Consider the following 72,089-nt stretch of genomic DNA (forward strand, 5'->3'; position numbering starts at 1 on the left):
TTTCTTTCCTGCTTGGTTGTTCATTCATCTGTTAACCAGTGTTCAGTGAGACCATTGACTAATAAAAATAAATAAACAAATTCCAGAATTTGTAAAAATTCAATAATGTGAAAAAGAAGTTCATGAAAAAAAAGGTCACCAATTTTTTAAAAGTTCATCAATTTTGGGAAAAAATCACCAACTTGAAAAAAAGTCCATCAAATTTGAAACATCAATTTTGAAAAAAATATATCACGAATTAAAGAAAAAACTGCGCATTTAAGAAAACAAAAAAGTAAAAGAACAAGAAAATAGGGTTGTTGCTGAAGACGTTCCTAAAAACAGTTATTGATCGTCAAATTATAGGATTGTTGCTGAAGACGTTCTTAATCATTATGCCATTTGTACGCATCAACCGATGAAAAGTCCTAATCTTCACATAGAATTTCAACATTTTTGAACATGTCATGCCCATTTGAATTTGACGAAGAAAGTTGGTACGATGGGTATATGTTAAGGAAAAAATAACCAGTTGGGGAAACTACGCGCAAATGAAATTCAAGAGCCGAAGTTTCGGTCCCCTATACTCTATACTCTACAGATCATGGCAAATTTTAATTATATATAGCAAAATAAAGGAGGAAACGCAGAACGCTGGCGCCTCAATTTGAGAATCTGCTTGCCACCCCACTAATCGGCTCCTCTCGCCACGTAACCGATCCGCGGCATCTCTCTCGCGGATCCCCATCTTGACCGTCCACTGCATCCGCATCGAACGGCAGGCACACGCCTCATCCGACCTCTCGTCCCCATTAAAATCCCCTTCGCCCCTTCTTCCAATCGCCACACGAATCACCACCACTCCTCCAATCCGACATTTTTTCTCGCAGCTCGAGCCAAGGGGAGTTCGTCGGCGACCATGTCCGGGCGCGGCAAGGGAGGGAAGGGGCTCGGCAAGGGCGGCGCCAAGCGCCACAGGAAGGTGCTCCGCGACAACATCCAGGGCATCACCAAGCCGGCCATCCGGAGGCTCGCTCGGAGGGGCGGCGTCAAGCGCATCTCGGGGCTCATCTACGAGGAGACCCGAGGCGTGCTCAAGATCTTCCTCGAGAACGTCATCCGCGACGCCGTCACCTACACGGAGCACGCCCGCCGCAAGACCGTCACCGCCATGGACGTCGTCTACGCCCTCAAGCGCCAGGGCCGCACCCTCTACGGCTTCGGCGGCTAGGCCCCTCGTGGTCGTCAATCTTCGTTGCCCCCCTGCCGTTTCCTAAAGCTCGATGATAACCTGACTTGTCTAGTTCGCTATTTCCCCTGTAGTTCCAAGTGAATCATGAAACAAAGCTATTCGCATCTGGAGTTTGGACATCGAGCTTGTCTTTGTGCAAATACAGTGTTTGTGATTTTGTCTCGCTGGTTGGTCTGCTGCATCTCTGTCATGTACGACTGTTGTTTCTGCTGTGATGTTAAATTTTGTGCGATTGGGGGTAAGATTGATTTAACATCCTTTTACAAGGATTAGGAACATCATCTGCTCTGTATCTGCTATTTGTTCTGATGCATTTGTACTGGTAACCATTCACGATCCTTCTATTTTGCAGCAATGTGTGTAATTGGGATTGGGATTACTCTGCATTTCATACATCGATTTGTAGATTGACTTGCTATGTCACTTGCTCTGCAAATCGTCATGCGGTTCTTGTTAATCAGAAATGTCACTTGCTCTATTTTCTTTTTTTTGTTACTGTAGTAATATTTCATCTGATGCATTATACATTTTGGCAGTGGCTGCAACAACTTAATCCTTCAGTTTTTTACTAGCTTATCAGCATAGTTCTCCATATTTATTTTGCTAATCTCATATGATGTACCAGAGTAGGGAAGTTTGGTGAAGTACTTCTTATTTGATGTGCAGTTCTTACTTGAGGCCTGCAAGTCTGTATTAACAGGTTTAAAAACAGTGAAAGCTGTGAATCCTAAAAAAGTGAACTCCAGTAGCAATGAAAAATGAGAATAACTGTAATGCATTCCATTCGAGCAAGTTTCCTGTAGACTATCTTCATATCTCAAGAACAATTCGTATGAAGGAATAATAATTTGTCATTGAAAGACCAGCTTCGATCTCGTCATTTTTACCCAAATGCAACTGAGGTAATCTCTTTGTGTAACTCCATACGCAAAACGCAAGTATACTGGTCAAGACTATGTGTGTTGTAATTTTTTTTTCCAGATTTTTTCTTTTTTTTCTTTCGAGTTTACTATTCATAACGGGTGCGCGTGGAACCATGTTCACCAAATCCGCGTCCAAAAAAAGGAGTATCAAGTTCTTGGTGTTGTGTTTACTCGATTCACATAATCAAGTACCAAGTAGCGTAACCGTGCTTTTCAAGGTGTACACATCACATCTGTTAGAACTTTAGATTGTTGTCATAGAGCAAAAGGAATTCGGAGTAGTCGGATGAGGACATTACTACATTTAATCTTGATAATAGGCGTTCCTCGTGCTTATAGGTGTAACCAATATGACCGCAACACTTGCGGCAGTGCAATTGTGTCCTCTTTTCTGAAGAAAACCCCAAACCGACAGCTTAGTATTCTTCTGTATACCTTTAAAAGTCTAAATTGTGTCCCTTAGTATTGATTCATGTCTAATCAGATATCAAGATGTAAATATCAGCTCACAATATTGTCCTGCAACTTAAACTAAAGTGTCCAGTTCATTTACTTTTTTCGCAAAGCTTGCGTATCATTCCATTGATAAAAGGGTAGAAGAAAGCACATGTTTTGTTACATCACACAAGATGATGGTGCCAATCCTGGTGGCGGCGGCTCTAGCCCAACATCGTGTGTCGTCCTGAATAGTTTGCAACAGGCGAGTGGCGGATGGCCGAGATTTGTCGAAGATGCATTCATTGCGGTGCTTCCAAAGGCATCAGGACGAGAGTATGATAGTCGAGGATAAACCTCGACGCACGGAGCTTGGCGCTTGGGAGCAAGAAGACACCCACCAGGGGGTCGTCAGACACGGGGGCGATGTCGTCGACTGACACCAAGTAAGAACCTCATGCTAGATTTGGTGCGACAAAGGACATCCGACCATGAGGTGGTGCATGGTTTTTGGCACCTGATCGCAGACGGAGTACAATTATGTAGTCATGACCGAGACACTTCTCCGGTCAATAACCAACAGCGGAACCTGGATGCTCATATTGGCTCCTACATATTCTATGAAGATCTTTATCGATCGAGCCGTTATGACAACATACGTTATTCCCTTTGTCTATCCGTATGTTACTTGCCCGAGATTCGATCGTCAGTATCTTCATACCTAGTTCAATCTCGTTACCGGCAAGTCTCTTTACTCGTTCCGTAATACATCATCCCGCAACTAACTCATTAGTCACATTGCTTGCAAGGCTTATTATGATTTGCATTACCGAGAGGGCCCAGAGATACCTCTCCGATACTCGGAGTGACAAATCCTAATCTTTATCTATGCCAACCCAACAAACACCTTCGGAGATACCTGTAGAGCATCTTTATAATCACCCAGTTACGTTGTGACGTTTGGTAGCACACAAGGCATTCCTCCGGTATCCGGGAGTTGCATAATCTCATAGTCGAAGGAATATGTATTTGACATGAAGAAAGCAATAGCAATAAACTGAACGATCATTATGCTAAGCTAACGGATGGGTCTTGTCCATCACATCATTCTCCTAATGATGTGAACCCGTTCATAAAATGACAACACATTTCTATGTTTAGGAAACTTAACCATCTTTGATTAACGAGCTAGTCTAGTGGAGGCTTACTAGGGACACGGTCTTTGTCTATGTATCCACACATGTATCAAGTTTCCGGTTAATACAATTCTAGCATGAATAATAAACATTTATCATGATATAAGGAAATATAAAATAACAACTTTATGATTGCCTCTAGGGCATATTTCCTTCAGTCCCCCACTTGCAGTAGAGTCAATAATCTAGTTCACATCACCATGTGATTTAACACCAATAGTTCACATCTTTATGTGATTAACACCCATAGTTCACATCGCCATGTGACCAACACTCAAAGGGTTTACTAGAGTCAATAATCTAGTTCACATCGCTATGTGATTAACACCCAAAAAGTACTAAGGTGTGATCATGTTTTGCTTGTGAGAGAAGTTTAGTCAACAGGTCTGCCACATTCAGATCCGTATGTATTTTGCAAATTTGTATGTCTACAATGCTCTGCATGGAGCTACTCTAGCTAATTGCTCCCACTTTCAATATGTATCCAGATTGATACTCAGAGTCCTTCGGATCAGTGTCAAAGCTTGTATCGACGTAACCCTTTACGACGAACTCTTTGTCACCTCCATAACCGAGAAACATTTCCTTAGTGCTCTTTAGTTACCCAAGGATAATTTTGACCGCTGTCCAGTGATCTACTCCTGGACCACTATTGTATCCCTTGCTGAACTCATGGCAAGGTACACAATAGGTCTGGTATACATCATGACATATTGTATAGAACCTATGGCTGAGGCATAGGGAATGACTTTCATTCTCTCTATCTTCTGCCGTGGTCGGGTTTTGAGTCTTACTCAATTTCATACCTTACAACTCAGGCAAGAACTCCTTCTTTGACTGATCCATTTTGAACTCCTTCAAAATCTTATCAAGGTATGTACTCATCGAAAGTCTTATCAAGCGTCTTGATCTATCTCTATAGATCTTGATGCCCAATATGTAAGTAGCTTCACCGAGGTCTTTCTTTGAAAAACTCCTTTCAAACACTCCTTTATGCTTTCCAGAAAATTCTACATCATTTCCGATCAACAATATGTCATTCACATATACTTATCAGAAAGGCTGTTGTGCTCCCACTCACTTTCTTGTAAATACAGGCTTCACCGCAAGTCTGTATAAAACTATATGCTTTGATCAACTTATCAAAGCGCATATTCCAACTCCGAGATGCTTGCACCAGTCCATAGATGGATCGCTGGAGTTTGCACACTTTGTTAGCACCTTTAGGATTGACAAAACCTTTTGGTTGCATCATATACAACTCTTCTTTAAGAAATCCATTAAGGAATACAGTTTTGACATCCATTTGCCAGATTTCACAAAGTGCGGCAATTGCTAACATGATTCGGACAGACTTAAGCATCGCTACGAGTGAGAAAATCTCATCGTAATCAACACCTTGAACTTGTCGAAAACCTTTTGCGACAAGTCGAGCTTTGTAGATAGTAACACTACCATCAGCGTCTGTCTTCCTCATGAAGATCCATTTATTCTCATAGGCTTGCCGATCATTGGGCAAGTCCACCAAATTCCATACTTTGTTCTCATACATGGATCCTATCTCAGATTTCATGGCCTCAAGCCATTTTGCGGAATATGGGCTCATCATCGCTTCCTCATAGTTCGTAGGTTCGTCATGATCTAGTAACATGACTTCCAAAATAGGATTACCGTACCACTCTGGTGCGGAACGTGCTCTAGTTGACCTACGAGGTTTGGTAGTAACTTGATCTGAAGTTTCATGATCATTATCATTAGCTTCCTCTCTAGTTGGTTAGGCATCACGGGAACGGTTCTCTGTGATGAGCTACTTTCCAATTCGAGAGAAGGCATAATTACCTCATCAAGTTCCACTTTCCTCCCACTCACTTCTTTTGAGAGAAACTCCTTCTCAAGAAAGGATCCATTCTTAGCAACAAAGATCTTGCCTTCGGATCTGTGATAGAAGGTGTACACAACAGTTTCTTTTGGGTATCCTATGAAGACGCACTCCTCCGATTTGGGTTCGAGCTTATCAGGCTGAAGCCTTTTGACATAAGTGTCGCAACCCCAAACTTTAAGAAACGACAGCTTAGGTTTCTTGCCAAACCACAGTTCATACGGTGTCGTCTCAACGAATTTAGACGGTGCCCTATTTAACGTGAATGCAGTTGTCTCTAATGCATAAATCGCACCATATCTAATGAAGTACGATTACGATGTTCGGACACACCATTACGCTGTGGTGTTCCAGGTGGCGTGAGTTGTGAAACTATTCCACATTGTTTTAAATAAAGGCCAAACTCGTAACTCAAATATTAACCTCCCCGATCAGATCGTAGAAACTTTATTTTCTTGTTACGATGATTCTCCACTTGACTCTGAAATTCCTTCAACTTTTCAAATGTTTCAGATTTGTGTTTCATTAAGTATATATCCCATATCTGCTCAAATCATTTGTGAAGGTCAGAAAATAACGATACCTGCCGCGTGCCTCAACACTCATCGGACTGCATACATCGGTATGTATTATTTCCAATAAGTCATTGGCTCGCTCCATTGTTCCGGAGAATGGAGTTTTAGTCATCTTGCCCATGAGGCATGGTTCACAAGTATCAAATGATTCATAATCAAGTGATTCCAAAAATCCATCCGTATGGAGTTTCTTCATGCGCTTTACACCAATATGACCTAAACGGCAGTGCCACATGTATGTTGCACTATCATCATCAACTTTGCATCTTTTGGCATCAATATTATGAATAGGTAGTATTACTACGATCGAGACTCAATAAACCATTTACGTTGGGTGTATGACCATAGAAGGTTTTATTCATGTAAACATAACAACAATTATTCTCTGAATTAAATGAATAACCGTATTGCAATAAACATGATCCAATCATATTCATGCTCAACGCAAACACCAAATAACATTTATTTAGGTTCAACACTAATCCCGAAGGTAGAAGGAGTATGCGATGGTGGTCTTATCAACCTTGGAATCACTTCCAACACACATCGTTACCTTGCCCTTAACTAGTCTATTTTCATTTTGCAACTCCTGTTTCAAGTTACTAATCTTAGCAACTAAACCGGCATCAAATACCCTAGGGTTACTATGAACACTAGTAAAGTACACATCAATAACATGTATATCAAATATACCTTTGTTCACTTTGCCATCCTTCTTATTCGCCAATTATTTAGGGTAGTTCCGCTTCCAGTGACCATTCCCTTTGCAGTAGAAGCACTCAGTTTCAGGCTTAGGTCTAGCTTTGGGCTTATTCACGGGAGTGGCAACTTGCTTGTCATTCTTCTTGAAGTTCCCTTTCTTTTCCTTTGACTTTTTTCTTGAAACTAGTGGTCTTGTTAACCATCAACACTTGATGCTCTTTCTTGATTTCTACCTTCGCGGATTTTAGCATCACGAAGAGCTCGGGAATCATTTTCGTCATCCCTTGCATATTATAGTTCATCACGAAGTTCCAGTAACTTGGTGATAGTGACTAGAGAACTTTGTCAATCACTATCTTATCTGGAAGATTAATTCCCACTTGATTCAAGCGATTGTAGTACTCAGACATTCTTAGCACATGCTCACTGGTTGAGCTATTCTCCTCCATCTTGTAGGAAAAGTAATTGCCAGAGGTCTCATACCTCTCGACTCGGGCATGAGTCCGAAATACCAATTTCAGCTCTTGAAACATCTTATATGCTCCATGGCGTTCAAAACATTTTTGAAGTCCTGGTTCTAAGCCGTAAAACATGGCAAACTAAACTATCAAGTAGTCATCATACCGAGCTTGCAAAACGTTCATAACGTCTGCATCTGCTCCTGCAATAGGTGAGGGAGTCCTGGACTAAGGGATCCTCGGGCATCCGGCCTGTTAGCTATGGGCCGGACTGATGGGCTGTGAAGATACGAAGACCGAAGACTGTACCCGTGTCCGGATGGGACTCTCATTGGCGTGGAAGGCAAGCTTGGCGACCAAATATGTAGATTCCTTTCCTTGTAACCGACCTGGTGTAACCCTAGATCCTCCTGGTGTCTATATAAACCAGAGGACTTAGTCCGGAGGGGGGATATACTCATTACCATAGTCATACAGGCTAGATTTCTAGGGTTTAGCCATTACGATCTCGTGGTAGATCAACTCTTGTAATACTCATATTCATCAAGATCAATCAAGCAGGAAGTAGGGTATTACCTCCATAGAGAGGGCCCGAACCTGGCTAAACATCGTGTCCCCTGTCTCCTGTTACCATCGACCTTAGACGCACAGTTCGGGACCCCCTACCCGAGATCCGCCGGTTTTGACACCAACATTGGTGCTTTCATTGAGAGTTCCACTGTGCCGCCGCCGACAGGTTCGATGAATCGCCTTGTCCTCAAAGACAATATCACCACCGGAGGAGAGCTGGCCCCAGGCCAAACCCTCCGGCTGGGCGGCTTCACCATGACCACCCGTCCGGCCGTTAAGCCGACGATGACCTCTCGGGCCATCGAAAATCCCCTTCGTATCGACCCCAAACACTCCAAGCAGATGGATCCGGCGGAGTTTTCGTCTTTAAATGAGCTCCTTGATCGCATCGCCGCCCTGGGAATCGCCACAGATTACGATCGGATCAGGCTTAAACCCGACCAAAGAGAAATCAAATCTCCACCGGTCACCCACCAGATAGCGGTAGTCGAGGAGCAAGACGGCGACTCTTCCCCTATACTGAAGACGGACTATGCCCGGATCGCCGACCCTACAGAGCCGGATACCCACCAGCAAAAGGAGGTGACCGGCCTTCCGAACATAGAATCGGACGGCGGGTATAAGCAACCAGAAGATACTCCGGAGCCCGGACTGTTAAGTCTGGAAAACCTTCAAACTCCGGATCATCGATCGGGTCAGGGTCCGAATCCAATTCCACCCACCCACCCAGATATAAACGCTCTTATGAGCATAAAACAACAGTCTCAGGAAACGGTCCACCACTTCTGGGCCAGATTCCTCCTTGTCAAGGAAAAGGTTAAAGATTGCCGCGACGAGGACGCGATATCAGCGTTCTGCAACAATTGCACGGACAAAGGAATACTCAACGCTATCAACCGCTGTCGCTTATTACACTTCGCTAACTTGGCAACTATCATGCAGAAGTACAACGCAATGGAAAGCGCCTGGAAAACTCAGGCAACCCGTTGGGAACCATCGGACCCCACTCAACCCCTCATTCAGGCGAAAAGGGCACTGTTGGAAATATGCCCTAGAGGCAATAATAAATGGTTATTATTGTATTTCCTTGTTCATGATAATTGTCTATTGTTCATGCTATAATTGTATTAACTGGAAACCGTAATACATGTGTGAATACATAGACCACAACATGTCCCTAGTAAGCCTCTAGTTGACTAGCTCGTTGATCAATAGATGGTCATGGTTTCCTGGCCATGGACATTGGATGTCGTTGATAATGGGATCACATCATTGGGAGAATGATGTGATGGACAAGACCCAATCCTAAGCATAGCACAAGATCGTGTAGTTCGTTTGCTAAGAGCTTTTCTAATGTCAAGTATCATTTCCTTAGACCATGAGATTGTGCAACTCCCGGATACTGTAGGAATGCTTTGGGTGTACCAAATGTCACAACGTAACTGGGTGGCTATAAAGGTGCACTACAGGTATCTCCGAAAGTGTCTGTTGGGTTGGCACGAATCGAGACTGGGATTTGTCACTCCATATGACGGAGAGGTATCTCTGGGCCCACTCGGTAATGCATCATCATAATGAGCTCAATGTGACTAAGGAGTTAGCCACGGGATCATGTGTTATGGAACGAGTAAAGAGACTTGCCGGTAACAAGATTGAGCGAGGTATTGGGATACCGACGATCGAATCTCGGGCAAGCAACATGCCGATAGACAAAGGGAATTGTATACGGGATTGATTGAATCCCCGACATCGTGGTTCATCCGATGAGATCATTGTGGAACATGTGGGAGCCAATATGGGTATCCAGATCCCGCTATTGGTTATTGGCCGGAGAGGTGTCTCGGTCATGTCTGCATGGTTCCCGAACCCGTAGGGTCTACACACTTAAGGTTCGGTGACGCTGGAGTTGTTATGGGAAATAGTATGTGGTTACCGAAGGATGTTCGGAGTCCCGGATAGGATCCCGGACGTCACGAGGAGTTCCGGAATGGTCCAGAGGTAAAGATTTATATATGGGAAGTCATCATACGGTCACCGAAAGTGTTCGGGGTATGCCGGTATTGTACCGGGGCCACCGAAGGGGTTCCGGGGGTCCACCGGGAGGGTCCACCTGCCCCGGAGGGCCTTATGGGCTGTAGGTGGAAGGGAACCAGCCCCTAAGTGGGCTGGGCACCAACCTCCCCCTAGGGCCCATGCGCCTAGGGTTGGGGGAAACCCTGGAGGGGGCGCCCCCCTTGACTTGGGGGGCAAGCCACCCTCCCTGGCCGCTGCCCCTCCCACCAGATGGGATCTAAGGGGCCGGCCCCCCTCTCCCTTGCCCCTATATATAGTGGAGGGGTGGGAGGGCAGCCGCACCCCTGGCCTGGCGCAGCCCTCTCCTCCTCCAACTCCTCCTCCTCCTCCGTAGTGCTTAGCGAAGCTCTACCGGAGAACCACGAGCTCCACTGCCACCACGCCGTCGTGCTGCTGGAGTTCTCCCTCAACTTCTCCTCTCCCCTTGCTGGATCAAGAAGGAGGAGACGTCCCCGGGCTGTACGTGTGTTGAACGCGGAGGCGCCGTCCGTTCGGCGCTAGATCGGATCTTCCGCGATTTGAATCGCTGCGAGTACGACTCCATCAACCGCGTTCTTGTAAGGCTTCCACTTAGCGATCTTCAAGGGTATGAAGATGCATTCCCTCTCTCTCGTTGCTAGCATCTCCTAGATTGATCTTTGTGACACGTAGGAAAATTTTGAATTATTGCGACGTTCCCCAACAGTGGCATCATGAGCCAGGTCTATGCGTAGATTCTATGCACGAGTAGAACACAAAGTAGTTGTGGGCGATGATTTGTCCAATTTGCTTGCCGTCACTAGTCTTATCTTGATTCGGCGGCATTGTGGGATGAAGCGGCCCGGACCGACCTTACACTTACACTTACGTGAGACAGGTTCCACCGACTGACATGCACTTGATGCATAAGGTGGCTAGCGGGTGTCTGTCTCTCCCACTTTAGTCGGATCGGATTCGATGAAGAGGGTCCTTATGAAGGGTAAATAGAAATTGGCATATCACCGTTGTGGCTTTTGCGTAGGTAAGAAACGTTCTTGGTAGAAACCCATAGCAGCCACGTAAAACATGCAACAACAATTAGAGGACGTCTAACTTGTTTTTGCAGGGTATGCTATGTGATGTGATATGGCCAAAAGGATGTGATGAATGATATATGTGATGTATGAAATTGATCATGTTCTTGTAATAGGAATCACGACTTGCATGTCGATGAGTATGACAACCGGCAGGAGCCATAGGAGTTGTCTTAATTTATTGTTTGACCTGCATGTCAATGAAAAACGCCATGTAATTATTTTACTTTATTGCTAACCGTTAGCCATAGTAGTAGAAGTAATAGTTGGTGAGACAACTTCATGAAGACACGATGATGGAGATCATGGTGTCATGCCGGTGACGAAGGTGATCATGCCGCGCCTCGAAGATGGAGATCAAAAGGCGCAAGATGATACTAGCCATATCATGTCACTTTATGATTTGCATGTGACGTTTGTCATGTTTACATCTTATTTGCTTAGAACGACGGTAGCATAAATAAGATGATCCCTCACTAAAATTTCAAGAGATGTGTTCCCCCTAACTGTGCACCGTTGCGAAGGTTCGTTGTTTCGAAGCACCACGTGATGATCGGGTGTGATAGATTCTAACGTTCGCATACAACGGGTGTAAGCCAGATTTACACATCCGAAACACTTAGGTTGACTTGACGAGCCTAGCATGTACAGACATGGCCTCGGAACACGGAAGACCGAAAGGTCGAACATGAGTCGTATAGCAGATACGATCAACATGAAGATGTTCACCGATGATGACTAGTCCGTCTCACGTGATGATCGGATACGACCTAGTTGACTCGGATCATGCATCACTTAGATGACTAGAGGGATGTCTATCTGAGTGGGAGTTCATTAAAAAATTGATTAGATGAACTTAATTATCATGAACATAGTCAAAAGGTCTTTGCAAATTATGTCGTAGCTTACGCTTTAGTTCTACTAAGATATGTTCCTAGAGAAAATTTAGTTGAAAGTTGATAGTAGCAATTATGCGGACTGGGTCCGTAAACTGAGGATTGTCCTCATTGCTGCACAGAAGGCTTATGTCCTTAATGCACCGCTCAGTGTGCTGAACCTCGAGCGTCGTTTGTGGATGTTGCGAACATCTGAAATACACGTTTTGATGACTACGTGATAGTTTAGTGCGTAATGTTAAAACGGTATAGAATTAAGGCACCGAAGACGTTTTTGAAACGTCGCAGAACATATGAGATGTTCCAAAGAATAAAATTGGGATTTCAGACTAGTGCCCATGTCAAGAGGTATGAGACCTCTGACAAGTTTCTTAAGCCTGCAAACTAAGGGAGAAAAGCTCAATCGTTGAGCATGTGCTCAGATTGTCTAAGTACTACAATCGCTTGAATCGAGTGGGAGTTAATCTTCCAGTTGAGATAGTGATGGTTCTCCATAGTCACTGCCACCAAGCTATTAGAGCTTCGTGATGAACTATAACATATCAGGGATAGACATGATGATCCTTGAGCAACTCGCGATGTTTGACACCGCGAAAGTAGAAATCAAGTAGGAGCATCAATTGTTGATGGTTAGTAAAACCACTAGTTTCAAGAAGGGCATGGGAAACAAGGGATACTTCATGAAACGACAAATTAGTTGCAGCTCTAGTGAAGAAAGCCAAGGTTGAACCCAAACCCGAGACTAAGTGCTTCTGTAATGAGGGGAACGGTCACTGAAGCAGAACTACCCTAGATACTTGGTAGATGAGAAGGCAGGCAAGGTCGACAGAAGTATATTGGATATACATTATATTAATGTGTACTTTACTAGTACTCCTAGTAGCACCAGGGTATTAGATACCGGTTCGGTTGCTAAGTGTTGGTAACTCGAAATAAAAGGCTACTGAATAAACGGAGACTAGCTAAAGGTGAGATGACGATATGTGTTGGAAGTGTTTCCAAGGTTGATGTGATCAAACATCGCACGCTCCCTCTACCATCGAGATTGGTGTTAAACCTAAATAATTGTTATTTGGTGTTTGCGTTGAGCATAGACATGATTGGATTATGTTCATCGCAATACGGTAATTCATTTAAGGAGAATAATGGTTACTCTGTTTATTTGAGTAATACCTTCAATGGTCTTGCACCTAAAATGAATGGTTTATTGAATCTCGATCGTAGTGATACACATGTTCATGCCAAAAGATATAAGATAGTAATGATAGTACCACATACTTGTGGCACTGCCATTTGAGTCATATTGGTATAAAACGCATGAAGAAGCTCCATGTTGATGGATCTTTGGACTCACTCGTTTTTGAAAAGATTGAGACATGCGAACCATGTTATTGGTAGATATGCATGAAGAAACTCCATACAGATGGATCGTTTGAACTCACTTGATTTTGAATCACTTGAGACATGCAAATCATACCACATGGGCAAGATGACTGAAAGGCCTTGTTTTTCAGTGAAATGGAACAAGAGAGCAACTTGTTGGAAGGAATACATTTGATGTGTGCAGTCCAATGAGTGCTGAGGCACGCAGTGGATATCATTATGTTCTTACTTTACAGATGATTTGAGTAGATACTGAGAATATTTACTTGATGAAACACAAGTCTGAATTATTGAAAGGTTCAAGTAATTTCAGAGTGAAGTTGAAGATCGTCGTGACAAGAGGATAAAAATGTCTATGATATGATCATAGAGATGAATATCTGAGTTACGAGTTTGGCACACAATTAAGACATTGTGGAAATTGTTTCACAAGTAATACCGCCTGGAACACCATAGTGTGATGGTGTGTCCAAACATCATAACTGCACCCTATTGGATATGGTGCATACCATGACGTCTCTTATCGAATTACCACTATCGTTTATGGGTTAGGCATTAGAGACAACCACATTCACTTTAAATAGGGCACCACGCAATTCCGTTGAGACGACACCGTATGAACTATGGTTTAGAGAAACCTAAGCTGTCGTTTCTTAAAAGTTTGGGGCTGCGACGCTTATGTGAAAATGTTTCAGGCTGATAAGCTCGAACCCGAAGCGGATAAATGCATCTTCATAGAATACCCAAAACAGTTGGGTATACCTCCTATTTCAGATCCGGAAGCAAGGTGACTGTTTCTAGAAACAGGTCCTTTCTCGAGGAAAAGTTTCTCTCGAAAGAATTGAGTGGGAGGATGGTGGAGACTTGATGAGGTTATTGAACCGTCACTTCAACTAGTGTGTAGCAGGGCACAAGAAGTTGTTCCTGTGGCACCTACACCAATTGAAGTGGAAGCTTATGACAGTGGTCATGAAACTTCAGAGCAAGTCACTACCAAACCTCGTAGGACGACAAGGATGTGTACTACTTCAGAGTGGTACGTAATCCTGTCTTAGAAGTCATGTTGCTAGACAACAATGAACCTACGAGCTATGGAGAAACGATGGTGGGCCCGGATTCCGACGAATGGCTCGAGGCCATAAAATCCGAGAGGATCCATGTATGAAAACAAAGTATAGACTTTGGAAGAACTACTTGATGGTCGTAAGGCTGTTGGGTACAGATGGATTTTAAAAGGAAGACAGACAATGATGGTAAGTGTCACCATTAAGAAAGCTCGACTTGTCGTTAAGATGTTTTCCGGCAAGTTCAAGGAGTTGACTGCGATGAGACTTTCTCACTCGTAGCGATGCTAAGAGTCTGTTGGAATTATATTAGTAGTTACTGCATTATTTATGAAATCTTGCAGATAGGATGTCAAAACATTGTTTCCTCGACGATTTTCTTGAGGAAAGGTTGTATGTGATACAACCAGAAGGTTTTGTCAATCCTGAAAGATGCTAACAAGTATGCAAAGCTCCAGCAATCCTTCTAAGGATTGGAGTAAGCATCTCGGAGTTGGAATGTACGCTTTGATGAGATGATCAAAGATTTTGGGTTTATACAAAGTTTATGAGAAACTTGTATTTCCAAAGAAGTGAGTGGGAGCAATATAGAATTTTTGATGAGTATATGTTGTTAACATATTGTTGATAAGAAATGATATAGAATTTCTGGAAAGCATACAGGGTTATTTGAAAAGTGTTTTTCAATGGAAAACCTGGATTAAGCTACTTGAACATTGAGCATCAAGATCTATAAGGATAGATAAAAAACGCTCAATAGTACTTTCAAATGAATACATACCGTGACAAGATTTTGAAGGAGTTCAAAATAGATCAGCAAAGAAGGAGTTCTTGGCTGTGTTACAAGGTGTGAGTATTGAGTAAGAATCAAGACCTGACCACGGCAGAAGAGAGAGAAAGGACGAAGGTCGTCCCCTATGCTTTAGACGTAGGCTCTACAATATGCTATGCTGTGTACCGCACCTGAAGTGTGCCTTGCCATGAGTTAGTCAAGGGGTACAATAGTGATCCAGGAATAGATCACATGACAGCGGTCGAACTTATCCTTAGTAACTAGTGGACTAAGGAATTTTCTCGATTATGGAGGTGGTAAAAGAGTTCGTCGTAAAGGGTTACGTCGATGCAAACTTTGACACTAATCCGGATGACTCTGAGTAGTAAACCGGATTCGTATAGTAGAGCAGTTATTTGGAATAGCTCCAAGTAGCGCGTGGTAGCTGCATCTACAAGATGACATAGAGATTTGTAAAGCACACACGGATCTGAAAGGTTCAGACCCGTTGACTAATAACCTCTCTCACAAGCGAGATATGAACAAACCCCATGGGCGTTGGATTCATTACAATCACATAGTGATGTGAACTAGATTATTGACTCTAGTGCAAGTGGGAGACTGTTGGAAATATGCCCTAGAGGCAATAATAAATGGTTATTATTGTATTTCCTTGTTCATGATAATTGTCTATTGTTCATGCTATAATTGTATTAACTGGAAACCGTAATACATGTGTGAATACATAGACCACAACATGTCCCTAGTAAGCCTCTAGTTGACTAGCTCGTTGATCAATAGATGGTCATGGTTTCCTGGCCATGGGCATTGGATGTCGTTGATAATGGGATCACATCATTGGGAGAATGATGTGATGGACAAGACCCAATCCTAAGCATAGCACAAGATCGTGTAGTTCGTTTGCTAAGAGCTTTTCTAATGTCAAGTACCGTTTCCTTAGACCATGAGATTGTGCAACTCCTGGATACTGTAGGAATGCTTTGGGTGTACCAAACGTCACAACATAACTGGGTGGCTATAAAGGTGCACTACAGGTATCTCCGAAAGTGTCTGTTGGGTTGGCATGAATCGAGACTGGGATTTGTCACTCCGTATGACGGAGAGGTATCTCTGGGCCCACTCGGTAATGCATCATCATAATGAGCTCAATGTGACTAAGGAGTTAGCCACGGGATCATGCGTTACGGAACGAGTAAAGAGACTTGCCGGTAAAAAGATTGAGCGAGGTATTGGGATACCGACGATCGAATCTCGGGCAAGCAACGTGCCGATAGACAAAGGGAATTGTATACGGGATTGATTGAATCCCCGACATCGTGGTTCATCCGATGAGATCATTGTGGAACATGTGGGAGCCAATATGGTTATCCAGATCCCGCTATTGGTTATTGGCCGGAGAGGTGTCTCGGTCATGTCTGCATGGTTCCCGAACCCGTAGGGTCTACACACTTAAGGTTCGGTGATGCTAGAGTTGTTATGGGAAATAGTATGTGGTTACCGAAGGATGTTCGGAGTCCCGGATAGGATCCCGGACGTCACGAGGAGTTCCGGAATGGTCCGGAGGTAAAGATTTATATATGGGAAGTCATCATACGGTCACCGGAAGTGTTCGGGGTATGCCGGTATTGTACCGGGGCCACCGAAGGGGTTTCGGGGGTCCACCTGCCCCGGAGGGCCTTATGGGCTGTAGGTGGAAGGGAACCAGCCCCTAAGTGGGCTGGGCACCAACCTCCCCCTAGGGCCCATGCGCCTAGGGTTGGGGGAAACCCTGGAGGGGGCGCCCCCTTTGACTTGGGGGGCAAGCCACCCTCCCTGGCCGCCGCCCCTCCCACCAGATGGGATCTAAGGGGTCGGCCCCCCTCTCCCTTGCCCCTATATATAGTGGAGGGGTGGGAGGGCAGCCGCACCCCTGGCTTGGCGCAGCCCTCTCCTCCTCCAACTCCTCCTCCTCCTCCGTAGTGCTTAGCGAAGCTCTGCCGGAGAACCACGAGCTCCACTGCCACCACGCCGTCGTGCTGCTGGAGTTCTCCCTCAACTTCTCCTCTCCCCTTGTTGGATCAAGAAGGAGGAGACGTCCCCGGGCTGTACGTGTGTTGAACGCGGAGGCGCCGTCCGTTCGGCGCTAGATCGGATCTTCCGCGATTTGAATCGCTGCGAGTACGACTCCATCAACCGCGTTCTTGTAACGCTGCCGCTTAGCGATCTTCAAGGGTATGAAGATGCATTCCCTCTCTCTCGTTGCTAGCATCTCCTAGATTGATCTTGGTGACACGTAGGAAAATTTTGAATTATTGCTACGTTCCCCAACAGGCACACCCTTGTAGCATGCCCGGTCCCATAGTAAAGAAATATAAGTCCATTACGGGGCGCGGAACCGTTCTTGAAGGATGTCTCGATGGGCCATGCAAAATACAAGCAACACCGGACAACATACCAACACACAGCCTTAGAGCATGTTGGATACTCCGGCAAGTGGCCAAGAGCGGCGAGAATATCCTCATCAAGAATATCCCAGAACAACACCCCCGAGAAGACGACGACCCCAGAGTATTGACGATCTTCGAGACATTCGCCTCAAACAATAAGCGCAAAAGGGCACTCCGCGACCTCGCCGAAGTCTGTCAAATCGCCGCGAAAAACCCTTGGAACGACACGGCTATAACCTTTAATGCCGGCGACGAACCGAAATACAAGACAGTCCGAGCGCCAGCCGCATTAGTCCTCAGTCCCATCGTGGACAGCTTTAGACTCACCAAGGTCCTCATGGACGGCGGCAACGGACTAAACCTCATCTATGAGGATACACTCCACAAAATGGAAATAGACAGAAGTCGCATCAAGCAAAGCAGCACGACCTTCCGAGGAATCATTCCCAGTCGGGAGGTGCGGTGCGCGGGAAAAATCACACTTGACGTGGTATTCGGCACGCCGGAGAATTATCGGTTCGAAGAAATAACCTTCCAGGTGGCCCCTTTCAGCAGTGGATATCACGCCCTGTTGGGGTGAGATGCTTTTACACGCTTCCAAGCTATACCTCATTACGGGTACATGAAGCTCAAAATTCCCGGGCCCAACGGCATAATCACTCTTGTGAGTGATCCGGACATAGCACTCCGCGCCGAAAACAAAACCGCATCCCTAGCCCTCAAGGCATTATCTGAAGCCCTCGCGGCCGAGGAATTAACTGCACTGCGCTCCACGGTGGATAGGGACGATGTGATATTAGACAAACAACCCAAATCCACCTCCTTCAAACCGGCAGAAGAAATAGTCAAATTCCAGGTCCACCCAACGGACCCCAAGAAGATAGCATCTATTGGGGCAAAACTAGACCCAACGGTCGACGCCACGCTATGAGATTTCCTTCGTGAAAACTGGGATATATTCGCCTGGCACCCTTCTGACATGCCTGGAATCCCACCCGAACTGGCCGAACATAGCCTCAGTATATTAAAGGGATACAAACCAGTCAAACAAGCACTGTGGCGCTTTTCCGAACCCAAACGCCAAGCTATGGGGGAGGAGCTGGCCAAGCTAATTGAGGCCGGATTCATTAGAGAAATAAAACATCCGGACTGGCTGGCAAACCTGGTGATGGTACCAAAGAAGGACAAATCCTGGCGCCTGTGCGTCGACTTTAAAGACCTAAGGATCCCTTCCCCCTCCCCCGCATCGATCAAATCATTGATGCTATCGCAGGACACGACTCACTATGTTTCCTTGATGCATATTCCGGATACCATCAAATCAAAATGAAGGAATCCGATCAAGCCGCAACAACATTTATTACCCCGTATGGGCCATTCTGCTTCAACACCATGCCCTTCAGGCTCAAGAACGCCGGCGCCACATACCAACGCATGATTCAAACATGCCTGGAGAAACAAATCGACAAGACAGTTGAAGCCTATGTGGACGACGTCGTCATCAAAACTAGGCACGTTGAAACACTAATAGACGATTTACGTCTCACATTCGACAACCTGCGCGCGTATGACATTAAGCTCAATCCGGAAAAGTGTGTTTTCGGCATCCCCGCGGGAAAACTGCTGGGCTTCATCGTTTCCAATAGAGGAATTGAAGCAAATCCAGCCAAAATTCGAGCTCTGTCCCAATTGGCTACGCCAACGGGCCTCAAAGAAGTCCAAAAACTCATGGGTTGCATGGCAGCTCTAAGCCGCTTTATCTCCAGATTGGGAGAAAAGGCACTGCCACTCTATCGCCTTTTACGGCGAACCGATCACTTCGAGTGGACGGACGCGGCAACAGCCGGACTGGAGGAAATAAAAACCCTTCTAGCGAGCAACCCAATCCTGGCTGCGCCAAACGTCAGCGAACCCATGTTATTATACATATCGGCAACACATCAGGTGGTGAGCGCCGTGCTCGTCGTTGAACGAGAACAGGACGGACACAAATTCCCGCTTCAGAAGCCAGTATACTACGTATCCATTGTCCTTACACCATGCAAATCCCAGTACCCCCATTATCAAAAGATAGCATACGCGGTCTTTATGGCATCCCGAAAGCTACGACACTACTTCCAGGAGTGTTCGATCACGGTGGCTTCCGAAGTACCCCTCAATGACATAATAAACAACCGCGATGCCACGGGCCGGATTGCCAAATGGGCCATTGAGCTCCTTCCATTTGATATTATATACAAACCACGTCGAGCTATTAAATCCCAAGTACTGGCTGACTTCGTCGCCGAATGGACAGAGGCCGAACTCCCTATAAAGAGTACGACACATATTCCAATTGGGTTATGTATTTCGATGGCTCCAAAATGCTGGCAGGGCTAGGAGCGGGCGTCGTTTTAACGTCCCCTACTGGAGACGTCGTTCAGTACGTACTCCAAATACTATACACAGACTCCAACAACGCAGCCGAATATGAGGCCTTATTGCATGGTCTCCGGATGGCTGTCTCCATGGGCATACAACGCCTGGAAGTGCGCGGGGACTCAAACCTTGCAATATCTCAAATAAATGGAGACTTCGATGCCAAAGATCCGAAGATGGCAGCTTATCGTAATGCCGTCATAAAAATGTCGGCTCGGTTCGAGGGGCTCGAGTTCCATCATGTGGCTCGAGAAAGTAATCAAGCGGCGGACGTTCTTGCTCGTATCGGCGCTAAGCGCGACCCCGTCCCACCTAATATCTTTCTGGAAGGGCTTTTTAAGCCATCCGTGGTGTGGCAGGGGGAAAACGGCAACGCCAGTCCGGATCCAAACATAACCCCAGATTCCGAACAGACCGGTATCATTGGAGGCTCAGTCACCGAAATAACACCGTTGGCGCATCTCATCATGGCAGTCATTGCCCCATGGAACAAACCTTTCCTGGCCTACCTTAACAAGAAGGAACTTCCTGAGGATCAGAATGAGGCCCGCCGCATTGTCCGGCGTTCGAAGGCCTACAAGGTTCACGACGGAGAGCTCTATAAGAAAAGTGCCACCAGAGTCCTTCAAAGATGTATCTCCGAGGAGGAGGGGCGGCAGCTCCTGGCTGAGATTCATGCCGGTCTCGGTGGGCACCACGCCGCAGATTAGGCGCTTGTTAGCAAGGCCTTCCGTACAGGGTTCTATTGGCTGACGGCCCGAGCGGAAGCACAGGACCTTGTCCAACGTTGCGTTGGATGCCAACTCTTCGCCAACCAAAGCCATATGCCCCCATCGCCCTACAAACAATCCCCATCACTTGGCCTTTTGCGGTTTGGGGAGTGGATATGGTTGGACCCCTTAAAGGAGGAAGCCATAAGAAAAAATATCTGCTGGTCATGGTGGATAAATTCACCAAGTGGATAGAGGCCAAACCAGTTAAAACGGCTGAGGCCGGGCCAGTAATAGACTTTATATCTGGTGTCGTACACCGTTATGGTGTTCCACACAGTATCATCATGAATAACGGCTCCAACTTCACAGCCGACGAAGTGAAAACCTGGTGCGCTAATTTGGGCATCAAACTTGATTACGCCTCTGTCTATCATCCACAGACAAACGGTCAAGTGGAAAGAGCCAATGGTCTTATTATGAGCGGCATTAAGCCTAGACTAGTGCAGTCTTTGAAAGAATCAGACAAGCACTGGGTTGAGGAGCTCAACTCCGTACTCTGGGGGCTGTGGACCACGCCCAATCGCACTACCGGATACACACCTTTCTTCATGGTGTACGGCGCAGAGGCAGTACTGCCCTGCGACATTATTCATGACTCACCTCGAGTGCGCATGTACGAAGAGAGAGAGAGAGAGAGGCCGAGCTCGATCGGCAGGACAACTTAGATGCCCTGGAGGAGGAGCGCGACGCTGCAAAAGCCCGTTCCGCATTTTATCAACAACAGGCTCGCAGGTATCAAAGCAGAGAGGTGCGGGCCAAAACTTACAACGTCGGTGAACTCGTTCTACGCCTGCCGGAGAAGAAAAAGGACAAACTCAAGCCCAAATGGGAGGGTCCCTTCATTATCTAAGAAGTTCTCACCGGAGGGGCGTACCGCCTGCGTGATGCGTCAGACAATCGACTAGAGCCGAACCCCTGGAACGCGGCCAGACTCCGGAGATTCTATGCCTAGCGCCGAAATCTTTGTTCGTCTCCTTCCCCCTATTGTTTCCGTTATTTTTTTTCTCTCTTTTCGTTTTTTCTCTTTAGCTTTAAAAGCTTTCATGCGGTTAGACCGTGCACCCCCGACGCATACATCTTGAAGTATGTTCGTCTATTATACCTGGGGGCTTCTTGGACAGAAGCTTGCTATTATTATTTTCCGAGCATCAAGCTCTTCACATATGTGTTTTCTACCATATGTACCTTTACTTCGCCATTATATGCATCGATATGACTTAAGTTTTGGCCAAGCTGGGTTGCCTGGCTCCTGTGCTTATGCCCTACGTTCCTGTTAGTTCGGTGTAACACCCCGAGACCGACGCTCCAGATGCCTTTCATGTTTGGCGTGTCAGCTCTGTTATTTATTTGTTTGCATTCATCATCGCATCATCTGCATTGCATCCGCATGTTTCATAAAACCTGTAGCCCTTCGCAGTGTCGCTTCTCTCTGTCTTCGTTGACCTTTTGTCAGCCCCCCTTGTCTTTCTCGACCTCTCTCAAACCCCCTCGCGTGCGCGTCTGAATGCTTCCTGAACCTGACCCGCATGGTCATGACCAACAGGTCCGGATCATCTTCAAACATCCCCTAAATATCATCGGTTTATTTATTGAACTCACCTAGTCTATTTTTTTCAGGCCATCCGATTAAGATCGGAGGGACCAAATACCCCTATTCAAAATTCACTTGTTATTTAAAGACTAACCCTAAAACCTAGGGAGAGTTGTCCCATCGTTCCCTCACCCGCCGCCGCCACTCTCCCGCATCCACCTTGGGATCTCTCACGATCCATTCCACCCAACCAGATCGCACCGACCGCCTCCCTCATTTTCAGCATCGAACCAACCCCAGGCCCCTCGATCCACTCCTCGCCCGAGTCCCGGAGCTCCTCCATGTCGTGCTCCTCCTTGAGCCTGAGGACATGCCTCCTTTGCTCGATCCCCACCAACCAGCAGCCCCGTCGCGCCGGCCATGCTCCTCCGTGCTGGCCATCAGCAGCGCACCCCAGCGCCCTGCTCCGGACCTCGACCTCGTCGCCCTCGACCCCGCTCGACTCGCCGGAGAGCTGTCAGCCATGGAGACCACCACGACAAGGCCAGCCCCCGTCGCCCTTATCCTTTTCCTTCGTCCTTCTCCACCTCCCTAATCTCTCTGCTCCCTCTCTGCTGCTATGGACAGGGCTTCGACGCCGCCGTCCTCGTGCTGCATCACCATGGCTGCAACCCGAGCCCTTCCTCGCTCGATCTGGACCAGGAGGGTCCCGAGCATCTCCTCCACCGCCAGGGGAGCTGTCATGGCCATGGACGCCGTCCGCCGCCTCCAGCTCGAAACTCCGGCGGGCCCAAGCCTCGGAGGCGACCGGATCCGGTCCGGATCGACCTCCCCAAGCCCTCATCGCCGGCCTCCCCTGCTGCTGTTTCTGTTCTTCAGAGACGAGAGCAGTAGCGGCTCGCTCGTCCCGAGCGTTGACCGCGCCCTGCCTCGCCTCGATGTGCCTCCGTGGCCCGCAGCCAGCGCCAGGCCTAGCCGAAGCCAGCCAGCCTCAGCCTCTCCCTCCTCACCATCTTGGGCTTGGCCCATGGGTGAGCGCCCACAGCCCCTCCTCTGTTTAGCCCATGTTCTGTGTAGTTTCAGCCCGTTACATTTTTTTCCTGTTTCAGCGATTTTAGCATAATCCAGAGAACGCCAGTTTTCAGAAAAGTCCTTGCACATCATGCATCTGATAACTAATTAAACGTGCATCGGTTTAAAATGATTTTAATATGTAAAATGCTTAGAATTCTGTATAGTTTCATAATATGCCACTTTCATCCCATGTTAAAATGTTTAAAAATGCTGTTTGTTTAAATTTGCTTAAATGCCATGTTAAAATGATTTATTTCATAACTAATTGTCCGTAACTCGGAATTTAATAAACTTTATATGTAAATGGGGTAGAAAAATGCCTAGTTTAACATGGTGCACTTTATTTTGCTGTTTAACAACATTAAAATTGTGATTATGGCAGAACAGTACCAATTCCAAAATATGCATACGAGGATTTTTCGGATTTGTTGTTTGTTGTTCCGGCCTCATTTAAACTTGCCTAAATAGATAGTTTATTTATGCTTCACCTCTTGCCATGTTTAATAACATTTAATATTGTCGAGTACATAAACGAGAGAGAACTAAATAATTGATGTGGTGTTTCATCAATATGCAACTCGTTGCATATTGAGCTCCACTTAACTTGTAGTTTTGTTTGTGCACTTTGCCATGCCATGCCTCTTTAAACCGGACATGCATCATACTTGTTTTTGCATCATGCCATGTGTATGTGGTGATTGTTTACCTTGTTGTTTGCTTCTTTCCGGTTTGCTTCTCTCGTTAGCTTCGGTTTCGTTCCGGAGTTGTGAGGATCCTTTCGACTACGTCCGCTTGTCTTCTTCATGGATTCGTTCTTCTTCCTTGCGGGATCTCAGGCAAGATGACCATACCCTCGAAATCACTTCTATCTTTGCTTGCTAGTTGTTCGCTCTTTTGCTATGCCGCGCTACCTACCACTTGCCATATCATGCCTCCCATATTGCCATGTCAAGCCTCTAACCCACCTTTCCCAGCAAACCGTTGTTTGGCTACGTTACCGCTTTTGCTCAGCCCCTCTTATAGCGTTGCTAGTTGCAGGTGAAGATGGAGTTTGTTCCATGTTGGAACATGGATATGTTGGGATATCACAATATTCTCTTATTTAATTAATGCATCTATATACTTGGTAAAGAGTGGAAGGCTCGGCCTTATGCCTGGTGTTTTGTTCCACTCTTGCTGCCCTAGTTTCCGTCATACCGGTGTTATCTTCCTTGATTTTGCGTTCCTTACGCGGTTGGATGATTTATGGGACCCCCTTGACAGTTCGCTTTGAATAAAACTCCTCCAGCAAGGCCCAACCTTGGTTTTACCATTTACCTACCTAAGCCTTTTTCCCTTGGGTTCTGCGGACTCAAGGGTCATCTTTATTTTAACCCCCGGGCCAGTTCTCCTTCGAGTGCTGGTCCAAACCGAGCGATGTCCGGCGCCCCCTGGGCAACCAGGGTCTATGCCAACCCGACATCTGGCTCATCCGGTGTGCCCTGAGAACGAGATATGTGCAGCTCCTATCGGGATTTGTCGGCACAACGGGTGGTCTTGCTGGTCTTGTTTTACCATTGTCGAAATGTCTTGTAACCAGGATTCCGAGACTGCTCGGGTCTTCCCGGGAGAAGGTTTATCCTTCGTTGACCATGAGAGCTTATAATGGGCTAAGTTGGCACACCCCTGCAGGGTATTATCTTTCGAAATCCGTGCCCGCGGTTATGTGGCAGATGGAAATTTGTTAATATCCGGTTGTAGAGAACTTGACACTTGACTTAATTAAAATACATCAACCACGTGTGTAGCTGTGATGGTCTCTTTTCGACGGAGTCCAGGAAGTGAACATGGCTTTTGGGTTATGTTTGACGTAAGTAGGAGTTCAGGATCACTTCTTGATCATTACTAGTTGACGATAGTTCCGTTGCTCCTCTTCTCGCTCTTATTTGCGTATGTTAGCCACCATATATGCTAGTGCTTGCTGCAGCTCCACCGCATTACCCCATCCTTTCCTATAAGCTTAAATAGTCTTGATCTCGCGGGTGTGAGATTGCTGAGTCCTCGTGACTCACAGATACTTCCAAACAGTTGCAGGTGCCGACGATACCAGTGCAGGTGATGCAACCGAGCTCAAGTGGGAGTTCGACGAGGACCTTGGTCGTTGCTATGTTTCTTTTCATGTTGATCAGTAGTGGTGCCCAGTTGGGACGATCGAGGATCTAGCAGTTGGGTTATCTTCTTTTCTTTTGGCTTTGACCGTAGGCGGTCTATGTGTGTACTCTGATTGATGTATGATTTATTTATGTATTGTGTGAAGTGGCGATTGTAAGCCAACTCTTTATCCCATTCTTGTTCATTACATGGGATTGTGTGAAGATGACCCTTCTTGCGACAAAACCACAATGCGGTTATGCCTCTAAGTCATGCCTCGACACGTGGGAGATATAGCCGCATCGTGGGCGTTACATTCGGCTAGGGCATAAAGGGAGCACCTCTGCGATTGTTACTGCCGGGTCATCCGGATGTATACCTCAGACTGGGTGAAGCCGAAAGCTAGCGTTCTTAAGGGAATATTCAGTCGGTGAACTAAAGATGTTTTTGCATTCGTCCCATCGTGAACCCCCAGAAGCTATACACACTGTGATTTCTTTGTCACAGTTCGGACATGCACATCGATGCATGCACACCCAGGGAAAGGAACCCTTAACGGAACTATTCTCTCTGGAAGATGTTTCTTACACTCTTAATGTAATATAACATAACTAGCCGGATAATTGTCTGTTCAAGCAACTATGATCCCTATGCCTGGTTTCCATGCATACCCGGTCTACTCGGCCGTTCTGGTATTCGGAAACACTCCGCACCTTCGGTCGAGAGGTTGAAGCGAAAAGGTCCGCCATGACAATCGTTTTACAATTCAGCTAGAGTTACATATGCAAAGGAAAGTACATAGTCACTTGGACTCAAAAACTTCCTTCTCTATGCCGTCCAGCAGGCTATCAAACTTACAATCCTGCTGGGAATACTTGACGACTACTTCTAATTGGTTATATACTAAACTAACGGGAATTTCTTCCCCATTTGACCCTAGCGGTCTGACCCGGGCCATGTGATTTGGATCCAGCCTGGTGTATCGCGTTTTCACCATGGCCCAGGCCTCTCGCGCACCCTCTCGGCAGGCCGATATCTTCCATAGTCGGATACGCCGCCGCGCTCCCTTGAACAGCTCTACAAGCTCCTCCATACTCCCTGGAGGGGAGGCGGATGGCCATAAGGCTCTGGCTACACTCCGGATTGCCTGCCGAGCCTGCTCGTGCAATTGCAACAACCCTTGCAGAAGATCACTTGATGATCCGGACACCTCCTCTTCGGGACGGCCTGTCAGCATACCTGCAAACATAGCTATATCAGCTACTTTTACCTCAAACTGTTATAAGGTAAATTCGGCCACGTACTGAATATGCCACCTTGCAGCTTTTTGATCTCCTTTATGGAGTTGGCTAGCTGAACTCGCACGTCTTTCAGTTCTTCGCCTAGTTTGGTATTTGAATCTTGGAGTTTGTTTTTCTCCTGTCTGACTCGGGCCAACACCCGCTCGCCTGCGGCATGCAGTCTTTTCGACTCTTTTTCCTCCAGTTGATCCGGTGATCCTGTTATGAGATAAAGCCGCGATGTTAGCACATTCACTATACAATAACTGTTTCTCGATGGAGGAAAAAATTACCGGAGGACGCCTCCTTGGATTTTTCCAGTTCGGCGGTCACTGCGTTTAACTGCGTCCGGCACTTTTCCAGCTCTTGGGCCAGCAAGTCGTTCTTCTCTGAAAGAACCTAATTATGCAGCGATCCTCAAATCAGTTGTCCCAACTACTTTAAGTCTCGGGGGCTACTGGCATACGGTTATCATACTGAGTCAAAGTAAACTTACCTGCACATCTTTTAAATGCTGCTTTGTGGCTCCGCTAAGCCCATCTCGAGCAGCTCAGATGTATGCATCAGCCGAGCTGAAGGCATTAAATGCCTCTTTCGAACAGCGGGGGTCTCGTAAAATGGCCCTTCAGCGCCGATGATTCATGGTGCTCCCCACTTCCGAGTTGGTGACGGACATGTTTTCCGAGCCCTCGGCCGAAGGACAGTCTGGCGTCACTCCCATATCGGCCCCCGTCCCCTCCGCTGGGGCTGGATCCTGGCTGTCAGGAGTATTACTGCCCGGACCCCCGGACACAGTCCGGCGGACTCTTTTCCTGATACAGGACGAACATGAAAGTCACAGTTGGATGTGACTATTAAATAGCATATTTTGCAAACCCATACCTCTTTGACGAGGGCTCGCCCGTGTCTTCATTTGCCTTCCTCTTCGAAGGCTTGCCCAGTGCGGGAGCCGCTCTCTTCGGAGTCGCTCCTTGAGTAGCACGGTATGTCGAACGCCTCCCCTTCGAAGCACGAGACAGTGCAATGGGTGAGGCGGAATGAGGGAACCCTTTCGGGGGAGATGTCTCCTGACAACTTATGTGTGAAGCGGGGAGAAGACCAGGGTAATTGGCGATGATGGCCACTTTGTTGCCATCGTAGCTCGCCTGGTAAAACACGCCATTCTCGAGCACCACGAATATGTCCGGATCCTCTTCGGATCCGGGGTCAAGGTCCTGATTGTGGCCCTCGGGCTGCGGGGCGGGGCTGTAAAGCCCTTCGGAGATCTTTCGCCAGTGCTGCTATCAATGGGTAGGTTGTTATTCATTAAACGGGGAGTAAAATGAGTAGAACAGAAGAGCTGGGGGCTTACCCAGCTAGGAAGATTGTACATGGAATATCCTTCTCTATGCGTGATGCGCATGAACTCCTCTTCCTCACCCTTGAACAGTTCGGCCAATATTTTGGCTAGGGTGGCAGGGGTGTCCGGACCTTTCCTGCCGCAGCGGGAGGCGTCATCTTCCCCATTGTAGTTCCAGATAGGAAGTCCTCTATATTGGAGTGGCTGGACCCCCCGCACTATGGAGGTCGCCATTACTTCAACTCTCGTATATCCGGACTGGGCGAGCGTCCTAATCTTGCTCAGGAGTTGGCGAACTTCCGTGCTATCTTCCTCCTCGAGGCTCCGAGGGCACCAGCTGTGGCGTTTCTTTAGAGGAACACTTGTAAACTCGGGGAGACCCCTCCGGACTGGATCTGGAAGTACGATGTCATCAATGTAAAAGCATTCAGAGGTCCACTCTTCGGAAGCTTTCTTCGGTGTGCCGGATAGGTATCCGGTCTCAGCAATGCGCCATATTTCGGCCCCGCCCACTTCAAATATCGATCCCTCGTGGTTGCGCGGGACAAGACAAAACAACTTTCCCCACAGATCAAAATGGGCCTCACAATCCAGGAACAGTTTGCATAAAGCGACATATCCCGCAATGTGCAGGATGGAGGCTGGGGTAAAATTGTGCAGCTGGAGGCCGTAATACTCCAGAAGCCCTCGGAGGATTGGGTGAATTGGAAATCCCACGCCCCTCAGCAGATAGGGGACGAAGCACACTCGTTCCCCCGCGGATGGATTGGGGAAATCCTCCGCCTGGGTTTTGCCGTTGAAAGAAGCCAACCCTACTCGAACAGGGACCAGATCCGCAGGGGGAGAAATCCCTGCGTTTGCAACTTCACCAATTGACTATGGGACACAGAGCACCTCTCCCACTCGCCTTTCTCTGGGTCGGAACGGGAGGAGGAGCTGGGAAGGCTAGCCATATTGGAACGATCTTTCCTGGCAATCTCTGAGGATTTTCTCCGCGTGGTGCCGAATGGATCTGAGACCCAATCTCTTTAAATAGACGCTCTTTCGTACATGGCCAGGGTGTTATTTGCAAAAAATACCCTGACCACCCACATTCGCCCGACACATGGAAGTGGGAGTCATCGATGCAGAGAAGCCGAGGGGTGCGGCATTGAATTAAAAGCCGAATACATTACTTGGAGACCGTCGGAGGAGGAACCCGCCTTGCAATGCCGAAGACAATCTGCACGCCGAACACCTCGTCATTGAAGCCTGGTTCGGGGGCTACTGAGGGAGTCCTGGACTAAGGGGTCCTCGGGCGTCCGGCCTGTTAGCCATGGGCCGGACTGATGGGCTGTGAAGATACGAAGACCGAAGACTGTACCCGTGTCCGGATGGGACTCTCCTTGGCGTGGAAGGCAAGCTTGGCTTCCAAATATGTAGATTCCTTTCCTTGTAACCGACCTGGTGTAACCCTAGATCCTCCTGGTGTCTATATAAACCAGAGGACTTAGTCCGGAGGGGGCATATACTCATTACCATAGTCATACAGGCTAGATTTCTAGGGTTTAGCCATTACGATCTCGTGGTAGATCAACTCTTGTAATACTCATATTCATCAAGATCAATCAAGCAGGAAGTAGGGTATTACCTCCATAGAGAGGGCCCGAACCTGGGTAAACATCGTGTCCCCTGTCTCCTTTTACCATCGACCTTAGACGCACAGTTCGGGACCCCCTACCCGAGATCCGCCGGTTTTGACACCGACAATAGGTCCGTCACCTAGCGGTGCATCAAGGACATAATTCTTCTGTGCAGCAACGAGGATAATCCTTAGATCATGGACCCAATCCGCATCATTGCTACTATCATCTTTCAACTTATTTTTCTCTAGGAACATATCAAAAATAAATGGGGAGCTACAACGCAAGCTATTGATCTACAACATAGATATGCAAATACTATCAGGACTAAGTTCGTGATAAATTAAGTTCAATTAGTCATATTACTTAAGAACTCCCACTTAGATAGACATCCCTTGAGTCATCTAAATGATCACGTGATCCAAATCAACTAAACCATGTCCGATCATCATGTGAGATGGAGTAGTCTTCAATGGTGAACATCTCTATGTTGATCATATCTACTATATGATGCACGTTCGACCTTTTGGTCTCCAGTGTTCCGAGGCCATGTCTGTACATGCTAGGCTCGTCAAGGTTAACCCGAGTATTCCGCATGTGCAAAACTGTCTTGCACCCGTTGTATGTGAACGTAGAGCCTAGCACACCCGATCATCACGTGGTGTCTCGGCACGAAGAACTTTCGCAACGGTGCATACTCAGGGAGAACACTTATACCTTGAAATTTAGTTAAGGGATCATTTTATAATGCTACCGCCGTACTAAGCAAAATAAGATGCATAAAAGATAAACATCACATGCAATCAAAATATGTGACATGATATGGCCATCATCATCTTGTGCCTTTGATCTCCATCTCCAAAGCACTGTCATGATCTCCATCGTCACCGACTTGACACCTTGATCTCCATCGTAGCGTCATGGTCGTCTCGCCAACTATTGCTTCTACAACTATCGCTAACGCATAGTGATAAAGTAAAGCAATTACATGGCGTTTGCATTTCAAACAATAAAGCGACAACCATAAGGCTCCTGCCAGTTGCCGATAACTTTTACAAAACATGATCATCTCATACAGCAACGTATATCACATCATGTCTTGACCATATCACATCACAACATGCCCTGCAAAAACAAGTTAGATGTCCTCTACTTTGTTGTTGCAAGTTTTACGTGGCTGCTATGGGCTTCTAGCAAAACCGTTCTTACCTACACATCAAAACCACAACAGTGATTTATCAAGTTTGCTGTTTTAACCTTCAACAAGGACCGGCCGCAGTCAAATTCGATTCAACTAAAGTAGGAGAAACAGACACCCGCCAGCCACCTTTATGCAAAACTAGTTGCATGTCTGTCGGTGGAACTGGTCTCATGAACATGGTCATGTAAGGTTGGTCCGGGCCACTTCATCCAACAATACCGCCGAATCAAAATAAGACATTGGTGGTAAGAAGTATGACGATCACCGCCCACAACACTTTGTGTTCTATTCGTGCATATCATCTACGCATAGACCTGGCTCGGATGCCACTGTTGGGAAACGTAGCATGCAATTTCAAAAATTTCCTACACTCACGCAAGATCTATCTAGGAGATGCATAGCAATGAGAGGGGAGAGTGTGTGTACGTACCCTCATAGACCGTTAAGCGGAAGCATTTATCACACGGTTGATGTAGTCGTACTGTTCGCGATCCGATCACGGTCCAACCGATCTAGTGCCGAATGGACGGCACCTCCGAGTTTAGCACACGTGCGGCTCGATGATGTCTCCTCCTTCTTGATCCAGCAAGCGGGAGAGGAGAAGTAGATGGGATCACAACCAACACGACGACATGGTGGTGATGGTGGTGGTGGAACACCGACAGCGCTTCGCTAAGCGTCGCCGGGCCGAGGCGGTGGAACTACGGAGTAACGAGAGAGAGAGGGGCGCCAAGGGCTTGGTGTGTTCTCTTGGGGCACCCCCTCCCCTCTATATATAGGTGGAGGGGCATGGTAAACAGCCCCTCCAAGCCCTAGGGCGCAGCTAAGGGGGAGATGACTTTGACTCCAAGTCCAATCATATTCCTACTAGGACTCCTTCCTTTTTTGCCTTCCCTAGCCACATGGGCTTTTGAGGACTTGGTGCGCCTAGCCCAATAAGGCCAGGGAGCCTCCCCGGAGCCCATTCTAGCCCTTGGGTCATGGTGGAACCACTTGTGGACTTCCGGACCCCTCTGGAATCCTCCGGAACCTTATAGAAGCTTCCCGGTACAATACCAAAAAACTGCATCTTTTTCCGGAACCCAAAATATGACTTCCCATATATAAATCTTACCTCTCGACCATTCCGAGACTCATCGTGATGTCCGGGATCTCATCCGGGACTCCGAACAACATTTGGTTACCACTCATCAAATATCCCAATACTACTCTAGCGTCAACGAACGTTAAGCGTGCGACCCTGCGGGTTCGGGAATTATGTAGTCATGACCGAGACACTTTTCCCGTCAAAAACCAACAACGGAACCTGGATGCTCATATTGGCTCCGACATATTCTACGAAGATCTTTATCGGTCGAACCGTTATGACAACATATGTTATTGCCTTTGTCTATCGGTATGTTACTTGCCCGAGATTTGATCGTCGGTATCTTCATACCTAGTTCAATCTCGTTACGGGAAAGTCTCTTTACTCGTTCCGTAATACATCATCCCACAACTAACTCATTAGTCACATTGCTTGCAAGGCTTATTATGATGTGCATTATCGAGAGGGCCCAGAGATACCTCTCCGATACTCGGAGTGACAAATCCTAATCTTTATCTATGCCAACCCAACAAACACCTTCGGAGATACCTATAGAGCATCTTTATAATCACCCAGTTACGTTGTGACGTTTGATAGCACACAAGGCATTCCTCCGGTATCCGGGAGTTGCATAATCTCATAGTCGAAGGGGTATGTATTTGACATGAAGAAAGCAATAGCAATAAACTGAACGATCATTATGCTAAGCTAACGGATGGGTCTTGTCCATCACATCATTCTCCTAATGATGTGATCCCATTCATCAAATGACAACACATGTCTATGGTTAGGAAACTTAACCATCTTTGAGTAATGAGCTAGTCTAGTAGAGGCTTACTAGGGACACGGTGTTTTTTCTATGTATCCACACATGTATCAAGTTTCCGGTTAATACAATTCTAGCATGAATCATAAACATTTATCATGATATAAGGAAATATAAAATAACAACTTTATTATTGCCATTAGCGCATATTTCCTTCACCGCCATAGGACATGTCCTTCTGCTTCATCTCTTCAGAGGCTAGAACAGCCACCTCAATATAGGTTAGACGGGTCCCACTGAAAATGTGATGGTTGCGTTCCTTCTAGATGCTCTAGATCATATATAGGAAGCGACCACTTCTGTTGCTACGACTATCGTCCTTAGATAAAGAACTGATGAACATGTCCCACTAGTCCAAGACCCCCATGGTTGGGGAGCGTGGGGTTGGTCACCAGAGCCTCCCTAGTCTAGGTATGGATGTGGGACTAGACTGCGACAATGAAAGGGCAGTCCTTGCAGAAGTGGGTCGCCATTTACGTGGCCCACATGTAGAATGGGCATCGGGGGTCTTGCGGCCAGCCCCTAACGGTGAGCATGTATGCAGTCTGGATCCTCCAGTGGAGCACCAGCCATGAGTAGAACTTGCACTTTGGCTCCACGTGCACCTCCCAAATATTGACCGAGGAGAACTTGGGATGGAGCCCTGAAACTGAGCAGTGTATGCCAAAGCGGTGAATTAGATGACGTCGGCGGTCCACTTCTAGGTGATGGTGTCCTCTTGTTTCCACTACAAAAAGAAGACACATGCGTGACATTTTGGGCCGAACGAATTTTTTTCTTGTCATGCTTATGACACTTCTATGACGATAATTGTGACAAAAGCACGTATCATCATACATGAAGTGGGCTCCTACTTCCATGACAAAAAATCATGACATAAAATGGGCTTTTCATCCTGGGCAGGCCGGGGCGCAGCTGCATGACATTCTTTGGGCCGTCCATGACGGAAAAATCGTGGTAGAAGCAAGGGCGAGGAAAATATCGGGGAGTTCCCGGTTATGGTGGGTGGTCGGGGCCAAGCGATGCACGAAGGTTTGCGCGTTTCTCTCATACATGTACACGTGTGGGTGCGAGGCATTGGGCTCTAACTGAACCCGAGCGAGGCGTTTGCTTACTGAACCCGAGCGATTGCACTAGCTACGTTACTGAACCCGAGCAATCGATCCCTGGCTATTAACTGAAGCCGAGCGATTCCTTCGCTACTACTGCTAACTGAAGTCGATCGAACTTACTGCTGCCTCTTGATGAACAGTGACCGTTGTTGGGGTTGGATGAACATTTCCCGGTGGGGGTTGGATGAACAGGACCCCGTGGTAGTAGAGGCCGTTGCCGCTGGATGAACAGGACCCCGATCGAGAGGAGGCCACCACACACCCGAGCCGGTTGGGGGTGGATGAACATGACCCTGTGGAGGGCTGGTTGAACAGGACCCCGTGTGGAGGGCTGGTTGAACAGTAGCCGGTGGAGGCTGGATGAACAGGACCCCGTGGTGAACAGTAGCAGGTGGAGGCTGGAGGAAGTCGACGGTGAATGAACAGTAGCCCGTGGAGGCTGGAGCGAGGCAATAGACGGTGGATGAACAGTAGCCCGTGGAGTCCCATTTTGCGGTACGCCGCACCCCTCCCGATGAACAGGACCCCGTTTCGACCGTAGGCGCTCCAACACAAGTCTGTTTCCTTCGTTTTGCGGTACGCCACACCCCTCCCGATCAACAGCACCCCGTTTCAACCATAGGCACTCGAACACAAGTCCGTTTCCTCCGTTTTGCGGTACGCCAAACCCTTCCCGATGAACAGGACCCAGTTTCGACCGTACGCGGTAGAACAGAAGGCCGTTTTCCTCCATTTTGCGGTACACCAGACCCCGTTCCGGCTGTTCCGTCCAAGCCAGTTGGCTCCCGTTGAACACGACCCATTCTGACCCAGTCTGTTGCCTCCCGATGAACAGGACGTTGTTTCTCCGTTTCGACCCAACCGGTTGGCTGCCGATGAACAGGACGCCGTTCCTGCCGTCCGTTGTCTCTCCATGTACACGAGCCCTGGTTGTACAAATGCGCGATTAGGCGTTCGAGACCCCGCCCGTATGTACGTACGTGACCATATTTTTTGGCATCTGGCTATACGTACGTGTACACGGTTTTGACTAGACTGTCTGAATTGCTACGCCAGGGGCTCTACTACTACACGTGCCGCTGCTTGCTCGGCCAAGGTTCATCATTGCAGAGAGACCGGTCGAGTATGTACGTACATGTTCGCGACCAGACAGACAACTCTACATACGGTTCGACCGGGTCCCAGCTGTCACAGAGGATAAGGAGGCACTTCCTTGCATGCGAAGATATAACTGGTGGGTCCCAGCAGTCAGGCGGGAGAATCATTTTTTTGCCCGTAATATGAACACATTTCCGTGTGTGCGAAGATGTAGCTGGTAGGTCCCAGCTGTCAGGGGGACACATTTTTTTTCCGCAAAATACAGAGTCCCTTACGGTGGGTCCCCGCTGTCAGGTGGAGGAATAATTATTTTACGCGTAATAAAGAGGCACTTCCTTGTTGCGGCCGTGGACCCAGCTGTCAGCCTCTCTACGTATAGTCCTCTTCCGATGGAAGTCGTTCCTTGACCACGTTGACCACGCCGCGCCAAGAGCACCAAGAAAGTGGACGACGGCGAGGCCTAGGAAGGGGACGAAGTGGAGCCGGGGAAGATGCGGCAGTGGATGCCCACGCGGAGAGGAGTACGAGGGTTGACTGGTTCGGCTGCGGTGTGAGGCTGCCGTCGCCGCAGAATGACAGGGGTTGTGGGTGAGTAGAGGGATGGCCTGGCCAGCGGTTGGAGTAGGAGGGGGCGGTGAGGCCTACCCGGCAGCACAACCGGCCACGGGTGGCAGGAGCAGGCAGCACGACCCGCGATGGTTTGGGCGGCTGGAGCAAGAAGAGCAGAAGTTGAAGGCGCAACACGGCCGTTGATTTAACATCCAACGGTCACTGCAGCTAGAATCGTTTATATTGACTAAGTTGACAAAGCCCTGCGTCCGCGTCAACTTACTAGGCCCACAAGTCAGCCTCCAAATATGGTGGGTCCCACCTAGCAGCAGGGGTATTCATTTTTTGTGCATAATAAGGAGGCACTTCCTTGCGTGCGAAGATATAGCCGGTGGGTCCGACTGTCAGCGGGGGGAATGTTTTTTTCACGAAATTCAGGGGCCCTTCTGGTGGGGCCCCGCTGTTAGGTGGAGGAATCATTATTTTGCGCGTAATAAGGAGACACTTCCTACTCGCAAAAAAAGGAGGCACTTCCTTGCGTGCGGCCGTGGACCCAACTGTCAGCCTCTCCACGTACAGTCCTCTTCCGATGGATGTCGTTCGTTGACCATGCCATGCCGATAGCACCAAGGCGGTGGACGATGGAGAGGCCAAGTAAGGGAATGACCCGGAGCCGAGGAAGACTCGACAGTTGTTTCCCACGCGGAGTGGGTAGGAGGGTTTACTGGTTTGGCTGCAGTGTGAGGCTGCCGTCGCCGGAGAATATCAGGAGGTGTGGGTGAGTAGAGGGATGGCCAGGCCAGGGATGCGAGTAGGGTGGGGCCATGAGGCCTGCCCGGCAGCGCAGCCGGCCACGAGAGGTGGGAGCAGGCGGTTCCGTCGGCACTGGTTTGGGCGGCTGGAGCAGGAAGATCAGAGACTAAAGAAGCACGATTGCCGTTGGATTGACATCTAATGGTCTGACGCTGGTAGAGTCTATTGTTGACTAAGTTTCTTTTTTTAGAAACCTTGTGTACGCATGAACTTAGTAGGCCCACAAGTCAGCCTCCAAATCTATGGCAGACAACATAGAGCCCATTTGCTATTTTTTTTAATAATTTGCATCCCACTTGCTAATTCTTAAGGAATTTATTACATCCCATTTTCAGCCGAGGACCATGGTCAAAAAGTTCAACCTAATTTTGCATATTTCGGTGGAGTCCGAACTGTTTTAATCCATAAATGATAAACATTGATTTTTTAAGAACTTATTGATTTGCCAAAATATTGTTTTGTTTTTGTAAGCTAATAAGACGTGGGACAATTGAGTTGGTTTTAGGGAAAACCTGTGGTAAAAAAATCAGTGCTGGGAAGGAAAACAACAACAAAAAATAAGGATGTAAAGATGAAAAGGGAACTTTACATATTTTCAATATAATAATACATGTATATAAACTGGTAAAATTATAGGTAGAGATTAGAAAACGAAAGTAGGACATGGCGTTTCAAGAACAAAATAGAACTGGGTTGTGTGTTCTACGAGAAAATATAACTAAGGCTGGCGGGCCAGAGGCCAGTTGATACCTGCTGGACCTTTGTGCCCCATTGTCGTCATGGGCTGGGCCTATTAAATACACCCAGGCAGTCTACAGCCCAGTTGAAACTTGCTCGACCTGAAAAACAATGTACCTGCTGGATCCGAGTTATCAGTCTGTACTTGCAGAATTCTCTCGTTTATTGACTACGTTGAAAATTTCGTAGGTGTCTCAGACGTCAGCATTATTTTTCCATCATGATAATAAGTACATGCACTTGCTTGCGTACGGCCATGCACCTGCTGGTTCCCTACGGTTAGGCTCTATATGGACAGCCGTCTTGTGGTTCCACGGACAAATTTCATGCAAATCGAATGGTTTTCAGTGAAGCCGGACTAAATTCAATGAATTTTACATATTTATTATGGGATATTTTACATATTTCAACGAATAATAACCGACTAGGCCTTTTTTAGTCCATGGGAGGCGCTTCACGCGATCGAGGACGCGACACTTAACTGTTCTAGAAGGCCCAAATCCATCGCTCCTCTCTTTTAACAATTTGCAGCTCGGCTTGGCACGCCACAACCTAGTTCCCACGTGATGCGTCCAACTATCAAGCTGTCAAACCGGATGGATCCCATGCGTACTTCGAAGATGTAAAAAAATTGGAGAACTGGGAATTCGAACGGCATGTGCTTATGCTACCCAGCAAATAAAAATCAGGTGCCTGAAAATTCATTTTGAAACAAATGATTCAGCTTTATATCCACGTCTACCCTCGACATGATGGTTGGAAGCAAATGCAAGTTCATACCGAAAGATCCTTAACAACGATACCAACTTGCAGATGACCAGGTAGTACAAGTATACCAATACCAAACTAACTTATAATCTTTTTAGTCCTGGCCCTAGTGTTGGTCTGGTAGAAAATCTTGCAGACGACCAGCTCCCGCTCCTTCTCCTGCTCGAGGTCCCCGAGGTGGTACTGGTGCATCACCCAGTTGGTCCTCTGCTGGTCGAAGTTCTTGTTGGTGTGCATCACCAGAACCTTTTTGCTGCCCGTCTGCCGGCCGTTGACCATCACCGGCAAGGTATTGCCGATCTTGTGCCACATCGCGTGCATGCCGCACTCTGACTGTATCTTGCGACGCATCTGCGTGCCTCTTTTGAACGCCCTGGAGTTGCGCTGGAAGAAATGCTTGCTTAGGCCACTCAGTGTGATACCTGCAGTATTGGCGAATACAGGTTTTAGGGTACGTAGTTGGCATTTTCATAACATCTTTGGCATGTTGCAGTCACTTGCTTCACTTTTTATTAACTGTCAAATTGTAATTACTTCACTAGGTTTGCGTCTAAAAAGAAAAATAGAGGTATAAACAAAGGAATATGATTGTGCAAGTAGACGGCCGATTGGTGTCTCACCTGGAAGTTTCTCAGGATGGGTGTAGCATATGCCATGCTCGTTGTCGATGGTTGGTATGAACAAATCGATGAGAGGGCGAGATCTCGCGCTGTCAGCACTCACTTTGGCCTCAAGGTGCTCGATCAGCTCCTGATCCGTGGGATCGAACTTGACGCCAGCCGGCAGCACCGGCCAATCCTTCTTGGACTTGCATCGGTTAGTTCTAGTTAAGTGGTACTCAATGTATGATCAATCAACTATTTTAAGTAAATAATGAAAGATTTCGACAGATAAGTGGTACTGCAAATTTTAAGTCCACAATACCTGAAGAAACTAGGTATCGGCTTCATTACTACATGCAAACTCTAAAGACTTGAAAAACCCCATAAAAATCAAAATCATCATACAGGGCGACGGGACGAATACTCATAGGAGCGGCCTTGCTGGTTCCTTCCTTCATCCGGCTAGCTTGAAGAGCATCCTTGTTGAGATCAATTTTTTCAGCGTCTTCCTTTTGACTACTTGCAATGAAGTATAGCAGCTCCAGTCGCTCATCGCTCATCATACCAAATGGATCGGAACAAGGCAGTGGATGGGAGGCGGGGAGACCGGGAGAGAATGGGGGAGTGATTTTGTAGAGAATGGGAGAGTGTTGTTGTACTACGAGAGGGGTGAGGCTCACTTTGGTGAACCGAACACGCCGCCGGGACTCTTGTGTCACCTCACACGCAGCGTGTTGTCACGTCAATTCAATGTGAGGACATGATGAATAATTTAACCGACGTATACCAGTACTACTATACTACTTACTAGTCGTATTTTGTGTCACATTTTAACCATAGGTTTAACTAACAAAATATCAATGCATGTCACCGAAAATTATACCATTGGAAACTATGTTGAAATATGAATCCAACGATATAATTTTTTATGGCATGCATTAACATTTAGTTAGTTAAATTTATGGTCAAAATTTGACACAAATTACGCAGTGGACCAATAAACCAGGAGGGAGGTAGTAGTACGAGTAGCGCAATATATGGTATAGAGGACTACTAGTACTAGTACAAATTTAGAAGGGCCATTCGCATTTCTGTCCCTAACTCGAACCACCTAATCAGATATACCCCTAATTCGAAAGCCTGCTCAAATTTGCCCCTCCGCCGTTAGGTGCCCCTATAGAAATGCCCTTCTGCGTCGTTACCGTCTGGTCAAAGAGCTTTGACCGTCCTACAAAAAATAGCAAAAAAATCTAAAAAATCTAAAATTTTGTGAGATAGAAATTACTCATGTGCGCAAGGTGCGTGCAAATTTTCGTGCTATTTGGACATTCCAGGAGCTCGTGGTGAGGAAAAACAGTTAATCTATACTCTTGTGAACAGTAAATTTGAAATAAAATAGCAAGAAAATTCAAAAAAATATGAGACTTTTTGGCATCAAAGAGGATTTGGTGGACAAGGTGCTTGCAAGTTTTTGTGATCAAATGACATGCGAGGAGCTCTAGCAAAAAAAAAACAAAATAGTCATTTTTTCCAAAGTTTTTTCCCGAGCCAAATTTTGTTTTTTTCTCCACGAGCTCCTACAGTGTCCAAACATAACAAAAATTTGCACGCACCTTGAAGATCCGAGGCTATTTGATGCCAATTTTTTCATATTTTTTGAATTTTCTTGCAATTTTTTGAATTTACTGTTCACAAGCATATATATTTACTATTTTTTCTTTGCCACGACCTCCTGGAATGTCCAAACAGCACGGAAATTTGCATGCATCTTGTGAACCTGAGTATCTTTGATCCTACAAAATTTCAGATTTTTTAGATTTTTTTGCTATTTTTTTCAGGATGGTCAAAGCCCTTTGACCAGCTTTGACCGGACGGTAACGTCGCAGAAGGGCATTTCTGTAAGGGCACGTAACGGCGGAGGGGCATTTTTGAGCAGGCTTTCGAATTAGGGGCAAATGTGAGTAGTGGCTTCAAGTTAGGGACACAGATGTAAAAGACCCAATTTAGAAATGGAGTACAAAGTTACAAGGTTGTGCGACAGACTTTGGAGGCTACATGAGTAATACAAAATATAATTCCCATTGGGCAACACTTTCACCAACAAGTATGCACTTGAAGCCTAACTGATATATATGGCTTCTGCATAGCATCTCCATCATCATTATCAGTACATGCTATGCAGGTGAGTTAGGATGCACTTGATCCCAGAAAGGTATCTATCCTTCAAACTAACTACAGTACATAATATCGAACAAAAGAGGGTCATGCTACAACGACTGGATACATGGCTCAGTGTAGATATCACTATGAATCAAGTTGTGCATATTTGCTGTTGGCATGAACCACATCGCTGCATGTCGGGTTTGCAAAGGCCATTCATCGCTTGGAAGCTTGATGCCTTTCACACACCGAAGATCATCTGACAACAAGCTGTGTTGACAAATCTCTGGATATGGTGATTCATGAAACTCATGGTACGATGTGTAAACACAGTTCCCCCTAGCGAATGGAAGTTGCATAGCACGGTAATCATCACTGGTGATATGATCGATGATTGGTTGGATGATCGGATAATTGAGCCTGAGGAACATGGAGAGGTTGCCGAGGCTATAAACCCGCCTCCAGTTGAATACGCCTGGCCCAACGGAGCTGGGATCTTCTCTCGAACACGAAGCAGCCATAGCCATCACAGTCACAAACGCCCCAGGCATTGTACAACATGTGGTTTGATGAAATGGTTTGGTCAATTTGGTATGTGTGAATGAGCATCAATCGACCACCGACAGTTGAACGAGCGATAAACCACCACCCATTGACTTGTATATTTCCAGGTCCTGGAATCATGAAGGCCAGCGCATTTGCGTCTGCTGCAACAAATCAAATTGGAGACCAAAAGGACAAAACTATAAAATCATGTTCAGAGTACGTGTGGAATTAAGATTATTATAACAGTGACACAGATCATAGCCAGAGAAATGCAATGCCGTGCTTATAGTTATACCCCAAGTTAAAAAAATTAAGCCAATGGCTTTCATATTCTAGCAATGTGTCATGGTTCAAACATCATGTAAAAATGAGAGGAAAACAACTACTGTTCTCATATGAACTCTAACAATAACATGCGTGGTTATAAAAATCTTGGAAATGAGAGTAACATATATCAATCATGAGGTTATACTCATAATATCTATTCTAACAATCATTAGATGCCAATTGTTCTCATATCAACTCTAACAATAACATGTGTGGTCATAAAAATCTAGGAAATGAGAGGAACATATAGCAATGATGTGGTGATAGACATACCATCTATTCTAAATTTCTAACAATCAACAGGCAGTCGTATTCATAAGGTAAAGATGAGATGAGATAGAACAATTACACGACGGTAGATTCCACCAGTATATGCAGCCAATCTGTGCGTCGACCGTGTAAACGATGCCATCATGCACTATAGCATCAGACAGAAATGGAGGGTCAACAGGATTGATGATGAGCCATAACCAAGTATGGCGATCGGACTCCAGATAGAATACTCCCATGTCGAACAAGGCAATGAGCTTGTAATCCATGTAGTCTTATGATGGTGTGGGCACTTCGCAGATTACAACCTTCAGCAAATGGAGGTCACACCAAAAGCTCGACGTGTCTCATGCATAGTAGGCAGGAGTGTCCGGCGGGCCGCGAGGCTCGATGCCGGTGGTATCCAATGATGGAAGGGTGATCTCTTGCTGGGTGTAGATATCCACGAGAGGCCACGGACAACCGGATTGGTGGATGAGGACGATCCATTTGGCCTTCATGCCCACCCAGCAGTGGCCGCGCATGAAGGACATGTGGACGGGCAGTGGTAGCATGTCGAGGGGCACCACGACAACCTCCGTAGGATCATCAAGTCGGTGTCTGGGCCACCTGCGAGGATCGGGCATCAGCAAGCAGGGTGTCTTGAAAAGGGTCAGCCGGTTGTAGACGAGTAGATGGTACATAGACACCGAGCATGCGGCCAGACGCACGGTGCTGAGCAGGTCCATACGATTACAGATCTGCTCCAAGAGAACATCAGGGAGGGAATTCCAATCGTGGCTCTGCGTGTTAGTCGGTTCTGCCATAGGTTTTTTTAGGGCACTGAGCGATTGGGGTTTTTGGTGCCTGCGAGCAAGTGGGAAAGTGGATTCGGGCGGGCGAGCAAAGAAGATGGCATGTGTGGCCGAGCAGTGAGGGGGGGGGGCATGGTACGCGTGAGCTACCGAGGAAGATGGCGCGGGCGGGCGAGCAGTGAGCGGGGGGAAATGGTGTGCGGCCGACGATGGGGAAGAGATGAGGAAGAAGAAGAGGGAAAGACGAGCAAGAAAGTGCATTAAACCTCAGTTCTACTAGCACGACTACGAGGATATACCGTCCTTCGGAGTGTAAATAGTTAAGCCGATGACATGTGGGTCTACCTCAAGAGGGCCCATATGTCAGTTAATGGAAGAGAGAGGTGCGTAGGCGTATTTGCAGAAGCATGCTCCACTGGCAAAGATGATGGCAGTAGAGGGTAAGGCTGATTTAGTAACACCAACACGCTGGCTCAGCTTACTAATTAAGTGTCTCATCTGCTGCAGTGTGTATTGTCACTTCACTGTGAAGACTAGTTGAATAGTTCTCTCTGACCGAGATGGGGAATAATGGATCGCCAAGACTTCCTATTGACAGTATCCCTATGCCTCTACTCTCATCCTGTCTAACAACAAGAAACATTGGCCAAGGCACCCGGTGCCAATAATGTAGGAGTACTACTAGTATTTTGTGTCAAACTTTGACCATCTATTTAAATAATAAAATGTTAATGCATGTCACCAAACATCATATCACTGGATTCGTATTTGAACATAGTTTTTAATGGTATAGTTTTTTATGACATGCATTGACACTTTGTTAGTTAAATTTACGGTCAAAATTTTACACTTAGTACCAATAAACCAGGACGGAGGTTTATATACTGGTCAATAAAAAAATCATCAACCAAGGTAGTAGTAAATGATGAGTGTCCAATTTTTTTTCCAAAAGTAGTACTCAATACTGGGCTCGTTTTCCTCAAGAAATCATCAACCAAGGTAATTGGAATGCATGCGGGAGGAACAAAAGACCTACACGCATTGGTGAGTTTTCCCTTAATTCTTGCATGCAACGTTTTAATGAAGCTTGAAATATGAACATGCCAATGGTGGGGGTAAAAGCCTCATGCATGCATGCAACACCCACAAGTACACATGCATGCACGCAACACTCACGCGTCCATGGGGCACACAGCACACAACGCAACACACACGCTCACGCTCTAGCTTCTCCTCGTTCGGCGAGTTGACTTATGTGGGCCTACGACCATTGCGACAAGAAGACTAAATGAAGGTTGTTGCATACTGTAATTAAGGATAGACATGCAGCCTATAGCTAGAGCACAAGTTGGTGCATTAGTCAATCAATGCCGATTAGATTAAAGGATAAGTGCATTGGAAGTGTAGATGTACACTCTTTGTTGGAAAATCTAATGTTAGATGTACAGTTTTTCACGGACCGAGGGAGTACACGTGCATGCACTCGCATACACAGCCAGGGTGGTTCACGCGCAAGGGTTGGACTCCTGTCGCGCCTGCGTAATGTTTTGTTTAACTTATTTCTTTGCTCTGCCAACTGACAGGTGAGACCTAGAAACCAGGTGTCAATTTAACCAGTCAACAAAGTGCCATGTCGACTATGTGGCCGGTCAGCAGGGTGCAATACGGTGCTCTACGGTGAGCTAGTGATCGTATAATCACCGCAAAACTATATAGTGACCATAATGAGCGTATTGTTACATACGTTGACCGCCAGTGTATTTTTCTCATTTCAAATGAAGCCATATTAACCGGAAAGGATGCAGCATGGACTAGTAGTACTTTGATGTGTCCCGTCAACTCGCCGAATGAGGAGAAGCTTGCTTACTACGCCCTCTCCCTCGCCCACGCGCGATGGCTCACATGACGAGGAGAAGCTTGCTTACTACGTACGCCTACGCCCTCTCCCTCGCCCACGCGCGCGGTGGCTCATAGGACGAGGAGAGGGTTTTGACTACAGCGCCCTCTCTCTCTCCCTCTCCCTCGCCCTCACAGTGGACGTGCAGCAGTTCATTCGGTGTCAAATTGCCAGAAGCATATTGTACTGTAGTATCATCATTGTTGGACCTTCCGAAGAGGCGAAGAGCCAAGTGCAAGGTTCACAGGAGTACGAACTGTTGAACCTCACGAAGAGGCAAAGAGCCAAGCGCAAGGTTTATAGGAGTTGTTGTCCTAGTACTACAACTATAGTGAACAATTGCTACTGTATGATGCCGCCACGTCACCTATAGCCAAAGTTGTGTCACCTTTTTTTTTCTCACATAGCGTGTTGGAGCCCGTGCAACAACCACATAAGTTGCGCGTACACATAACACATTTACTTGTAATAAATTCTAAAGGACAAATGCCAGTATGCCACACAAGTTCATCTCCACTTCATGTGATAAATATGCGCACAACTAGTCTACATATATTTACAGCGCTACCATTCACAATTTACCATACTCCACTTACATGTTATAGATGGGCTCCATGTCCTTCTCCAGGTTCCAGTCCCAGGTGTTCTTCATAGATGGCACGATCCAAAGCGTTGGTCAACGGGAATCATTGTCGCAGCTTTCTAGTCACATTTCACACGATGGAGACTCATCCAAGCTGAAGCGGCATAAATTAGGGATAGCATGTCCCAGCATGTCGTTCATTCGGCGGTGCGCACTGAAGACACAACCATGCTTCATGAACGGCAGGCCTTCGGTGTCGTGCACGGAAGGTGGCATCTGCTTCACATTGGGGTAGTTGTCCCCAATGAAAAGCGAGTACTCTCCAAGAGTGTTCCTCGACACCCACATAGCATCACGGGGGTCGAACTCGGTGGCGTTCATCTGGTACACGCGGCATCTCAGATCTGGACACATGGTGACATACATGGTCAAGGTCCATGCATAATAATGTTGTGCTCAAATATGGCGGTCAGTAATATTGTGTAGCAAATAGTACTACTCCAGTATAGAGGAAGTAAAATAACAGGCTTATTATATGTAGCCACTCTTGGCTACATGGATGAGATAGTAAGACATGGAAAAACAAAAATGGTGGGAGCTAGTGGGTTCAAGTCTTCAAGGGCCTAGCTAGCTATGCGCGTCCTCCAAGGTAAAAAGTACTAGTAAGTAGTACTATAATGAAAGAGAAGGTGAGAGGGTAAAAAAAATCAAATACTAAATTGTAGTGCTAGTACAGTAAACATGTCCCAGTCAAGAAAAGAAAATAACTAACAAGTACTACTACTCAAACATAGAGCAATGAGAAAATGGAATACCTGGGTAGATGGTGACGGTCCGTTCGTGGTAGATCGTGTGGCCATGTTGCACATCAGTGGTACCATGGGTAACGACTGCAAAGATAGTTGATCCCAATATGCCAAAGTCAGCTACAAGGTTCCAGGTTAGACCGAATCGCAGATGCAAATGCACATCCAGGATCGGTGATCTTATTTTGATCGGGGGATGACTGGTCCCTGCAAAATAATGGAGTACCATTAGGGATGCAAATGATGGTTTGTGCATTCTGTTTGTAATCTCCCGTACTATAGGATGGCAACCAGATGAAACAAGTCCCCTGGCTTGGCACCGCGAAGATGCGGCCTACATGGCACACGACGTCTTCAAATGTGTAGGGGTACAAATCTGCCACGACCTACATGTGCTAGCCTACGCCGTTACTGCCTTTTCTATTGATGGCAAACCTTATGCCGAACACCGCGATGAGATAGTAATCGTCGTAGCCGCGTCGCTTTGTCGGCGGGTCCACAATTGCTATCTTCTTCAATCTCATGCATGCATCATCATACGTATTCAAGCCCAGCCAGTCCGGAAGGCCGATCCCAATGGTGGAGAAGGGGTCTATGGGAACGGCCGCACTGCTGTGGATGTTGTGCAAAATGATGGTGGTATCCGGCCGGAGGTATGTGATACGTCCATTTTGCATCATGCTTTTATATTGATATTTATTGCATTATGGGCTGTTATTACACATTATGTCACAATACTTATGCCTATTCTCTCTTATTTTATAAGGTTTACATGAAGAGGGAGAATGCCGACAGCTGGAATTCTGGGCTGGAAAAGGAGCAAATATTAGAGACCTATTCTGCACAACTCCAAAAGTTCTGAAACTTCACAGAAGTTATTTTTGGAAATAATAAAAAATACTGAGCGAAGAAAATACCAGAGGGACCCACACCCTGGGCACGAGGGTGGGGGGCGCGCCCCCTGCCTCGTGGGCCCCCTGGTGGCCCTCCGGTGCCCATCTTCTGCTATATGAAGTCTTTTGTTCGAAGAAAAATCAGAAGCAAGCTTTAGGGACGAGACTCCGCCGCCACGAGGCGGAACCTTGGCGGAACCAATCTAGGGCTTTGGCGGAGCTGTTCTGCCGGGGACACTTCCCTCCGGGAGGGGGAAATCATCGCCATCGTCATCACCAACGATCCTCTCATCGGGAGGGGGTCGATCTTCATCAACATCTTCACCAGCACCATCTCCTCTCAAACCCTAGTTCATCTCTTGTATCCAATTCTTGTCTCTAAGTCTGGGATTGGTACCTGTAGGTTGCTAGTAGTGTTGATTACTCCTTGTAGTTGATGCTAGTTGGTTTATTTGGTGGAAGATCATATGTTCAGGTCCATTATGCATATTAATACCCCTCTGATTATGAACATGAATATGCTTTGTGAGTATTTACGTTTGTTCCTGAGGAGATGGGAGAAGTCTTGCTATTAGTAGTCATGTGAATTTGGTATTCGTTCGATATTTTGATGAGATGTATGTTGTCTATCCTCTAGTGGTGTTATGTGAACGTCGACTACATGACACTTCACCATTACTTGGGCCTAGAGGAAGGCATTGGGAAGTAATAAGTAGATGATGGGTTGCTAGAGTGACAGAAGCTTAAACCCTAGTTTATGCGTTGCTTCGTAAGGGGCTGATTGGATCCATATGTTTGATGCTATGGTTAGGTTTACCTTAATACTTCTTTTGTAGTTGCGAATGCTTGCAATAGGAGTTAATCATAAGTGGGATGCTTGTCCAAGTAAGGACAGCACCCAAGCACCGGTCCACCCACATATCAAATTATCAAAGTACCGAACGCGAATCATATGAACGTGATGAAAACTAGCTTGACGATAATTCCCATGTGTCCTCGGGAGCGCTTTTCTCTATATAAGAGTTTGTCCAGGCTTGTCCTTTGATACAAAAAGGATTGGGCCATCTTGCTGCACTTTATTTACACTTGTTACTTGTTTCTCATTACAAATTACCTGATCACAAAACTATCTGTTACCTATAATTTCAATGCTTGCAGAGAATACCTTGCTGAAAACCGCTTATCATTTCCTTCTGCTCCTCGTTGGGTTCGACACTCTTACTTATCGAAAGGACTACGATAGATCCCCTATACTTGTGGGTCATCAAGACTCTTTTTTGGCGCTGTTTCCGGGGAGTGAAGTGCCTTTGGTAGGTGGAATTTGGTGAGGAAAAATTTATATAGTGTGCTGAAATTTACTGTCACTTGTTACTATGGAAAGTAATCCTCTGAGGGGCTTGTTCGTGGTATCTTCACCTCGACCAGTAGAGCAAAGAGTTGCTCCTCAACCTACTGAACCTACTGAAAATGAAAATGTCTACTTTGAAATCCCTTCGGGTATGATAGAAAAACTGCTAGCTAATCCTTTTGCAGGAGACGGAACATTACATCCTGATGAGCACCTAATCTATGTGGATGAAGTTTGTGGATTATTTAAGCTTGCATGTATGGCCAATGATGTTATCAAGAAGAAGGTCTTCCCTTTATCTTTGAAGGGAGATGCATTGACATGGTATAGGCTATGTGATGATATGGGATCATGGAACTACAAACGATTGAAATTGGAATTTCATCAGAAGTTTTATCCTATGCATCTTGTTCATCGTGATCGTAATTTTATATATAATTTTTGGCCTCGCGAAGGAGAAAGCATCGCTCAAGCTTGGGGGAGGCTTAAGTCAATGTTATATCATGCCCCAATCATGAGCTCTCGAGAGAAATGATTATTCAAAATTTTTATGCTCGGCTTTCTGACAACAATCACACCATGCTCGATACTTCTTGTACTGGTTCTTTTATGATGAAGACTATTGAATTCAAATGGGATTTATTGGAAAGAATTAAACGCAACTCTGAAGATTGGAACCTCGACGAAGGTAAGGAGTCAGGTATAACACCTAAGTTTGATTGTGTTAAATCTTTTATGGATACCGATGTTTTCCGTAAATTTAGCACTAAATATGGACTTGACTCTGAGATAGTAGCTTCTTTCTGTGAATCCTTTGCTACTCATGTTGATCTCCCTAAGGACAAGTGGTTTAAATATCATCCTCCCATAGAAGTAAAAGTAGTTGCACCTATTAAAGTTGAAGAAAAGACTATCACTTATAATGATCCTATTGTTCCTACTGCTTATGTTGAGAAACCACCTTTCCCTGTTAGAATAAAGGATCATGCTAAAGCTTCAATTGTGGTTCGTAAAAGTAATATTAGAACTTATACACCTCCTGAGAAAGTTAAAGTTGAACCTAATATTGCTATCGTTAAAGATCTCTTGGCTGATAATATTGATGGGCATGTTATTTATTTTTGTGATGAAACTGCTAGAATTGCTAAACCTTGTGCTAAAGATAAACATAGACCTGTGGTAGGCATGCCTGTTATTATTTCTGTTAAAATAGGAGATCATTGCTATCATGGCTTGTGTGATATGGACATTGCACCCACTGAGTTAGAAGAAATTGATGTCACCATTAATCTTGCAAAAAGAGATACTATTTCACCAATTGGGATTGTTAGAGATGTTGAAGTCTTGTGTGGGAAAACTAAATATCCAGCTGATTTCCTTGTTCTTGGTTCCCCACAAGATAGCTTTTGTCCCATTATATTTGGTAGACCCTTCTTAAACACTTTTATGCTAAGATAGACTGTGAAAAGGATGTTGTTACTATTTGTCTAGGTGATATGTCCCATGAGTTTAACTTTTCTAAATTTCATAGACAACACCGTGAAGAGCAATTTCCTAGTAAGGATGAAATTATTGGTCTTGCTTCTATTGCTGTGCCTCCTAATGATCCTTTAGAACAATATTTGCTAGACCATGAAAATGATATGTTTATGAATGAAAGAAGGGAAATAGATGAAGTATTCTTTAAACATGGACCTATTCTGAAACACAACTTGCCTGTTGAAATCCTAGGGGATCCTCCTCCACCCAAGGGTGATCCCGTGTTCGAGCTTAAACCATTGCCTGATACCCTTAAATATGCTTATCTTGATGAAAAGAAGATATATCCTGTTATTATTAGTGCTAACCTTTCAGAGAAGGAGGAAGAAAAATTATTGAAAACTCTGAAGAAGCACCGTGCTGCTATTGGATATACTCTTGATGATCTTAAGGGCATTAGTCCCACTCTATGCCAAATGAAAATAAATTTGGAGAAAGATGCCAAACCAGTTATTGATCGTCAACGTCGGCTGAATCCTAAGATGAAAGAAGTGGTAAGAAAGGAAATACTAAAGCTCCTTGAGGCATGTATAATCTATCCCGTTGCTGATAGTCAGTGGGTAAGTCCTGTCCATTGTGTCCCTAAGAAGGGAGGTATTACTGTCGTTCCTAATGATAAAGATGAATTGATTCCGCAAAGAATTATTACAGGTTATAGGATGGTAATTGATTTCCGCAAATTAAATAAAGCTACTAAAAAAGATCATTTCCCCTTACCTTTTATTGATCAAATGCTAGAAAGGCTATCCAAACATACACATTTTTGCTTTCTAGATGGTTATTCTGGTTTCTCTCAAATACCTGTGTCAGCTGATGATCAAGCAAAGACCACATTTACTTGCCCTTTCGGTACTTTTGCTTATAGACGTATGCCATTTGGTTTATGTAATGCACCTGCTACTTTTCAAAGATGCATGATGGCTATATTATCTGATTTTTGTGAAAAGATTTGTGAGGTTTTCATGGACGATTTCTCCTTCTATGGATCCTCTTTTGATGATTGCTTGAGCAACCTTGATCGAGCTTTGCAGAGATGTGAAGAGACTAACCTTGTCTTGAATTGGGAGAAGTGCCACTTTATGGTTAATGAAGGTATTGTCTTGGGGCATAAAATTTCTGAAAGAGGTATCGAAGCTGATAAAGCTAAAGTTGATGCTATTGAAAAGATGTCGTGCCCTAAGGACATCAAAGGTATAAGAAGTTTCCTTGGTCATGCCGGTTTTTATAGGAGGTTCATTAAGGACTTCTCAAAAATTTCTCGGCCTCTGACTAATCTCTTGCAAAAAGATATACCTTTCGTTTTTGATGATGATTGTGTAGAAGCATTTGAAATACTTAAGGAAGCATTAATCTCTGCACCTATCGTTCAGCCACCTCATTGGAATTTCCTTTTGAAATTATGTGTGATGCTAGCGATTATGCTGTAGGTGCTGTTCTAGGGCAAAGAGTTGATAAGAAATTAACTGTTATTCAATATGCTAGTAAAACTCTATACAATGCCCAGAGAAATTATGCTACTACTGAAAAGGAATTCTTAGCAGTTGTATTTGCTTGTGATAAGTTCAGACCTTATATTGTTGATTCTAAAGTAACTATTCACACTGATCATGCTGCTATTAAATATCTTATGGAAAAGAAAGATGCTAAACCTAGACTTATTAGATGGGTTCTCTTGCTACAAGAATTTGATTTGCATATTATTGATAGAAAGGGAGCTGAGAACCCCGTTGCAGACAACTTGTCTAGGTTAGAAAATGTTCTTGATGACCCACTACCTATTGATGATAGCTTTCCTGATGAACAATTAAATGTAATAAATGCTTCTCGTACGGCTCCATGGTATGCTGATTATGCTAATTACATTGTTGCTAAATTTATACCACCTAGTTTCACATGCCAACAAAAGAAAAAGTTTTTCTGTGATTTGAGACATTACTTTTGGGATGACCCACATCTTTATAAAGAAGGAATAGATGGTGTTATTAGACGTTGTGTACCTGAGCATGAACATGAACAGATCCTACGCAAGTGTCACCCCGAGGCTTATGGAGGACACCACGCTGGAGACAGAACTGCGCATAAGGTATTGCAATCCGGTTTTTATTGGCCTACTCTCTTCAAGGATGCGCGTAAGTTTGTCTTATCTTGTGATGAATGTCAAAGAATTGGTAATATTAGTAGACATTAAGAAATGCCTATGAACTATTCACTTGTTATTGAACCATTTGATGTTTGGGGCTTTGATTATATGGGACCGTTTCCTGCCTCTAATGGATATACACATATTTTAGTTGCTGTTGATTACGTTACTAAGTGGGTAGAAGCTATTCCGACTAGTAGTGCTGATCACAACACTTCTATTAAGATGCTTAAAGAAGTTATTTTTCCGAGGTTTGGAGTCCCTAGATATTTAATGACTGATGGTGGTTCACATTTTATTCATGGTGCTTTCCGTAAAATGCTTGCTAAGTATGATGTTAATCACAAAATTGCATCTCCTTATCACCCACAGTCTAGTGGTCAAGTAGAATTGAGTAATTGAGAGCTCAAATTAATTTTGCAAAAGACTGTTAATAGATCTAGAAAGAATTGGTCCAAGAAACTTGATGATGCATTATGGGCCTATAGAACTGCATATAAAAATCCTATGGGTATGCCTCCGTATAAAATGGTTTATGGAAAAACATGTCATTTACCTCTCGAACTAGAACATAAGGCATATTGGGCTATTAAAGAGCTCAATTATGATTTTAAACTTGCCGGTGAGAAGAGGTTATTTGACATAAGCTCACTTGATGAATGGAGAACCCAAGCCTAAGAGAACGCCAAGTTGTTTAAAGAAAAAGTTAAAAGATGGCATGACAAAAGGATACAAAAGCATGAGCTTAATGTAGGTGATTATGTATTGCTATACAACTCTCGTTTAAGATTTTTTGCAGGAAAAATTCTCTCCAAATGGGAAGGTCCTTACGTTATCGAGGAGGTCTATCGTTCCGGTGCCATAAAAATCAACAACTTTGAAGGCACAAATCCGAAGGTGGTAAACGGTCAAAGAATCAAACATTATATCTCAGGTAATCCCATAAATGTTGAAACTAATGTTATTGAAACCGTAACACCGGAGGAATACATAAGAGACACTTTCCAGAACGTTTCAGACTCCGAAAAGGAATAGGTATGTGGTACGGTAAGTAAACCGACTCCAAAAAGTTCTAATGGCAAGTTTTCTTCGTTTTGGAATATTTAGAAAAATAGGAAAATAAGAAGCAGTCCGGGAAGGACACGAGGCTTCCACGAGGGTGGAGGACGCGCCCCCTGCCTCGTGGGCACCTCGTGCGCTCTCCTGACTCCGTTTTCTTGCACGATACGTATTTTAGTCGGTAAAAATTCATTATATAATCTCCCGAAGGTTTTGACTCCCGTATCACGCAAATATCCTCTGTTCTTGTTTCGAGCTGTTTTCTGTCAGAATCGTGAAGGCCAGGCATCATGTCGTCCCCCTCCTCCAACAGTCAGGGCAACGATGCTTGGCTGATGAAGATAGAGCTGAAGAGGGAAGAACCCGAGGAGCTCAACAAGGATGATGGGACCAAGAAGGCTATGGAAGATCAAGCTGCGGTAGCAGAAGAAGAAGACACCCTTCCACCTCTCTTTACCCCAACTGAGATTGAAGCTTTCAAGATGATTGAGCTAGCTCGTATACAGAACAAGTATCTCACACGTGAAAATATTTTGTTGAAGGATCATATCGTCGCACTCAAGGGCATTATCCGCAAGTTGGAGGATCTCTTATGCTCGATGTGCGACTATCCATCATCATCACCATCATCCTCACCGGCAAAGGAGATCTAATCACATGGGTATGGGCACTCCCCTTGGCAACTGCCAAGCTTGGTGGAGGTGCCCCGGTATCGTATCACCATCACACTCCTATCTTTACCGTTTTTCTTAGTTCAATCCTTTTGGTAATATCTTGATCTAGTAGAATAAAGTTTTAGTATGATCTAGTTTTGAGTTTTGCTTTATGATCCCTCTATGTAATCGAGTCCGTGAGCTATATATAATAAAGATTAATGTTGAGTCAAGGGCTTGATTATCTTGCTATGATCTTTAGTGAATAAAATAAAAGGAAAGAATAAAAAGAAATAAAAAGAGATCATATTGATCTTATGGAGAGTAATGACTTCACATATAAAGAGTATGATGATCAAAAGTTGTTGAGAGTTGACAAACATAGTTTTGGTCATCGTTGCAATTAATAGGAAGTAATAAAGAAAGAGAGGTTTCACATATAAATATACTATCTTGGACATCTTTTATGATTGTGAGCACTCATTAAAATATGACATGCTAAAGAGTTGATGTTGGACAAGGAAGGGTTATGTTTTCTTACATCTAAAATAAAGTATATTGTCATGGATCATCCAACATGTTGAGTTTGCCTTACTCCCTCATGCTAGACAAATTCTTTGCACCAAGTAGAAATACTATTTGTGCTTACAAATATCCTTTAACCCAGTTTTGCCATGAGAGTCCACCATATCTACCTATGGATTGAGTAAGATCCTTCAAGTAAGTTGTCATCGGTGCAAGCAATAAAAATTGCTCTCTAAATATGTATGATTGATTAGTGTGGAGGAAATAAGCTTTATACGATCTTGTGACGTGGAAGAAATAAAAGTGACGGACTGCATAATAAAGGTCCACATCGCAAGTGGCAATATAAAGTGACGTTCTTTCGCATTAAGATTTTGTGCATCCAACCCTGAAAGCGCATGACAACCTCTGCTTCCCTCTGCGAAGGGCCTATCTTTTTCTTTTATCTTCTACCTTATGCAAGATTCATGGTGATCTTCACCCTTCCTTTTTACATTTTATCCTTTGGCAAGCACAATGTGTTGGAAAGATCCTGATATATATATATCCAATTAGATGCAAGTTAGCATGAACTATTATTGTTGACGTTACCCTTGAGGTAAAAGGTTGGGAGGCGAAACTATAAGCCCCTATCTTTCTCTGTGTCCGATTAAAACTCCGTAACCACAAGTATTGCGTGAGTGTTAGCAATTGTGAAAGACTAAATGATAGTTGAGTATGTGGACTTGCTGCAAAGCTCTTACATAGACTCTTTCTGATGTTATGATAAATTGCAATTGCTTCAATGACTGAGATTATAGTTTGTTAGTTCTCAATGAAGTTTCTGATTCATATTTGACATTGTGAATAGATTATTACTTGAGCATAAGAAAGCCCCTTTCTGCTAGGACTACGATGGTATTTCCCCAAAGAGGAAGGGATGATGCAGCACAGCGACGGTAGGTATTTCCCTCAGTGATGAAACCAAGGTTATCGAACCACTAGGAGAACCAAGCAACACAACGTAAACAGAACCTGCACACAAATAACAACACCTCACAAGCCGACGTGTTAAAGGGGTTGTCAATCCCTTTCGCGTAGCGATGCCAGAAATTTTACTAACTCTCAAATAAATCTAAGTGAAGCAAGAGAGTGTTTCTTCAAAAATACTAAGCACACCGTGCTCAAAAAGATATAAGTGAAGCACTAGAGCAAGTCCTAGCTCATAAAAGATTTAAGTGAAGCACAGAGAGCAATTCTAACAAGTCATTAAATAATTTTGGCTCTCTCAAATAGGTGTGTCCAGCAAGGATTGATGACTTAAAACACAAAACAAAAAAACCAAAGACTCATATCATACAAGACGCTCCAAGCAAAACACATATCATGTGATGAATAAAAATATAGCTTCGAGTAAAATACCGATAGTCGTTAGAAGATGGAGGGGATGCCACTCGGGGGCATCCCCAAGCTTACACTACAAAAAATACACTTCCGTGATGATACGTGTTTGCCACAGTAGGTCGCGTTTTTTGTCATGCATGTACATCCATGACAAATTTATGACAGAATCAAGATAGTCATACCTGTGCTGTCATAGAAGTGTTCCATGACATTACCAAAATTATCATCACGAAAGTGTCCACTTCCATGACGATAAATCGCGCGTCACAGAAGTGCTTTCGTTAAGGGTGACCGACACGTGGCATCCACCGTAACGGAACGCCGTTAAGCTATCAGGTCGGGTTTTGGATCCGATAACCCGTTAACAGCCCCGACCAATGGGGATTTTCCACGTGTAAAATCATCATTGGCTAGAGGAAACACGTGTCGGCTCATCGTTGGGACATTTGTCATCCACTCACTGGACAGAAGGCGCCTATGATACGTCGACACGTGGCACGGCCCAACAGTGTCCCATTCCTGTGAAAAGGCCGGCCCGTTTGACTTGGTCAAAAGTTGGCGGGCCGGCCCATGGAAAGCCTGTTAATGACCTGTTCGCATATAGCCCATTTACAGCCTGCTAACCCAAGGCCCGTTACGCCCTATCCGAATTAGGCCAGTAGCGTCATCTGGGCCATCCAATATGATTCCAGCCCATTTTCACTTCTGGCCCATGTATAGCCCATGACATCTTTCGGCCCATATGAGGCCCTTTGTAACTCTTGGCCCATTAGCGGCCCGTGCTGAAACTGGCCCGTAATGAACAGTGTATTACTTTACACCCATTAACGGCCCGTGGTGAAACTGGCCCGTAATGAATAGTGTATCACTTTATACCCATTAACGGCCCATTATTCCGTTGGGGCGTTTCCAGCCCAAGTTAACTTTCGGCCTTCTGAGGGCCCATTTATTCTTGGGCTCATTTGCAGCATTCGGTTACTTACGGCCTGTTACTATCATTTTCTGCTTGTGGGCCAAATTCAGCCCGTCGTTACAGTTGGCCCGTTTGTGGACCGTTAGTCTGTTGGGCCATTTTCATAGCATCACCAAATATGACCTATTAACGATGGCCCGTTATGGTCGGCCCATGAACGGACGATTCCAACTCTAGCCCGTTTACGGCCATAATGCGGTCTGTTTGGCCCATGTTTGGCCAATCGATCATACGGCCCGTATAAGGCCCATTGATGATACGGCCCGCAGAAGGCCCATTGTTTCTATGGCCCGTAGAAAGCCTGTTGTTTCTATGGCCCGTAGAAGGCCCACTGTTTCTACGCCAGTAGGAGGCCCAGTGTCACTACAGTAAATATTAGCCCATGGTTATTGTGGCCTAGTTTTAAAAAATAGGTTATTGCAGCCACTAGCTAACCGCGGAAAAATAACTGCAATGACTACAAGCAAACAAATAAACAAGACAACAAGGAAATAAATAAGCAAGCAACTAACGCTAGGCTATCACGGCTATTACACATATTACATCCACTGGGCATCAAAGTTCGCCACCAGTGCAAATATAGGGAACAAAGCAGCATATCATATACACTGGTTGTCAAAGTTGGCGACCAACGCAAATAAACGCCGCATCAAAACAAATCCAGAACTGAAACCACTTTAGAAGATCTCAAGAAACAATATCCTGGGTACCCATAATGCTGGCAAGATGCTTAGCAAGCTTATTAACTTTCTCTTGTTTGGCGCTTAAATCCTCTAGCGCTTGCTGTTGCACCAAAAAATATGCATCTGAATTCTGCAGGGACTTCCTCAGTCCTTCAGCTTCCTGTCGCAGCACATTTGATCGATGTCTTTCAACTTGAAGTTGAGACTCAAGAAGACGAACTGATTCAGGCAGTGAGTTCGAAGAGCTTGTGCCAGCAGTAGTGGCCAGTAACTCGAACACTACATCAAGACAGGACTTTTGGGTTCCCTCACTGTCGTCAAGATAGTTTTTATCAGCTTTCTTGGAGACCAACAGGGATGTCTCACTATCTTGAACCTTATCTGCATTACTTCCTTTACCATTGGATAATGCGGTACTGTTCTCCAATATTTTGTCCGCATTCTAAAAGAGAAACAAGCAGACACATCACATGTTTACCATGTTGTATATGAAAATCATTTTGGTCAATGAGTTCAGTAGTAAAGTGGACAGGATAACAACATGAAACAAACATATATCTATGTACCATGGTCACTTTATGGTCTATATCATTCTAGTTTTTGTTGCCAAATCAAGAAAGAGACAGAGTTCAAATAATATTTGTTCAAGACAAGAAGAATAGACAGAATATAAGTGTGGGTAACTATAGAGCAATAACAACACTTGTAATGTGCATGACATGAGAACATAACTATTTATTCAATTGAAACTGAAATCAACATAGAGCAGGTTACAACAGCAAACCAGTTAAAGAAACAGGTTTAAAACATACCTGTTGCGCCATTGGAGTTTCAATTCCATCCTTCAAATTTGAAAATAGTTGGTATGAGTAAATACAGTAATGCAAGAGCAAAGGAGTATGAACCATAGGTACAGAACCTAACCTGAGAACAAATCTTCTTCTCCTGTAAGCGTTGAGTTGGGATTCGGAGTTGTGGTCCTCGTGCTTTGGGCACTGCAGTTCCCTTACTAACTGCTCGTGTTTGGGTGCTCTGTGGTGGAGACGGTGCTGTGTCAACTAGAACTGGGTTACTATCTGCCGGGGTTGGGGTTAGAAGGGGTGTAGCTGGTTCTCTGTCCAACTGGGTAGGGGTACAATCTGCGAGAGTCTGGGTTATGTGTGGTGGATCTGGTCCTTGGGCAAGTACAACCGTGGTTCTATCTGCATCAACTGGTAGCACTATCTTTTCTGAAGACCGTGTTGTTACTCCCTTAGATACTGCCATCACGCTCTCCAATTCAAATGGCTGATAAACAAGAAAAGTAATTGAAAGTATAAACATTGTATGATAGACAGGTGCAATGGATAGTGGGGAATAAAAGAGGGCATGAAATAATTCATATTTATGTTGTCTAACCAAACAGGATTGCGTGACACAATTTCACATATATGATGGCTAACTAAACAGGATAGCATGACACAATTTCACATTATGATGGCTAACTAAAAAAGATGGAAAGCCATAGTTCAAAATATGAGACTATGTAAACAGGATGACATGACATAACTATATAATGTGTTTATTAACTAGGTTGGCATGCCATAATTCACATACATTCACGGATAGAATGCCATAATTCAAAATATGATGACTGTAAACACTAAACAGGATGAGATGATATAACTATATGATGTCTTTATTAAATGGGTTGCCATGCCATAATTCAGATAGATGATGTGTACGTACTATGTAAACATGATGGCATGATATAATTCAAATATATGATTTATATAGTAAGCAAGTAAGCAGATGGCAATCCATATATGATGTAAAAACTAAGCAATGCAAGACAACATGCATGACATGGGGAATATAACCCTGCCAAGTTTGAGCATAGACCTCGGGGGGGGGGGAAATAGGACTGGTCATCAGTCTCTGAATCCTCCTCTGAGGAGCTCTCTGTAACCAGCAAGATGTCTGCTTCAGTAGGTAGCATTGTCTGCTCTGAATACCTTGTTTTCACTCCAGATACTTCCATCACCGCTTCAAATGGCTGATGCACAGGAAGAGTAGTTGAATATACAAACGTTGTCGACAAATGGAACACGTAATACAAAAAAATGATAGCATGATATAATTCACATACATGATGATTGGCTAAACAGCATGGCATTGCATAATTCACATATACAATGCCTTTGCAACAAGATAGCATTGTATAGTTCACATATATAATGTCTTGCAACAAGATGGCAATGCATAATTCACATATATGGTAATTAGACACTGAACAGGTGGCATTCACACAAAGCATGTCTAAACTAATCAAATGACATAGCAATGCGAGACACCATACGCACGATATGAGCAACATAACCCTGCCAAGTTAGAGCATACACCTCGGGGGGGGGGGGGGAATAGGACTGGTCATCTGTCTCTGAATCCTCCTCTAAGGAGCTATCCATAACCAGCGAGATATGCGCTTCGTCAGATAGCATAGTCTGCTCTGAAGACCTTGTTTTCAATCCAGAATTTGCCTTCACCGTGTCAAATGGCTGATGCACACGAAGAGCAGTTGAATGTACTAACATTGTTGACAAATGTAATATGTAACGAAAAAAAGGATGGCCTAATATAATTTACATATAAGATGACTGGCTAAGCAGGATGGCATTGCAAAATTCACATATATGATGCCTGGCTAAACAAGATGGCGTTGCATAATTCACATAAACAATGAATAAACTAAACAGATGGCATTCACACAAAGGATGTCTAAACAAAGCAGATGACATATTTGATGTATAAAGTAAGCAATGCAAAACACCATATGCATGATATAACCAACATCAGCATGCCAAGTTAGAGCGAAGACCTCAGGGGGTAAATAGGAGTTGTCTTCTCCTTCTGAACCCCCCTCAGAACAGATATCTTCCTCTCGATTACAATCCGAAATGCGTGGAGGGGGGGGGCTGCCTTTGCGCCTACCATGGAGCGACGTTTGCATGAAATTTTATTGCCACGCAAGGCTCGTCTCTTTTGCTCTACATGTTCAGTTCCATTGTTTACAATAACTGTCATGCATAGGAATAAAACATAGTGAGATTATGTAAGGAGTGCATGCAGAAATCCAGAGTGATGGTAGCAACCTGTGGATAGACCCAAAACCAATAATAGCAGGCAAATAATGGCTTCAGTTAAAAAATACAGATAATGGCTTCTTTACTATTTGTTTCCCACCCAACATGAAAGTCATAGTAGACACCGGAGATTAACCAGATAGTAGATAGATACTATTGATAGCGGCCCCGATATGTACCCCACAACCATTTAAAAACTCAAGTTTGACCATTAATTTGGAGCTGACTCAGAGTCTAACCGGTGAACAGGACGATAAAGTAGCATGTAATATTAAGCGATGCATAACGTAAGCAGACACGAAAGAGTGCGACCTCTCTTGCGGACCCGTGTAGTCCTTGAGGTCATTTGCTCGGTTGATGATGGTAATGCAGTTTTCATGGCTGCCAGCGGCAGGGAAGAAGATCTGAGGCGGCGAAAGACAGTCTGGAGGCTGGATCCCTGCTGTGCTGGACCCTTCTGTCGTTGGAGCAGCTGAGCTGGGGTGGACGACGGCGCAGCAGGAGCGGGACAAACCACGCAAGGTTTTCTTTGACAACTATCTGTAAGAGAAGTAATTCTGTAAGGGCTCGTTTGAATTGGAGGATTCCAAAAATGCAGGGATAGGAAATAGACAGGAATAGGATAGGAATGCACGTGCAAAACAGGGAATTTAAAAACACAGGATTTCTGCCAATCTGGGTGTTTGATTCACAACAATTGGAAGATCACAGGATGCAAAGAAGCATGGTGAGATTAAGTCAAACCACAAGAAAATGTACGGTTATAATGCCATTATGCTACTATCTCTTAGTCTTGTGCTTCATGAATAGGAATTTGAAAAGGAGGACAAGTGAAAATTAAAATTCCTACGTTTTTTCTTTCAAGGAGACACTAAAGGAACAAATCCGTGTGCTCAGTGGACAATATATATAACATGTAGATTAAAAAAGAGATGCAACAAGTGTACAACCTCTTTGGCGAAGCCATGTCGATCTCAGCGTGATTGGGTTGGCCGGTGAGGATGCTCCGGCTGACTTTGCTGTCGGAGGAGGGGAAGAAGATCTTAGGCGTCTGGAGATGGAGCCCGAGGTACTGCTCCGCTGTGATGGAGGGTTTCGTCATTGGAGTAGCTCCGGTGAGTTGTACGACGCCGAGGCTGAAGCAGGACAAGAGAGACAACAAACAACGTTAACCTGAGTGGAATTCTAATAGCATCTCCAATACATGACGTAAAATACATAACCACAAAGTGCTAGATGTAAAATACATCAGCCGCTCATCTCTGAACTTAACTGTCGAAACTGAACTTAACTGTCGAAACTGAATTTTGCTGTCGAAACTGAACGCACTAGCAAGGTGAGGCTACACGTCGGTCGTCTGACTTTTTCATCTCTGGTCAGTCAATTTTGCAGCCGTTGGATACGAAATCAAGGGCCTGCGGTTCATCTTCAACCTCCACCCCCCTGAGCCGCCAGCCACCACTGGCCAAACAGCAGCCCCCCGCCGCCCGCGGCCGGCGGTGCACCGCCCCGCCCGCCCCGAAAACACTCCCCACCGCCGGTCCGCCGCCGCCCCGGCCATCCCTCTAGGCCCCCCCGTGCCGAGCTTTTTCTCCGGCAATCCCCACGCCACCGCCCCACCAATGCCGCGCCACCGCCGGCGACCACCGCCCCCATCCTGAACCCTAAGATAGATAGTGGGGTACCTCTCCGGCGAGCCCCCCTCCCTGCTGCGACTGGTTCTTCATTCACCCCGGTGAGCCCCCCCCACCCCTGAAAATCGACTGACCCAAAAGTCGATTCAGTCGACTGAAGTGTAGCTAAATCGGAGCAGCATCGCAAGCAAGAGCAAGAGCGAGAGCAGCAGCGCGACCAAGAGCAATAGCAAGAGCAGACCAGGCAGGGGACCGAGAGCAAGAGCAGAGCAGCAGCGCGAGCGAGAGCTAAAGCAGCAGCAGCTCCTACTGATACGTCACCGCCGAGGGAGCGACGCCGTGGAGGAAGTGGCCGGCGACGCCGCCATGGATGGAGCCGCGCCGTGTCGGCTCGGGACCGAGCCCCGGCAGCACCGTGAGATCGAATCAAGAAGAAAATGCGGCGATTAGTGTACAACCTCTTTGGTGGCGCCGATTAGGCCGCAGCTTCATCCGAGGAAACGGTGATGATGATGCTCTTTCGGTGGTGCAGGTGAAGACGGCGGTGTGGGAATGGAGGTGGCACGAAAGACGAGGGGAACATCGGGGCAGCTCCTTGGAGGTGGAGGACGGGGTGGCTGAACCGGCGGGACGATGAGATCGACGACGGATCCTCATCCGGTACGGTGGATGAGGGACGTCGAGGTGTTGCTGTGGACGACGTCGTCGGGGAAGAGGCTCTGCATGGGTGGCGGACGGAGCAGGGTGTGGGGTTTCATCACGGGTTTTCGCGGCCTCGGTGTACGAATGGGTGGGCGGATGGGATGGCAGTGGGGAAACATGGCTTAGAGATGCGCTTGTCCGAAATGTGGGGTAAGTTATGAAAGTACCCCCACCGATTTGAGGCGGTTCTTTCGGTTCAGGGGTACCACGGGCATTTCGCATGTCGGGATTTCACAGGAGGTGGGAGTTTTCGCGTGCGTTGTAATTTCGGAATAGCAAGGCACGGGTTGAGATGGAGGGAGTTGTCGGAGCACAACGAGACAAAGATATATCTTAAATATTTCGGGCTAACAAGGCGCGGGTTGAAATTTCCGGACAAGCCTAACGTGTACTGTACCAAATCAATGCGCACTACAAATGCCATTCAAAACTTTGAATTCATGTTATGTTCAATTAAAATATTTCGCTACGTGTATAATGCATGCAACCTACTACTCAAATGAACGTTTTAGTGCATTCCAAACATATATACTACCGCTTCAATATGAACTAAATTTGAATTTGTTTCTCTATTTGAATAAGATCTACAGTAATGATTGTTGTGAAGTCAAAGCATTTGAATTCGTTTCTCTGTTTTAATAAGATCTACAATCATCATTATTGTCAAGTTAAACCATCGTTTGTGTATTATCTTCACAGCACACCACATGATTAGTCTCGAGTTACATATGAATTATGTGTACTATACGAACTCGAACTAGATTTTTTGAATCCACTTTATTTTGATTTCAAATCACATTACATTTCTAGCTCTAGCTAGATCTTCATAATCTAAACCATGTCTCATATGTATAATGTGTTTATCACATTATGTATGGTGCCCCGCCCCCTACGCCTACAAGTATTTAGATGTGAGTTGCAAACACCACACATTACCACAAATTCAAATAAAATGTGAGAATGTTCGATATATAGTATTGTTTAGATTGTTTGATATTTTGTTGTAAGCTGCAAATGCCACACATTATCACAAATTCAAATAAAATGTGAGATTCTTTGATGTGTAGTATGGTTTAGATTGTTCGGCATTTAGCTATGAGTTGCAAACGCCATGCATTATCACATTATGGTATAACATGTGCACAGCACGTGTATCACCGCTATATTCATGCATGCAATGTTTAAAACACTATGATCTCCTATTCAAATATATGAATCCGCTTTCATATCAAATTATGATCTTTGTTAGTCTCTTACACCCACACAATCCTCTAACCTTTGTAGCTACCACTAACTTTCTCTCGTGCATGCACACGCCCTCCTCGCCCTCCCCCTCCCTCGGCATTCTATCCACCGGGCACATTCATTTTTTCTTTAGGTCGTTCTCCCAGAGTCTCCACAACTCCTTTCCGACACACACCGATCGATAAACCTCTCCAGCGATGCCTGCCTACAACATACACACACACCTTCAATCTCCTCCTTTATGTGTCCTTGCCTCGTGTCTCTCATACGGTTAGACACACGTGTAAACTCTCGCCCCTCTTTTCATTGATCTCACAACCGCACACTCCTCCCCCTATCTAGCTAGTAGTTGGGCCTCTCGCACCACCTCCTAGCTCCATTCTCTCTGTCTATCCGTCTCGCTGGGCCTTATTTGCCTCTAACAAATGGACGTACACCGACCGATCTCTCGCTATACATATAGCTAGCTAGGTCCTTATAACTCGTTTTTACCCACACGTCAATCGATCTACCTCATTAGTTGTGTCTCCCTTCCTCCGACAAACAACAATTGATCTACCGATCTAGTTAGGTTTGCTTACCAAACACATGGTTCCCCTTCATCATCCATGGATGCGTCCCGACAGATCTATCACGCACAGGCACACACAGAAACACATCCCCACTCTTATTGATAACATTGCAGTTCCACCCTCAGTTTGTCTAGTAGGCCTCTCCCACCATCTTCGAGAAGCAACTCCATCACCCATCCAGCACTCTACCCCTCTCCCTCCCTCTCCCTCCCTCTCTCTCTCCTCTCTCTCTCTGTCCCATCATATTTCCCGTCCTTCAGTTATGTATGGATGTCGATCGATCTCCCTCAAGACATAGCTGGGTCTCTCCTTCTCAACACATATACGAGTCGTTCTACCTCTATAGTTAGGCCTCTGCCTACCCCTCCCCCACCCCCTCCCCCCCACACACACCGATACATCGAGCGTTCTAGTCATGTCTCCCTGCCACACACAAACTTGACATGTGCCCTCTAACGTTCCGGTAGGCCAGTCGCCCTATATCTTTGACTTGCACACACACACAATTTCGATGGCTCTCTTCATCGATCTCGCACCCACCTACTTGATCCTCTCTTCGACTCTATCGATAGCTATGACCGCTCCCTCTCTTCTCGTGGATTGCCCGACCCTCTATGTATGATATGGATAGGCCTCCATTTCACACACATTGCATGCAAAATTTTGTTTGAGATGTCATCGACACATATTCCCACAAGTAATTCACGAAATCAACCCCCCACCCCACCCCCACCCCAAAACAAAAAACACTCACGAACGCGGTTTGTATCTCTCACACACACCCACGTAGGTGGGGGACGTGCACGAAGAGAAGAGGTGCATGCACGACGCACGTACTCCCGTTTCTTTCCCAACCACACCCGCGCGGGTACACGGTGGAGCTCATTTTTGTATGAAAAAGGCAGCCCACATGGTAATTTGGCATGTGTACTGGTTCCACTTGGTGGAGGGAGGATCCTCTACCACGGGTGAACAAACAAATTGCGACTTGACGTGTTATGTTAAAAAAAGAGGCAAACCATGTGGGGCCTACCTTAGAGGCAATGCTCTATACACTGGAGTACTTTTGATGTGTCCCGTCAACTCGCAGAACGAGGAGAATCTTGCTTAGTATGCCGTCTCCCCCGCCCACGGGCGCGGTGGCTCACAGGATGAGGTGAAGCTTGCTCCGCCTTACGCCCGCTCCCTCGCCCATGCGCGCGGTGGCTCGCAGGACGAGGAGAAAAATTTACTACTCCCTCCGTTTACTCCTCGTCCCTACTACCTTGGTTATAGAGATTATATCATATGTTTGGAATATATATGTCCTTTAGTAGATTTCAATATGAACTACTAGTACATACTCCAAACACTGATGTATATAGACGTATTTTAGAGTGTAGATTCACTCATTTTGCTCCGTATGTAGCACTCTCCCTCGCCCCTCGACCCTCGCCCACGTGGTGGACGTGCAGCAATTCATTCGGTCTCATATAGCCAGAACGATATATACTGCACTACCATTATGCTTGACTTCCCGAAGAAGCGAAGAGTCAATCGCAAGGTTAATATTTTGGAGATGCCAAGCGCAAGGTTATAGGAGAACGAGTAGTAGGTGCCGCGTCATTTTTAAATAAAGTTTTTTTCTTCAGTGGCACGTAAGCAATATGATAGGTTCATATGGAGAGAAAAGGAAACCGCTCCACTATATACATAGTCAGGACGGGCCAGCCTACACGGTTGCTTGCTGGGGTTGATCTCTTCACACTCTCTCGCACAAAACGACTGTGGCCACATCTCTAACATCCCGGCGGATCACGTCCGCTTGGGGAAGGGGTGGATGCTTAGTGTAGATGCGGTGGCCGTCGCCGACGGCGAAAACCCACTGTCGGCACGTCCCGATCAGGGGTCCCAGCCGTTCTCTCTCACAAAGCCGGTGAGGTTGCCTTCGTCCCTTGCTCACTGCCGTGACGTGGGCAGTTGCCGCCTCCCGCCGCCCTCCTCAAGGTTGAGCTACGTCCCTCAGGTACAACTCCCTTTACAGCCGGCTTGCACCACTTCTCCAGCTGCCCACATCACTCCCTGTGGATATTTCTCTACTTCTTTGCCCCGCACATACCTCTACTGGCTTCTACGTACTGTATTTGTGATGAGTTTATGTCTCATCAACTAGTCCCAGTAATCTTATTCTAATCACGCTTCTTCAATTTCTTTGCCACAGGGATGCTCATCTCGATTTTGGTGAAACTGCACAAAATGATCCGATGGTCAAAAGGTTGCAAACTTCATTTATTAGGAAGCTCAAACATTGCCAGCAAATTGAAGCCTGGTCAGGGTTCACGGTTCAAGGGCTAGGGACTGCATGGATCGTTTTTTTCTTTAGCTGCCTCTGTTCCAAAATAAGTGTGAACTTTAGTAGTAGTACAACTTTGTACTAAAGTTTGCACAAAGTTGAGAAACTTATTTTGGAACGGAGGGAGTACATATTTGCTATGATCTGTCAATCATTGAGATGCAATAGCATGCATGTTAGTCTCCTTTGTATTTGATGAAATGTTGCAACGGGCAACTTTGGATGCAAGATACATGTAACAGAAGCTGGAAGCTTCATAGCATTGTACAAATTTATCTCACTGATAAACTACAGTACGTACTATACTAGTACTTCCTCCGTTCCTAAATATAAGTCTTTGTAGAGATTTCACCATGAACCACATGCGGATGTATATAGATGCATTTTAAGTGTAGATTCATTCATTTTGTTCCGTATGTAGTGGAATCTCTACAAAGACTTATCTACTAGTAATAGCTAGCCCCCACTACTAGGAATTCTCTATCCTCTCCTTGAGCCACATCATCAAAATTGATGTAGCCGTTAGATGAAGTAAATCAGTCCATAATAGCCGTCTGATCTAGACTTTGAGAGGCTCCGCACTAAGCCACATGCAAGCATGCAGAAATACCGTGGCACATGCATGTGAGTGGGTTTTAAATCACATCAACATGTCTGCATGCAAGCATGCACCGGTAGCATGCATGTAAGTGAGCTTTTAAGTCCCATTAACATGTCAAAAAGAAAAATATAATCCCATTATGCAGTAGGAGTTGGCTGATCTTTCTTCCTTACGTGGGATGATCTAAATGATGATGGGAGTTTATTTAGTTTGGCTACCACATTTGTCATGCAGTTATAGAGTTTTTTTAGTTCTACGAAATCGATAATTATGCGCAGAGAGATATACCGCTGTTCCGTGGCAACTCGCGGGGACTCATCTAGTAATATTTAGGAACGGAGGGAGTACTATATAAAGAGTTAGGTGTCGCACGGTGATAGTGTGAGGTGGGCCATGTAATCACTGAGCCTGCGTGTTTTCACTTCTCTTGCACGCCTCCGCTGTAAGAATGGAGAAAATTGTAATCTAGTAGTAGTACCTCCTTTCGCCGAAAGCGTGGGACATCCAGCAGTCCTACCACCTCAGTAATAAAGACCAATGAGCCGTCAAATCACATAGACCCAACAGTATGTTGGACGGACGAAGCAACCATCACTCTTGCGCCAGTGAGAGGTCGCGTCCGCTCTGCCCGGGTATGAATGCGGCACCGATTCTTTGGAGCGGCGCTGACCGTTTCGGGCGAGAAGCGTGCGCGAGCGATGGAGGGGCTTTGGGTGGGCCAGGCTGGTCAGGAGCGGGCGTGGCAGCTGTCCGCATGTCCCTACCGGACACGCCCGGAAACGAGAGGATGCACCGACTCTCGCGGCTAAAATCATACACTACACAACATCTCTCTGTAGGAGTAGGTCGATCTGTCGCTCTCTCTAAAACACACATGCTGTTAAACACACACACACACACACACGCACACGCACGCACCTTGGTCCCGTTGCACCTTCTAACGTGACTTATTACACCTAGACGGAGGGAGTAGTAAGTATACGAGATACGGTGGCACACTGACTTAAGTCGAATACAAGTGCCCAAAATTTGTGTGCATGTTATAATAAGGATTCACTTAAAATAGTACGTGAGCGAACAGAGGGATCAATTGGACAGTGTTCCCAAGCAGTAGCGAGATGTGTGAGGTAAGGTACACCGCTGGTGCTTTTAATTTTTCTTATTAATTTGTTTGTTTCACCCTCTGACTGGTGGGAACCAACGTACTACGTGGAGAGAGGTAAGGGGACTAAGGCTGCATTATTTCTGCACCACTGTGGATAGTCTTACCACCAAAGCCACATGACACGATTATGATTGAAATCCCAATGACTCCCACACACACAAAAAAAAACACGGCATGCTTGTCACATGAATGCAGGAATGTATAACAGGTTATTTCCCTCTCGTTGAACATAACGGGAGGGTTGTGTAGCCGGTTAGCCTGTTCGCTCATCAAACTTGAGGTCTCGGGTTCGATAACTACACTTGAGCATAATTTGTGCCAGGAGGATTCTTTGACTGGTCAAAATGTTTTCTAGGGTTTGCACGCTTCACACTCCCTATCCAGTATATATATACACGATGGAGCCTCAGCGCTTGTAGTTGCTCTCTTCACACTCTCTCGCCCTCTCCCGCTGGAGCCTCCGCGCTTGTAGTTGCTCTCTTCTCACTCTCTCGCCCTCTCCGGATCTAAACAAGACTTCGTTGGCCTCTCTCTCCCCTCACTGCTGCTCAAAGAGCCGGCAGGATCCGTCCGCCGGGAAGGGAAGGAGGCTTAACGCTGTCGCCGTCGGTGAGGGACTACCGGCGCAGCTATTCACTTTCCACCCAGCGGCGGCGCGGGAGGGCCTCCGACCCCTTCTTCTTCGCCGCCGTCCCGTCGCCCACCGAACCACGCCCCAAGAACCTTAAGGTATAATTTACTTACTCCACATGCATTGCTCTAGCTGCATGTATACCATGAATCTAGGACGTGGTTCAAAGAGGAAAGGAGTGGGGGAAAGTAGTGGGAAAAGTTGTATATAGCATGAATCTAGGACGTGGTTCAAAGAGGAAATGAAGGGGGAAAGTTGTATAGCATGAATCTAGGACGTGGTTCAATGAGGAAAGGAATGGGGGAAATTAGTGGGGAAAGTTGTATCGCATAAATCTAGGACGTGGTTCAAAGAGGAAAGGAAGGGGCGAAAGTACTAGTTAAAAAAGGAAAGGAAGGGACAAGGCTGTAGAGTTTGAGCAGGACTAGATTTGCTGTGCTCACATAGGGAAAGGTGTCTAAAGATAACAAAAATAGGACCAACACAAATATGCTCCTTGGTTGTTTGTTCTTTGTTGCAACAGACTGTGCATGACCATAGTACATCGGTAGATGCACATGGTGCTGGTGCGTCCACTGTCCCGTGCAACTCATTAGCTGTTGTTAATCTAAGGCCCTGTTTGGTTAAAAACTCCCTAGTCCCTACCTGCTTGGTTCCAGGGACTAAACATGGACTAGAGGTTATTAAATGACATGGTAAAAGACCATGTTACCCCTAGTAATGAACTAATAGAGACAAGGTGCGATGCGTGGCAGGGGCAACTGTTGGAAAAAGTCCCAAAAAGACTCTCTCGGGGTCTTATTTCTTTAGTCCCAAATGCCCACTTTTAGTCCCTAAAAGTCCCTCCTGTTTGGTTTAGATGGGACTGACACGGAGTTTTTTAGTCCCTACACCAAAATGTCCCTGTAAACAAACACCCTGTAATAATGCCGCTGGAAAATTGTTGCAATGCCACAGTTAAAAGCAAATTACATGTTTAACGAATTTTATTGTTAATATAATCTCTATGTTAATATTAATCAATGCCACCGTTTGAGAAATGCTAATGTCTTGCTTTCTTTCCCATTTAGATAAGGTAGATGCTTCTTTTTGTTGGCTTCTGTGTCATCCACCGTTATTGACCACTAATTGTTTCCTTTGCACCTCTGTGTAAATAGGGTTATCTACTTCACCTCGTTGCCATTGTGACCTTTTGTTGCACCGCACAAAACACTTTTGTTTTAAGAGTGTTTTGTGCAGTTCAACCAAAATGTCACACCGACAACGTTGCTTGATTGCTTGATCTTAGTGGAACTGCACAAGAGGAGATCTTACTTCCTATCCGTTAAGGCGAATTTGGTTCAGATCTTCTTCTTGTGAGTTGTTTGAATTCCGCATCATGAGAGGTCAGTACTAGCCTTCTTTCACATGATTCTATAGTGTGCTTTCATATGTTGTGCTACTTGTACGATAATGTTGCTTGATTTTAGTGAACTGCACAAATGGAGACAAGACTTCCAATCTGTATGTGCACCGTAATATCCCATTGAGGTAAGATAAGGATATTTCACAACTGCTGGCCTGTATTTTGCCACTTTCATCAGAAAATTAAGTTTAGTACTATACTTGTGCTCCCTAATTGAGATGCCAAATCTTACATTGAAGGCGAAGCTTGTCTGTTATTGAACCAAGTGATGAAGGGGAAGAACAAGCGGAAGAAAAACAAAAATCAACTCCCGGTGCTGTAATGAAGCACTGGAACTGTGATGACACAAGTAATGATATAGTTTTGCATCTTAATTTATTGCTATGGCTGGAATGAGCAATTGTTTTGCCACTGATTTGATGCCACTCTTAATGTAATATGTAATTATCTCTACTTGTGCAAACAGGGATCTTCTTTGAAGATACCTTATATTTTAGTGGAACTGCACAAGAAGATGTTGGAAACATTAAACTAATCGAGGAGTATATAGTAAGCATGGCCACAACCATAGATAGCAACAGATGGTTCCGGAGAAGTGCTTCATCTGTATGCTCTACACAATAAGCCTCCTGACAAAGGTTGGTACTCGTCCACTGATTTCATCCATATGATTGAGCTTTGTCATCTCTATTGGTGTTGTGCTACTGGTTAGATACTGTCATGAAAAAGTGGTATTGTCCTTGAGAAGTGCTTCATCTGTGCTGTTTTAAATATTTCCTTTCCTTTTTTTCGAGCAAACAGGGATGCTAGCATTTAGTAGTCCTCTTGTCTTTGCACAACAGGATCATCTTCCTTTGAAGAAGAATATGGAGTACGTGAAGTGACTAGTTCCGATTATGCCAGGATGAAGAAGCCCTGTCTATCTTCTCATCAGAAGGAGCAGTTGAAGGATGGTTACATTACTCGCCACAAGACCAAACTAACTTCAGCTCAGAAGGACTGACAAATCTCCATTTTTTTGCTATGATGCACGAGTACAATGTTGTTCTAGGATTCTTTCTGGTGAGTTCCATTTTTCTAAAAGTGTGCTCTACATGGACCATGTATGTGCCTGTTGAAACTGTCAATTCATAGTACAATTTGCTTTATACTAATCACTTTTTTGTATTTGTGCAAACAGGGGTGCTCAGCTTGATTTCAATGGGAGCTGCACAAAATGTTCATGAATACATCGAATCATTCATTTCCACCACAAGAAAGGAGGTGCCGATAAGTTCAAGGCGTTGCAACATATAAGGGCGAAATCATACAAGCTACGCGCGAATTTGGTTAATTTTGGTGGAAGTGCACAAAAAGAACAGCTGGTTTATTTAGCACGAGGTGCCATGTCAATGTTCGAACTGATGGCAAACCCTGTCCATTCCACAATCGTAGGCATTTGATATTTTGGAATGGGACAACCTTGTCAAATTTTGCTCATTGAT

General features: G+C 45.4%; 1 protein-coding gene across 1 annotated transcript; it reads left to right on the forward strand.

Moving 5' to 3' along the window:
- The first annotated feature begins 808 nt into the window (after positions 1-808).
- LOC109746046 (histone H4) lies at positions 809-1,348 on the forward strand. The gene has a single exon (XM_045232252.2). It carries the CDS (start codon positions 899-901, stop codon positions 1,208-1,210), a length of 312 nt encoding a protein of 103 aa, XP_045088187.2. The 5' UTR covers positions 809-898; the 3' UTR covers positions 1,211-1,348.
- Positions 1,349-72,089: the final 70,741 nt, after the last annotated feature.

The sequence above is a fragment of the Aegilops tauschii genome, chromosome 1 (genome assembly GCF_002575655.3).
Source record: "Aegilops tauschii subsp. strangulata cultivar AL8/78 chromosome 1, Aet v6.0, whole genome shotgun sequence".
Lineage (NCBI taxonomy): Eukaryota > Viridiplantae > Streptophyta > Magnoliopsida > Poales > Poaceae > Aegilops > Aegilops tauschii.

What these genes read in the sequence shown, in the direction of transcription:
- LOC109746046 (XM_045232252.2), top strand. Translation starts at nt 899, where the DNA reads ATGTCCGGGCGCGGCAAGGGAGGGAAGGGGCTCGGCAAGGGCGGCGCC.